General features: G+C 37.4%; 1 protein-coding gene and 1 pseudogene across 1 annotated transcript; both read left to right on the top strand.

The window, feature by feature from the left end:
* Nucleotides 1-21,684: 21,684 nt before the first annotated feature.
* LOC143612135 (formin-like protein 17) lies at nucleotides 21,685-37,771 on the top strand. The gene is made up of 14 exons (XM_077086194.1): nucleotides 21,685-22,087; nucleotides 33,108-33,600; nucleotides 33,687-33,804; nucleotides 33,984-34,055; nucleotides 35,709-35,807; nucleotides 35,938-35,979; nucleotides 36,058-36,138; nucleotides 36,219-36,269; nucleotides 36,369-36,450; nucleotides 36,560-36,654; nucleotides 36,762-36,833; nucleotides 36,920-37,036; nucleotides 37,575-37,643; nucleotides 37,745-37,771. The coding sequence occupies exons 1-14, from the start codon at nucleotides 21,685-21,687 to the stop codon at nucleotides 37,769-37,771; spliced, it is 1,821 nt and encodes a 606-aa protein (XP_076942309.1).
* A 499-nt stretch (nucleotides 37,772-38,270) lies between these two features.
* Nucleotides 38,271-45,942, top strand: LOC143612134 (formin-like protein 18; annotated as a pseudogene).
* Nucleotides 45,943-72,089: the final 26,147 nt, after the last annotated feature.

The raw sequence follows: 72,089 nt of genomic DNA, 5'->3' as shown, positions 1-72,089 counted from the left end.
GAGCCATTTGATAATTCTTTGGTTCAATCTGGCTGATGAAGCAGGTGTACAAGCATTCATTTATAATACCCGTGTCTTTAATGCTTGCGTAAACACATGTGTGTTCATCCAAACTTCTTCTTGTTCGAACACCGTCAGACGGATTACCTATCACGTTCTCCAAAGGATGATTCTTGTGAATTTTAGTAGTCTGAACCGGACCGACTTCCAGATCATTCTTAAGATTTGAAGAAAGTTCATCAGTGTGAGATTGAGGCTGAGAGTGAAATGGATTGTAGAATTCATCTTCATCCGATACAGCAGGAGTATCAACTGCACTTAACGAGGTTGGTTGAGTTTCATCATATTGCGGACGTTGCACAATGTTCTCCTCGTCGTCATACAGAATCTGTGAAACAATTTTCTCATCAATGTCTGTAAAATCCAAGTATGGCACATTAAAATATTTGAAAAGCTTATCATAGTCGAAAGCCTCCGCCGGTCCCATGCTGGGCCTTGGTGATTTGTAACTAGTAATGTCAGTGTTACAGACCACCTCAACCTTGTTGTTCGATAAATTAAAGACTCTTCTGTTGGGTGTACCAACAACATAGCCAACTAAGATACCTTCGTCGGCTTTCTCACCAAATTTAGAGTTAGACTTTAATATCGAACATGGGGACCCAAAAGGTTCGAGACCATTCAAGTTTGGCTTTCTACCATGCATAAGTTCATAACAAGTTTTATTTAATCTTTTAACAGTTAACACACGATTAAGGATATCACAGGCTGTGGCAACAGCCTCAGCCCAGAACACCACGGGAAGTTTAGCATCTGCCAGCATGGTTTTGGCTCCTTCGATAAGCGTTCTATTCTTCCTCTCAGCTACTCCATTTTGTTGAAGAGTATACGGGGCGCTGTACTGATGTTCTATCCCTTTCTGTAAGCAGAACATCTCCATCTGATAGTTCTTGAACTCTGTACCATTATCACTCCTGATGTACTTAACCTTTCTCCCAACAATATTTTCAACCTTGGTAATCAAGTTAATCACCAACTGAACTGTCTCATCTTTTGCCTTCAGAAAGTATACCCAAGAATATCGAGAGTAATCATCGGTTACAACCAAGCAGTATGACGTTCCACCTAGACTCTTTACATTCACAGGACCAAAGAGATCCATGTGTAGTAGGTCTAGGGTGCTGACAATTGAGTTAACCCTCTTGGAATGATGAGTCTTTTTGTGTTGCTTTCCTTTCTTGCACGACAAGCATTGATCTTCAAAGTTAAAATTTTTCAAGGGAACTCCGAGTACCAGCCCATTCTTGACAATGTAATTCATTTTGCGAAGATGTATATGTCCCATTCTTCGATGCCATAACTCAGACTCAGACTCAATTGCCTTTGACAGAAGACATGACTCTTCTGTTGTCATCTCAGTTAACCTCATATCCATTACATACATGTTCTTTTCTCTTGGAGCTTTCATCACTACCCAGTCCTCTGATATCTTGAAACCAGGATAAAGAACGATTGCCTCATTTTTAGTAAAATGCACCGTGTATTCTTTGTCACAAATCTGAGATACACTCAACAAGTTATGCTTCAACTCTTCCACAAAATTCACCTTCTCTAACTTCATTCTTCCATTCGTCACAGTTCCAATACCACTGATTCTTCCTCCATTCTCTCCAGCGAAACTAACCCTTCCTCCTTGAACAGATTTACAGTCACGTAATAATTTCTTGTTACTAGTCATGTGCCGGGAACAGCCACTGTCAACAACCCACATATTGTTTACAGCCCTGTTTGACTGTTCCTGCATAATAAAAGAAAAAGATTAAAATCTGGGGACCCAAGACCTACTGGTCTTGGGTCGATTAAATCTGTTGTCAAGCATCCAGTACTTTGGTTGCCCAATGTCAGTTTGAGGGTGGTTTCTGTAAGTTCTGAAAGGAAACCTTTTAGAGGACTGGCTATGAGGCCATCCAAACCTTCGAGAATTAACTGAATTATAATTGTAGGTTTGGTAATTTACTGGGAAAAAACGAGACTGGTTTTTTTGAAGTCTTGGATTAGTCCAATGACTGAAATTTGGTGTGTTCACATTCTTATCAGCATCATAATTAGTATTCGTTTTATTCTCAGTTTTCGGAGGCCTCATACCTCTTAATTTTCTCTGTTTTAGAGGACAATCAGCAACAACGTGTCCAACTTTATTGCATCTGAAACAACTTTTGTTTTGAACTTTCGTCTCAATAGTTGTTGCAGACGTCGAGGTTGCGTTACTACCCGTTTGTCTAACATATGGTGGGACGAACGGATTTAGGGAAGATTTCTTTCATCGGGCTTATATTCCTCCCTACGTTTAGTAACACAACCTCTTCTTTTATCTCACCCAATTCGGATGACTTGTCCGAATTTGATGAGACAGAGCTAGGGACAGAAATCGCAACATTAGAACTTGACTTACTCGTTTTGCTCTTATTAACTTCAGTTTCTTTAGTAGAAACTTTGATTGGAACTGTCTGACTAATCTCAACATTCGCAGATTGCTGATCACTAGGATCATAAGTATAGTTATTGTTGTATGGTGGTGGAACTTCAGAGAATCCAATTCCCCCTTTGTTAACCGGGGAACGTTGAACACTGATTATGTGATCTAACATATTAGAAGAATTTCTAAATTGTTCAATTTTTCTATTCAGTTCTACCACTTTTACCTGGTAATCAGCTATCTGTTTATCCCTTTCAGCAATTAGTTTGGTTTTTTCTTTTAAAACTTCATAACTGAGATCAATTACTTGTATTTTTTCAGCTAGAGTGGCTTTAAGACTTCTGATATCCTTTTCACTAGCTTTTATCTTTACCGAGTAACTTTTTTCTCTAGTTTTAGTATGGTGATGATCTTCTTTTAAGGTTTTAAATTGTGTGTCCAAACTAACAAACTGATCAGTTAATGCTTTCAATTGTTCAGATAGGTTTTCACATTGTTCACAATGAAGTTCAGAACTTACCTCAGAGAGCTGATTGTTCACTTCTGCCATATATGCTTGATTTTCTCCCGTCTCCCTCTCACTTCCTCCAGTTTCAATGTTTACCAGATTTGCCTGTTCGAACATCTCCTCAACTTTTATATTCCAGTTGTATCGACCGTTGTGTTGAGATACCATAGCCTTAGTTTCACTACCACCCCCATTCTGTTGTGCAGGCCTGGTATGACTTCGTTCGACTCTCTCATTTGTACATTCCTTAGTGAAGTGACCATTTTGTTGACAGTTGTAACATCGAACCTTTGATTTATCAAACCCTGGTCTTTCTCCAACGAACTTTCTACCCGTTTTCCTCATGAATCTCTTTACCCTTCTTACTATCATAGCCATCTGCCACTGCAGGTCCATCTCTTCCAAATCATCAGCATCAATCTGATCATAGTCTTCATCCAAAGTTGCAGGGTCGACTATTTTACCTTTGATGTAGTTCTCATACGATGCAATGAAGGATGCATAGAGAGCAAACTGTTGTTCAGCTGATTTAACACTCATGGGCATCTGTGAGTAGTTATAGCTTGGAACATTTGATGAGAAATTTCCAGTTGTGGCTTGAGGTTTTGAAGGATTACTACCTCCAGCTACGAAACATACGTCACTATCCATATTGAGAATCACATGATCATCTTGAGTTGAGTTTGATTCTCCCTATGAGTAGTAGACAGAGGACTCTGATTTTGAACTTGAGCTTGGAGTGACTTTCGCACCATACATTCCCGGATCCTGAACCTGATCAGTTGGTGTCTCCTTCCGAACCATGTTAAGTTCAAAATTTCGTAACTTATTGACCACTGTTTCCAAATCAATCTTGGCAAAGTCTTTATCTTCTCTCATCAGAACAGTGTACATTTCCCATTTCGGTGGGAGAGCATCAAGAAGTTTCTCTACTACCTCTTCTTCCTTGTATTCAATGGAGTAATTATTTAGTTCGGTCATCAAATGATAATATCGTGTGATAATATCATCAAGTGATTCGTTTTTCAGATACTTGAATACGGAGAATTGAGTCTTAAGCAGCTTTGTCTTGGAGGTACGTATCCCAACATTACCTTCATATCTATTTTCTAGCGCTTCCCATAGTTCTCTATCAGTTTTGTATTTTTTGAAAGTATGGAGAATCTCTTGTGGAAGTGGCATTGTTATAGCTGCATGCGATTTACTCTCTGCCTCATACATTTTCGTTTCATCCTCTTCCATTTTACTGTACTTTTTAATCTGTTCACGACCTTCAAACAAGGATGTTGGTGGAATGTACCCGTCTTGAATGCAAACCCACATCTTAGCATCTTGATACTTCACATACTGTTCAAACCGATCTTTCCATGAAACGAAATCGGTACCCTTAAGCAGTTTTGGAGCTTTAGTTGTTGAACCGGCTTCAACCTCCATCTTTACCAGTTCTGTGATGTTTATTGAAGTCATAGTTGAAAGAAACAAGACTCAAAATTAAAAAAATATATATACTTTCTGTGAACAGTAAGCAGATGGCGAAGTTGTTACAACTTCGCTTGAAGCTTAACTTCGCTGAATACTCAACCTCGCTGATAACTTCGCCTTTTATTAACTTCGCTTCAGTAACTTCGCTTAAACCCTATAAGTTCGCTTAAACCCTACGTAAGTTGACGGCAACTTCGCTTGATGAACACCAGGTTTTGCAGGTTTTAGCTGGGTGTATTGCGAGGTATGCGAAGGTGTTTTGGGGTATATTTGATGGTGGAATATGGGCAAGACACAAAAACTCGGTATTTCAACGTAAACTCGTTCCGCGAAAAGTCGAACGGAACGATCTTAACACCCGTGTGATAATCCCGAACCGCACAATCACGAGCAAATGCTCTAATACCAATTGTAGGTTCCCAGCCGGATCTACACAAGAATATCCCGTAACACTAGGGTGCGGAATCCCCACATAATACGATACGAGTGTAAGATAGATAACACGTTGAATCAATAGAACAAACACACAGGGTAATACTTTAAACTCGATATATTGCCAAGCTTCAACACCTGATATCAATAATCACTGACCCACGTTCTGGAAAAAACTTTTCCTTTTAAGCCGAAGTGGAGGTTTAAATAGACCTCGACAACTTTGCCTAACATACTAGGCGAAGTTGTGATAACTTCGCTTCACAAGTTCGCTTACATCCCAGGCGAACTTATACAAAACAATATTCAAAACCAAAAAAACAGTCTAAAACGATTACAGACACATACAAAACACAAGATACTGAACTACTGACATCATGCACCAACACTGGCGGTCCAAGCGCTTCAAGTAAATTAAAGACAAAGAGCTCAAGACGAGGGTTGTCTGTTAGTGCACGGTTTTGCGTCTTGAGTCTTTGTAATTATCGTTAATGTTTTGTTTATTATTTAATGTAATAATTTGTAACTTATTGTCTAGTTTATTAAGTTAAGTCTAGTTCGCTAGGGGATGTTAGCGAACTAAGACATTAAATGTATTCCCTCCTGATTCGTTAGGGTATGTTAACGAATCAGGGGGTGTTTCGTTCTATTTAAGTATGTAACGAAGTAGAGGCTGGTTCGCTAGGGGATGTTAGCGAACCAGATCTTCTTCTATATATATAGTGAACCATGTTCACTATTTATTTAAGTTTTGAGATAATTAACTAACCTCTGTCCAATTACTCTCTCTCAATCTTCAAGCTAATATTATACGAATTACACTAACACATATATTGATAACACATATACATATACAACACCTAATCTGTTGTAATGATGAGCTAGATCTATAAACGTGTTAATCGGTTATTCTCAGATCTGAGATCTGATATAGTTATAGTTATTGGATTGATACGAATCGGGTTCCAACAAAACCGTCTATTGAGAATCTTTCAAGACACGATGGGCTAACAGGGGGGATGTCCAAGAAGGACAATTCAATAAAGGGATGTCCCCTAACTTGTACAGATTCTTAATCCATCACATTATACAGGGATTTACTCACAGGAGGGGTACATGGACCCTGATGAGCAGGGAGATAGCAAATGCGACTGTTGCTATCATTTACAACCAGCCTTTCATTTATTCAAGACTTATATTTGAAGGCTTGGTGATGAATTTGAGGAAAGAAAGGGAACAGAGATTCTTGGTATTTCCAAGATTTCTACAAATTATCTTCAATCTTCAGTTCCCTGATTTACCAACTTTGGGCACAACACTTTCCTTTCAAAAATCCAGATGTATACAAACGTATAGCAAGGTTGGCGGAAAGAAGCAAACTTGATCCAACTGTAGAATTTGACATCTTACCATGGTTGATTGATAACGACATGGAAATTATGGCGTTTCTAGAATCACCTAGGGTGACTTTTGAGGAGGAAGAGAGTGAGGATGATGAGGAAACTAATTCTGGTAATGAAAGTGATGGAGGATATGATGGCAATGATGATGGAGGAAATGGTGATTCTTTTATGCATGATGTTGTGGAGGTTGTACCTGAGGCTCAGGGGGAGACATTTACCCAAACCATTCCAACACCACCTACTTCACCACAAAACCTACTTTTAATCCAAGACCAATCACCACCCCACTATCAAGAAAATGAACCTTATATTCCATCCCCACTAACCTCACCTATAAACCAAATCCAATCCCCAACCCAATCCCAAACCCAATCCCCAACCCATTCCCAAACCCAAACCATATCCCCAACCCATTCCCAAACCCAAACCCAAACCATAAACCAAAATCAATCTCCAACCCATTCCCAAACGCAAACCATAAACCAAACCCAATCACCAACCCATTTACAAACCCAATCCTTAACCTAAAACCCAGACCAGTCTATACCTGAACCTTACATTCCTCAATATATACCGGCCAATCTCATAAACCAGCTCGATACAATGCCCAAGCCATTCACAAACACCTGAAAGCCCAACCCATGAAACACAACAAACACAAATCCCTGTTCCTTTTCATTTCTGACCCTCAAACTCACCACAAAGCTCTGACCTTACCCAAATCTCATATGTCTCTACCCACCATTTATTGAGCCGAAATTTAGATCTATTAATTGAGAATGTTGATTTAAAAGCTCAAAACAGTGACTTAAGGAAGGAGAATGTGATGCTTAAAAAGAAAAATGCTTAGGTGGAACTACAGCTGAAGCAGGCTCTCCAAAGGATTCAAACCCCGTTCTCTGAGGTTGAGAAGACCTCAGTTGTACCAAAATAAGGGGAGAATCCACCTGCTACCATTGATACAGCTGTAGATGCTCTGAAAAGAATTGGTGATGAGTATGGGAGTAGTAGTGTTGACGATGAGGAGGAGAATGAGGAGGATGGTTATGAAGCAGATGAGTCTGATGGTGTTGAGCAAGACTGTAATGTTGATGATGAAATTGTTGCTGAGGAGACTGTGTACAAGAATGTAGTTGATAATGAAACAATTGATGAGGAGATGGCTGATAATGAAAATGTTGATAAAATTATTGATGAGGATATGGTTGATGATGTAAATGCTAATGAGATTGTTGATGAGGAGGATCTGAATATCCTGTATGGTGATTTCGATAATGTTAAATCCTTATAATTGGTGATGGAGAAGGGGAAGGAGGATGAGGTTAAAAAGTCTTTGGATGAGGAATTAAATGTTGCGTTTGATCAAATTGAAAATTTTTCCGATGAACCAACTGTGGTAAGGGAAATTGGTCCATCCAAGCCACTAACTGTTGATGAGGAGAAAAGGAGACTAAAAGGAAAATCTAAAGCTGAAAATGAAGAACAGCTACAACCATTGGAACCAAACAAGATTAATTCAAGTTATGAAGTGTTAATGGTTGATGAATGTGCTGAAAAGGCTATGAAAAGGCATGATGATTTTGTGAGTGATTTGTTATAGAGGGAGATGATTTCAAGGTTCCTATCTGACAAGGAACTTGAAGATCAGAGGATACTTTCGGAAGAAGCTGAGTTGAAAAAGAACCTGGATGAAGGCAAGGGGAGATAGAGCAAGAGGTGATTTAGGGGTTGCTTAAACTACAACAAACTAAAGTGGCTGATAAAACTTTAGCCATTGTCTTATATCAATTTCAGCAACCCCCAAAAACACATGAAACAAAATCCAAATCACCTGTGCCTGAGCCAGAACAAACCATTCCTACCACTATTGAGCCTGAAAATGAAGATAAAAATAAGCAGTTGGTTCCTAACATAGTTAGAGAAACTGTGACTCAAATATTAGCCAAGAAATGGGATCACCAAATCATTGATGATATGGTAAAGAATCAAGAAAGTTGGGATGTTGATTACTTGAATAAGTATGCCAAGAAGTATGTGAGGAAAAGAAAAAGACAGGAGAAAGATGAGAGTTCTGTGGAATCTCAGCCAAAGAAAAAGAAAAGCCCAATTGTAAGGCCCCGAACCCGGTAGCCTTACTTTAGCGTCGAATTTACTCATAAACACAGTTCTTACAAATCAGAGTTCATTAAAACTTTCGCGGAATATAAAAACTTTCATGAAACGTTACAGCAATCCAAAACTTGCCTTAATTAAGCATTCTTGTCTTTCAAAATAAACGTCAATTACATTAAAACATCTTGAGTCTTCAGATGCCAGTCTCCTATTCGCCCACCATGTGCCCGCTCAAGCAAGCTGTCTCATTCTACTCACCTGCGTGCATACTAAAAGTCAGCTACGCTGAGTGAGTTCTAGTTAATCGGACGACACACAATACATACACATACATACATATCCGAAGATACATATCCATACTTAACTAGTTACCCTTCTGTTCTTCATACATACTTGCTACCATACATACATACATATCGACAATCACTTACCTCAGTCTACCGAGAGTACGTTCATAGTCCGCCGTCTATTCCTCTACTCAAGGTCGTGAACACGTAAAAGGTCCGCAGTCCTTACCTATGTTCACCATTCATGGTACGTGCAAGGTCCGCGGTCCTTCCCTATACCATCCCACTTCCACAACACGTACTAGGTCCACAGTCCTTCCCAATGTTGCAACCTAACTCATAGCACGTACGAGGTCCGCAGTCCTCCCCTATGCTACCACAGCACGTATAAGGTCCACAGTACTTCCCTATGCTGATGCCTATCTATAATACGTATAAGGTCCGCAGTCCTTAACTACGTTGTCGTCTATTATCTGTAACACGTATAAGGCCCACCGTCCCTATCTACGTTTACATCTATCATCTACATTACGTATAAGGCCCGCAGTCCTTAACTACGCCATCACCAGCGAGTCTATGTCCGACAGAAGCTAGAGGGATTTGCCATCCTAACTTACTATGTCGAACGTAGAACTCACATACCATTCGTGTACCTGTATACACATACTTCACATATACAATAATTACATTATAGCATAAGAACACTCTAGGCGTTCTTTACATCCTTCATTTAACAACCATACCCCTTGTCGTTACGTGTAATATCCGAAGATCGTTCACGCCCTGACAAGTATTCATTTGTAATATTCATACATCTTCGATATATAATATTCGTACCTTTATTTTTAACCTGACAGTACGCGCAATATCCGAAGATCGTTCGCGTACCGACAAGCAATCATTCATACCCATCACATATCACATATGGCATACACTTATCACCTAGGATAAATGTATTAACAACACATCGAGTATGCACACAGCCCCGAAAACATAACAAGGAATGGGGCTAGAAACTCACCTGAACTCTGCTTCTTCCTCCGATAGTTGTAAATCCCTTCTTTAGCTGAGCTCGGCTGACTGTATAAGTTACACGTATCAATACTCGCCTGATCTAATCTGGTGGCCTTGTATTTGCTTACTTTTACTTATCGTTTTTAATCTATTTTCAAATCGAACTTGACTTTAGGCGAAGTTAAACCTTAGGCGAACTTAGCTTTAGGCGAAGTTGTCATCAGGCGAACTTAGCTTTATGCGAAGTTGTCATCAGGCGAACTTAGCTTAGGCGAAGTTGTCATCAGGCGAACTTAACTTTTAGGCGAAGTTGTCATCAGGCGAACTTAGCTTAGGCGAAGTTGTCATCAGGCCAACTTAGCTTAGGCGAAGTTGTCATCAGGCGAACTTAGCTTAGGCGAAGTTGTCATCAGGCGAACTTAGCTTTACAGGCGAAGTTCATCAGGCGAACTTAGCTTACAGGCGAAGTTGTCGTCTGCAGCTACTGTTCGTTCTTAAATCCCTTAAGCACCTTCGTTTCTTAACCAAATAACTCAATTTAGGTACCCACGGAATCGTCTGACCAGCGCCTACAAACCCTAACCATCAAATCGACCTAACATCGATGTTTAAAGTGTGCGATTTAGGCATATAGTTTACGGGTTCTTTTTATCAATCGATTAACCCATCAAATCATAACCATTTTCAGTAAGATTAGCTTTGTTGGATTCGTTATTACCATACAAACTCAGATCTATCATTTCTCAAATCAAACCGAACCTATACGAACGATTTCAAACTATAAACATACCTTGAACAAGTCGAACTACGAACACGGTTAAGCCTTGATGTTGTTTTGGTCCGTCACGACGTTCCAGCACCAACAAGCTCGGGTTTTCGCCTTCGGATCTTGGTTCGGGTTGTGTGTGTTTTGGTGGTGTATGGAATATGTGAGAATGAGGATTAAATGGTGATTAATGGTATTTATATTTAGGGATCATAGGCTTAAGCCCATGGACTCTCCTTCCTTCTTTCATAACCCAAGTCCATAACCCATATCCATTACCCAACACTAGCCCGACCCATACCAACTCCTACTCTATTTATTTATTTCCCGATAACCCGAGTAAACTCTCCCTCTATTATTAAGTAATACAATTAATATTATTTTGGAAATTTCGGGATGTTACAAGTCTTCCCTCCTTAAAGAGGTTTCGTCCCCGAAATGTAACTTATTTCCTATAAAAGGAAAACTCCTTATATTTACACACTTTATTGAATCGCCTTTACTTTCTGGGTTATCCCTCTTACTCCTGACTTGTAGTCATCGAGCGGTGATCATGTGTTTTAGCTATTAAGGTAGCTTGTCCATGAGGCCCTCAATGTGCCAAATCTCATCTCACCTTCCCGAGGAACCTTGTTTTATATAATAATGCTAACTCCTAAGGCGATGCTTTACCCTCACACAACTATTTATCATAACCAACACGCATTCAAGATAAATTCGTAGGTCGTTCATACAAAATCAAAAGAAATCACAAGTACTTCATAACATAAAAGGAAATCATTCAAGTTTGTCAAACAAACATAGGTTCAACTGTAACATAAAACACTCTTTAACTACTAAACATAAAACAACTGTGACATGCCACTTATTCTCCTGCAAACTCCTCAGCAGCTAATAGACCATCCTTTCATGCGTCTCCTCTTCCTTCCCCCACTGCCACGGCTTCCCCACACTCCCTAGCTATGTGACCTGACTTACCACACTTGTAACACTTCTGGTCCTCAGTGCATTCACGGGAGATGTGCCCCTTCCTCCCACATTGGTAGCACTGATTTGGACCAGCCTTGCATTCCCCCAAGTGCATCTTCCCGCACACCTTACATGCTTCCTTTCCTGCCATCTTCTGTGTCTTTCTCCCTGCACGCTCCACGACATCCCTAGATCTTTTAGTTCTTTTCCCTTCTTCCTCATCTTCCACTTCCACATCATCCGCCGCCAGATCAACATAGACCATCTCCGCCAACTCGACCGCAGACTCAAAGGTAACAGGTTTGTTGGCCCTGACTAACATGCGGACCTTCTGGGGAAGTCCTATAACGTAGCACTTGATCCGTTTCGCCTCGGTGTTCACCATGTCAGGAACCAGCCTAGACATGCGGTTGAATTCAGTGGTGTACTCACGATGTGTCATCATACCGGCCTTTAAATTCAGGAACTTCATCTCCGTCCTTTCAACCTCGGCATCTGCACACAACTTCTTCATCACCAACTCTTTCAGATCGTCCCATCTCAACGCCTTGATCTCATCCCTAGTCTTTCTCTGCTCCACACTTTCCCACCAATACATAGCTTCTTCCTCAAATGACTGAGTAACATAACCCACAGCTTGGTCGGGACGGCATTCGCTAATGCGGATAATGTTGTCCATAGTGGTTATCCACTGAAGAGTAGCGATTGCGTCTCCTAAACCAGTCAGCTTAGGCGGGTCACAACCTTTGAAGGACTTATAGTTACAACCGCCTCGGCCCCTCTTCCTATCATCAACATTCACAGACCTTACCTCACTTGAATCACCCTTTTCCCCCTCATCATCTTTCCCACCATTACCACCTGCCCCTTCAACAGTTCTTTCACGGCTTCCAGCAGACCTTCCCGGGGTAATATTATTCACAGCAGTGGCTACAGCTTGAACAATAGCTGCTTGAATTGCGGGATCCAGTTGAACTCCTTCATTGTTTTCCGGGTTTCTTCCAGCTGCGCTTCCATCAGCTTCGGTGTTGGAAGCTTTCTCAACCGAAGGTTGCTGGACACGACGAGGCCTGCCGCGTCGTCCAGTGCGACCTCCAGCTCCAACAATGTCTCCAGCTCCAGCCATCGTATTCTAAAAGGGAAAACACAAACATCATCACTCAAGGAACTATTTAGTACAAGGATAGCAAGGCTAACAGGTAATAACAGTGGCCAGCTGTGACTAGCTGATCACGTTGCTTTCCGTGTCCTATGCACTTCCCTTTATGAGTCTATTTGTGCTGGTTCTACTTAAGCAGTTAGTCAAATCAATCAATCAATTATTCCTATCCCTATCGTTCACGTATCTTTTCTTTCTCATTAACATATATCATTTAATCATACACTTTACCTTTACTGATATTGCTTGGGCGACAAATGGCATTCTTGAACTGGCATCTTCTTTCTTTCTCATTTTAAATCTCATTCTCTGTTCGAGTCTAAGCATGTAGGATGCTTAAATCTCTCGAACTTTGCTCTGATACCAACTTGTAAGGCCCCGAACCCGGTAGCCTTACTTTAGCGTCGGATTTACTCATAAACACAGTTCTTACAAATCAGAGTTTATTAAAACTTTCGCGGAATATAAAAACTTTCATGAAACGTTACAGCAATCCAAAACTTGCCTTAATTAAACATTCTTGTCTTTCAAAATAAACGTCAATTACATTAAAACATCTTGAGTCTTCAGATGCCAGTCTCCTATTCGCCCACCATGTGCCCGCTCAAGCAAGCTGTCTCATTCTACTCACCTGCGTGCATACTAAAAGTCAGCTACGCTGAGTGAGTTCTAGTTAATCGGACGCCACACAATACATACACATACATACATATCCGAAGATACATATCCATACTTAACTAGTTACCCTTCTGTTCTTCATACATACTTGCTACCATACATACATACATATCTACAATCACTTACCTCAGTCTACCGAGAGTACGTTCATAGTCCGCCGTCTATTCCTGTACTCAAGGTCGTGAACACGTAAAAGGTCCGCAGTCCTTACCTATGTTCACCATTCATGGTACGTGCAAGGTCCGCGGTCCTTCCCTATACCATCCCACTTCCACAACACGTACAAGGTCCACAGTCCTTCCCAATGTTGCAACCTAACTCATAGCACGTACGAGGTCCGCAGTCCTCCCCTATGCTACCACAGCACGTATAAGGTCCACAGTACTTCCCTATGCTGATGCCTATCTATAATACGTATAAGGTCCGCAGTCCTTAACTACGTTGTCGTCTATTATCTGTAACACGTATAAGGCCCACCGTCCCTATCTACGTTTACATCTATCATCTACATTACGTATAAGGCCCGCAGTCCTTAACTACGCCATCACCAACGAGTCTATGTCCGACAGAAGCTAGAGGGATTTGCCATCCTAACTTACTATGTCGAACGTAGAACTCACATACCATTCGTGTACCTGTATACACATACTTCACATATACAATAATTACATTATAGCATAAGAACACTCTAGGCGTTCTTTACATCCTTCATTTAACAACCATACCCCTTGTCGTTACGTGTAATATCCGAAGATCGTTCACGCCCTGACAAGTATTCATTTGTAATATTCATACATCTTCGATATATAATATTCGTACCTTTATTTTTATCCTGACAGTACGCGCAATATCCGAAGATCGTTCGCGTACCGACAAGCAATCATTCATACCCATCACATATATCACATATGGCATACACTTATCACTTAGGATAAATGTATTAACAACACATCGATTATGCACACAGCCCCGAAAACATAACAAGGAATGGGGCTAGAAACTCACCTGAACTCTGCTTCTTCCTCCGATAGTTGTAAATCCCTTCTTTAGCTGAGCTCGGCTGACTGTATAAGTTACACGTATCAATACTCGCCTGATCTAATCTGGTGGCCTAGTATTTGCTTACTTTTACTTAATGTTTTTAATCTATTTTCTAATCGAACTTGACTTTAGGCGAAGTTAAACCTTAGGCGAACTTAGCTTTGGGCGAAGTTGTCATCAGGCGAACTTAGCTTTACGCGAAGTTGTCATCAGGCGAACTTAGCTTTAGGCGAAGTTGTCATCAGGCGAACTTAGCTTAGGCGAAGTTGTCATCAGGCGAACTTAGCTTTTAGGCGAAGTTGTCATCAGGCGAACTTAGCTTAGGCGAATTTTGTCATCAGGCGAACTTAGCTTAGGCGAAGTTGTCATCAGGCGAACTTAGCTTAGGCGAAGTTATCATTAGGTGAACTTAGCTTTACAGGCGAAGTTCATCAGGCGAACTTAGCTTACAGGCGAAGTTGTCGTCTGCAGCTACTGTTCCTTCTTAAATCCCTTAATCACCTTCGTTTCTTAACCAAATAACTCGACTTAGGTACCCTCGGAATCGTCTGACCAGCGCCTACAAACTCCAACCATCAAATCGACCTAACATTGATGTTTAAAGGGTGCGATTTAGGCATATAGGTTACGGGTTCTTTTTATCAATCGATTAACCCATCAAATCATAACCATTTTCAGTAAGATTAGCTTTGTTGGATTCGTTTTTACCATACAAACTCAGATCTATCATTTCTCAAATCAAACCGAACCTATACGAATGATTTCTAACTATAAACGTACCTTGAACGAGTCGAACTACGAACACGGTTAAGCCTTGATGTTGTTTTGGTCCGTCATGACGTTCCAGCACCAACAAGCTCGGGTTTTCGCCTTCGGATCTTGGTTCGGGTTGTGTGTGTTTTGGTGGTGTATGGAATATGTGAGAATGAGGATTAAATGGTGATTAATGGTATTTATATTTAGGGATCATGGGCTTAAGCCCATGGACTCTCCTTCCTTCTTTCATAACCCAAGTCCATAACCCATATCCATTACCCAACACTAGCCCGACCCATACCAACTCCTACTCTATTTATTTATTTCCTGATAACCCGAGTAAACTCTCCCTCTATTATTAAGTAATACAATTAATATTATTTTGGAAATTTCGGGATGTTACACCAATCAATGTTGTACCTATTCAAGTGGTTAAGCCTATTGACATTGAAAATGAGCCCAAAATGGATGGACTTAAAATTGATGCTCTTGATGATCTATCTAAAGCTGATGATGACAATACAGCTGATTCCCCACATGTGGATATGACTGATATTCATAGGGAAAATATTCAAACCATGTTGGATGAAGCTTAGAAGGAAGACCCAAAATTTATAAGTCTGGTGAATCATGGTTACAAGTTTGAGACCCTGGCTCCTATGATTGATGAGGAGTTGCAGGTGTTACTGGATGAAGAGGTGGAGGAAATAAAGAAGAGGAGAGAAAAGAGAAATAGGGACACTCAAAGGTTCCTTACTTATCTAAGAACTCATGGTTTCTCAGAAAAACAACTAAGACACATGAAGTTTGAAGAACTGGAGAGTGTCAGCAAGTCTATCAGAGAAAGGGGTCAGAAAGAAGAGTGGGAAAGGATGAAGAAGAATGCAGCTAATCAATAAGACAAACTTGAAAAGCTCTATAACAAGAATGGTGGAAAGTGCAAATATTTGATTGATCTGGTGTGGCAATAGATGATGTTGAGAAGATGAGTAAGAAAGAGGTAGAAGAAGAATTTAATAAGTTCTCAAGGAAAATCCGTTCTGAAACCTGCACTAGCAAGAAAAGACCAAGACTGATGACATTAGCTGAGAAAGAGAAGAAATCCTAGGAAGAGAAGCAGGTTAAATTGTTTGATAGGCTGATGGAAGCAAGGGGTGAAGGAGAGAAGACCAAAAATTTAAGCTTAAAAGAAAATATGTCTCTATATGAGTCTGAGAAGGCAAAATTCAATGAAGAGAAAGCAAAATCAAAAACCTCTCAGACTCCTCACCCAGTGTTTGTGAAGGAATAGCCTCTTGAGCCTGTTGAGCCCTGGGAAGATGAAAACAAGATCAAAACCTTGAAAGGTTTGATGATAAGTAAGGGCATGGGTGAGGGAGTCTTTGATAATCTTGGAAAAGGCCAATTGAAAATTTTTATTTTATTCTGAGAATGAAGAGTGGGAAAGATTGGAGGCTGAGGAAAGGAGATTATTACAATTCCAGTGTGGACCAAAGGGTGAGCCTATTCAAAGTCAAAGATCTATCCTTGTTGGTCCAACGGATGAGGAAATGATGGAAATGATCACCACAATGGGAAAGGAAGGTGGAGATTACTTGAAGCTTGTAATGATGCCAAATGAGCAAGTCATAAATATGTTTGAACAATATGGGCATGTGAGAAGACATGTTCCCAAATAGAAATATACACCAAGGTCTTCCACTGTAAGGGTCCCAATTCCAACCACAAGAGCCACACTTCAAAGACAACAAAGGCCACCATCTGAGGTGGACCTACCCAAGAAAATGTACTTTGATGGGAGAACAAAGATTATAAAGGTGGTTATGACTAGTGGTGAATTGAAGGAAATAATCTTTAAAGATGATTTTCATTACTTCAAGAGAGAGCAGTTGGAGGAGATGGCCAGCATGAGCTTATATGACTGTCATGATACTCAAAGGTTTGAAGGCCAACAAAGGAATGAGCATCCAAATACTTAAAAGATCAAGGTCGGAAAGGAATTCCTTTGTTAAGAAAGAAGAGGAAGATATAGCTCTCGAATTTTTGAAAGGACAGGAGGCAGAGGAGGATAATTGATATAAGGTTGACTGAAGCTTTGTACAAAATGAAAACTAAATACTCCAACCCTCCGGCAAACTTAAAGGAGTGTTTGAGTATGAGGTGGCGGATGACCAGGCCAAACCACGAAGTCCAGAAGAATGACAGAATTTCTAAGATCGTATTTGAACCAAAGGATCAATCATTTATACTTAGAAATTCTGATGGATTGGCACTAGGCATCATTCAACACGACACTGACCTAGAATTTCTTCATGTGGAGGATTTGGAGGATATAATCAGATGGAACTTGCCCTCTCAACATCCACACCACAAACTGTTCCCCAGCACAAGCTCAAGACGAGCAAACTTGACAGAAGAAGGGAGGCATCAAGCTCAAGACATTGAAGATACTTGTTTTAGTTTATGTTTGATTTGTAATGTCCTTGTGATAGAATTATCAGTTGTAAATTTTTCATTATAATATGTAATTTTACTTTTTGAGAATTTGATGTGTATTTTGAAAAGTGTATGTAACCAATAGGTGTTTTGGTATAGCTGAGGATGTTTCAATCTAGGGGGAGATTGTTGGGATGAGAAAAGACTTAATGAAGATTGGAATCTTCTTAACCTCCTTGGAAAATGGCTAAGTATGGAAACCGAGCAAACTTAGGCCTCCCAGCAAGCTTATACTTGGTCAAGCAAGGTACTTTCCTCTTCGAGCAAAGTTATCCTTTAGAATTCTTCTTAAGTGTTAGTTCGAGCAAACTACACTTCATCAAGAAAGGTTGTTCTTCAAGTCAAGCAAGGTTTGTTTAAGAGCAAACTCTTGACTAAACCAAGCTAAAACCAAGTAGTTTGCTGGATCGAGCAAGATTTATTCTTAATAAACAGTGGTCCCAGAAAGCTTGAAGAAAGTTGATAAAGAGATTACTTAAAGACTTCAATCGATCAAGGTTCAATCCCGAGCAGGCTACAGTGTCACCAACACACTTGGGTTTATTCAAATAAGTTAAAGCAACAAAAGGTTGAAGGGATCACTGTAGAACAAGTTTACTCGTAGGATATATGCCGAGCAAAGTTTGGAATTATCAGGAAGTTTGAAGCCTACTTGATGAATATTTTTTTAGGAAAATATTATTCTAAGTAAAGCTTACTCGGAGAATTGTTCCCCAGCACACTTAATAGTTACCAGTTCTGCTTGCTAAAGATAAAAACTGCAAACTCGAAGACCTGTTTACACTTAGAATCATTTGTAATACGTTTGAATATGTTTAGTATCAATCATTAGGGTTTCTAGAAGGAATGTCAGGTGTCAGGGCAGGCCTATAAAAGGAAACTTTAAAAGTACGCCTATGACAACAACAGACACTGAGCGAATATTGTGATTGTGACGTCTGTCTTTATCTTGTACGGAAAATTTGCCAAGAATCCAAACATTCCACCTTGAAACCCTAATTGATTTTCATTTTATCATTCACAATATATATGGAAATATTTTGAGTTACTTTTTGTGTTTGTTACTTTTCTGTCCGTTGAGCAACATTAAGAGTATTATTGATTCCGCCTTTAATATTCTTTTGTTTTTCACAAAAACAGTATGTCGTAACCTTTTTGTCAACACGTGAGTGTGGGTTACGATTGTGAGTGATTGAGCTATTGAGTGAGCTATAAGGGACCGACGGAACCCATCTCAAAAGACAATATGAGTGAAGACTACCATGAAGACTTCTTTAACCAGGATCATCCTATAGTCCGACCCACACCGATATATTTTCCTGGAACACAACAACTACCGACCAACCTATCAAATGATCCACTGATGCAAGAGTGCGAGCCCCTAGAACCTCAAGTAACCATCCTTCAAGCATCCCGGAGTATCATCCGTCCAACATTCCCATGTATCATCCATCCAATGTCCCGAAGTATCATCCATCCAATGAATTGCTAGCCAACAAACAAATCAAGGTTGAACCAGAATCTAACTCATCCGACTGGATACAATGCCATTCCAACCAAAGACGATGGCACATTGGAACATCTGCTTACAACCCTACCGATTCTCACGCCAACTCTTACAATAGACCTTCTCAAAGACCAAAGATGAGAGTCATTCAACCATACGAAAGATATCACATGGACCGTATGGTGACTGAAACAGAAAATGAAATGGAGGAAGATGACCCAGAAGTGGATGAAGACCCGGAAGAGAAGGAAGAAATTTCTGAAGAAGTGAGTACAAGAAGAGAGGAACCATCAACAAACTCTGAGTGTGACTGTCCACCAGATAAAGGATGTATGCACCCATTCTTCCACATGAGTCCGTGTTATGACCTTGAAGATCCTTATGTTCAAAGTATTCAAGGGATTTAGATGAGGTTTCCACCAGATTTTCCACCTTTTCAAGGAAGAATTCCTTTTATCTTGGAACAACCAATCCGTCAACAAGAGGCAGCCGCAGAAGCATTCTTCAACTATCCATTCAAAGCCACTTCATCACCATACCCCAAGAATCACTACGACATCGTGATGATGGGATATCGTGATCTGCCGCCACAATACGGATATCCAAATGTCAATCTATCTCTAGAGGAACATCTGGATCGATTTTACACGAGAATGACGAGCTGCGGAAGAAAGTTGCTGAAGATGGCAGATAAGCTTCTTCACAAGTGTTACATGATGAAGAACATGGTTAAGAAGTTCATGAAGAATTAAGAACTCAGGTGGTGTAGTCAAGTGTTTGTTATCTGTAATCCTTATATTGTATAGAAATAAAAACGATAATCGTTCTAGTAATGATAGTGTGTATATATCGAGTAACGATATATATATGTGTGTGTGTGTAATGTAATGTTATATATATCTTTTAAGATATATATTTTATGTATATAAATAAATGAATAAAATGTGTTTTAAGAAAAGAATATAATTATTTCAGAATGTCGAACCAAGGACCAAATAATGCTGATGCCTCTCGAAAAGAGGAAGAAAACCGCGCCCAAAATTAACAAGCTCAACAAATACCCGAACACTTTATGAAACAAATATAAGAGTTGATAACTAAATCCGTGAGAGCTGAGTCACACGTTAGAACCGAATCTAGGGAAACACATACCGAACATTCTCAAAAATCTATAAAATCCAAATCTCGTCCTAACCCGTCTCACTCTGAAGAAAGTGTACACGAATCAAATGCTGGAGGAGAATTTAATCAAAAATTTAAGAAACTCAAAATTGAAAGCTGCTCATTTAAAGATTTCAAAATTTTCGGTCCAAAAGTATTCTATGGCGACAAGGGTGCCATTTGGACGTTAAGATGGCTGGAGGAGATGGAATCAATTGTGTTAATCAGAAAGTGTGTCGAGCAAGAAAAGATTCAATACACTGTGCAAATGTTCAAGGGTGAAGTTTAGAGTGGTGGAACACCATGATCATGAGTAAAGGAAGACAAACATTATACAATCTAATGTGGGAAGAATTCAAGGATATGGTGTTTGAAAAATTATGTCTGATGCATGAAATTGACAAAATCCCATCCAACTTCCTCAATCATAAAGTTATTGGAACCAATCTTCATGAATACAACACCAAATTTTATGAGTATTATCGACTTGTGCCCCAGCTGGTGACGCCTGAATCCAGCAAAGTAAACCAATACATATGGGGACTCTCGCGAGAAATTCGCGACATGGTAAGGTCTCACTTACAACAAACCGATGATTCGCTCATGGAATTGGCCGGTTATTTGATGAATGGTCTGATCCGCAATAAGGTAGAAGATAAGATGGTGGTGCCATCAAGCGACCACAAGAAAGTTGGTAGCGCCCGATTCAAGGGTAAAGGTGTAGATCAACGAAAAACTAGGTCCAACCCCAACTACACCCAATGCAAAATCTGCAAGAAATACCATAAGGGATGATGCCACTTTGCTCCGTCTACAAATGTTTGTGACTCATGTCACAAAGCCGGCCACGCAACAGCCGATTGTTGGAAAAAGACGATGACTTGCTACAACTGAAAGGAAATGGGTCACTTTAGCTTTAAGTGCCCCAAGAACAAACCTGTTGTTGGAGGTGCGGGTGGAAGTGGTAGAAAGAACAAGCCAAGGAAGGGAAATGCTCGAGTCTTCATTCTTGACACAAGGAAAGCGGCCGACATGCCGGAAACCATCACCGATACATTCTTAGTTAACGACATGTATGCTAGAGTTTTATTCGATTCAGGTGCCAACTTAACTTTTATTATTAAAAATTTTGTAGTCTATTAAACGAACCACTAAAGAGATTAAATAAAACTTTAAGCATCGATACTACTAGTGGTAAAATCGTTAAAATCTCCGAAGCTTTAGAAAACGGAAATATTTTATTAGCTGGTTACGTCTTAAATATTCAATTGTTGCAGATGACTCTTGCTGGTTTTGATATAGTATTTGGTATGGATTGGTTATCCAATAATCATGCCCGTATCATCTATTTGAATTAAAGGGGACAAAGACGCTGGCCAATTTAACATAATCTCCATGATTAGAGCTAATAAATATTTAAATCATGGATGCTTGATCATGGCCTACGTCACCGAAGAATATAAACCAAAGGAGATAAAAGAGGTACCTATTGTCTCTGAATTTTCTGGCGTCTTTCCCGACGAGCTGCCAGGAATTCCTCTCGATCGAGAAGTCGAGTTTAGAATAGACCTTATACCTGGAACCGTATCAATCTCCAAAGCCCTGTATCGCTTGGATCCAACCGAAATGAAGGAACTAAAGAAGCAATTAGACGAACTACACGAGAAAGGATTCATTCGTCCGAGTTCATCACCATGGGCAGCGCCAATTCCTTTTGTCAAGAAGAAGTATGGATCAATGCGAATGTGTATCGACTGCCGAGCTCAAAACAAAGTAACCATCAAGAATCGATACCCTCTACCCAATATTGATGATCTGTTTGACCAACTACAAGGAGCCAGTTACTTCTCTAAGATAGATCTTCGTTCTGGATTTCATCAACTCAAAGTTCAATCTGAAGACATTCCAAAAACTGCATTCCGAACAAGGTATGGACATTATGAGTTCACGGTCATGCCGTTTGGTCTAACTAATGCCCCAACCGTGTTTATAGATATGATGAATCGAATCTGTAAACCTTACTTGGATAAATTTGTTATCGTATTCATCGACAACATACTTATTAGTTCTAAGTCAAAGAAATATCATGAAATGCATCTCAAAATCCTACTTGAATTAGTTAGAAACGAGAAGTTGTACGCCAAGTTCTCGAAATGCGAATTTTGGCTTCACGAAGTACAATTTCTTGGTCACATCATAAACGTGTATGGAATTCAAGTAGATCCCACAAAGACTGAAGCCATATCAAAGTGGGAGATTCCAAAATGGCCAACCGAGATCCGAAGTTTCTTAGGTTTGGCCGGCTATTATCGTAGATTAATTGAAAATTTATCTAGAATAGCCATTCCTCTAGCCTCGTTAACTCGTAAGAATGTTAAGTATGAATGGGGAACCAAACAACAAGAGGCGTTCGATATACTCAAACCAAAACTCACCAATGCACTTATATTGGCCTTGCCAGATGGTATCGAGGATTTCTTTGTCTTTAGTGATGTCCTGTTTGGGATGTGTACTAATGCAACGAAAGAAAGTAATCGCTCACGCCTCTAGTCAACTCAAAGTACAAGAGAAGAATTACACAACTCACGATCTAGAGTTAGGTGCCATAATCTTTGCATTAAAGTTATGGAGACATTATCTCTATGGAGTCTAATTCATTGTGTACACTGATCATAAAATTTTAAAACATATATTCAAACAAAAATAACTTAACATGCGTCAATGAAGATGGATGGAAACATTAAATGACTACATCTGTGAAATCGTTTATCACGAAGGTAAAGTCAACGTTGCGGCTGACGACTTGAGTCGTAAGGAACATGAGAAACCAAAAAGAGTCTGAGCGTTACGACTAAAACTCCAAGTAGATCTAGTTGAACAAATTAGATTAGCCCAACTCCAAGCAATCAAAGAAAACAAGATCTCCGACGAAAAATGTAACGGCGCCATTGACTCGCAAGTAAAGGGTGACGATGGTATACCTAGACATGGAAACATGATTTGGGTACCCATCGTTGGAGATTTGCGTGAAAAGATCATGAGCGAGGCACATAAATCTAAGTACATGATGCACCCCGGTAGTGACAAAATGTACCAAAATCTCAAGCCAAACTACTAGTGGAATGGAATGAAGAAAGATATCGCTTTGCATGTTGCAAAATTCTTAAAGTGTTTGAAAGTCAAGGCCGAACATCAAAAGCCCTCGAGATTGCTTCAGCAACCCGAACTCCCCATTTGGAAGTGGGAAATGATAACTATGGACCTCATCACGAAACTCCCCAAAACCACACGACAACATAATGCAATTTGGGTCATCATCAATAGGTTAACCAAATCTGCTCATTTTATACCCATTAATGACACATATTCGATGGATAGATTAGCACGAATCTATGTAAACAACATCATTGCATTGCATGGAGTGCCTCTGTCTATCATATCTGATCCAGAAAGTCGCTTTACGTCTCACTTCTAGAAAAGTTTCCAACAAGTGTTAGGAACCAAGTTGAATCTTAGCACTTCCTATCATCCCCAATCAATGGGCAAAGCGAAAGAAAAATTCAAATGCTTGAAGATATGCTTCATGCTTGTGTGATTGACTTAGGCGGAAGTTGGGATGACCATCTTCCCATAATGGAATTTTTGTATAACAATAATTATAAAATAAGTACCAAGTCGAACTGTTCGAAGCGTTATACGACTGAAAATGTAGAATGCCGGTATGCTGGTCTAAAACTGGAGACAATCAATTATATGGACCCGAAATAGTCCAAGAAACCACCAACAAGGTGCTGCAAATCCGAGAACGACTTAAGACAGTGCGAGACCGACAAAAGAGTTATGCCGACATCTGTCGTAAGCCTTAGAATTCAATGTAAGCGATAGAGTCTTATTGAAAGTTTCGCCTTGGAAAGGTGTTGTTCGCTTCGGTAAGAAAGGAAAACTTAGTCCACGCTTTGTAGGACCATTCGAAATACTCGATCGAATCGGTACTGTTGCATATCTCCTTTATATTCCAAGTTGTTATAATATATTCCGGTTTGTAAGATACATTATCTACCAGTATATAAATAAAAATCTACGGTTCTAAATCTATTTTTTTTATAAATGACATATGTTGAATCAAAATAATCCTTCACAAAGCCAAGAAGCGTCTAATACAAGAAGCAATCGAACTAGAACCGAACCTACTCAAGAGATTACCAAGAATCTGATAATAAAAATGCAAGAAATGATAACCTGCTATGAACCCGTTGGTTCAAGCTATGAAAGACGATTCAGTTCGCAAAAGTGAAACCAGACTATCCTAACCCTACTCACCAAGATGAAGGTAGTGATCAAAACTCGAATACTAGTGACAACTTTAATCGAAATTTCAAAAAGAAACTTAGGATCGAAGTTTGTCTTTTTAACGATTTCAAGACTTATGGTACGAAAGAATTTTATGGCTACAAGGGCGCCATTCCTACTTTAAGATGGTTAGAAGAAATGGAATCGATTGTGATAATCAACAAGTAAACTGAGAAGGAGAAGATTTAGTATACGTCTCAAATGTTTAAAGGTGAGGCGTTAGAGTGGTCAAACACTCTAATTATGTTAAAGGGAAGAGATCCCATGTATCAATTAGCATGGGAAGAGTTTAAAGAGTTGGTTCTGCATAAGTTTTGTCTGATGCATGAGACGGATATGATCCAAACCAAGTTCCTTAACCATGGTGGTCGGAACTAACATGAAAGACTACAATACTAAGTTCCACGAATATTGTAGACTCGTACCACATTTGGTGACACCGGAATCAAACAAGGTAAACTGGTACATTTGGGGTTTGCGTAGGGAAATACAAGACATGGTGAGGTTTCACTTGCCACAAGCCGCCGATTCCGCCATGGAACTGCTTGGTTATCTGATGAATCGTCTTATCTGAAACAAGGAAGAGGATAAGAAAGTTGATACAACAAACGATAAGAAAGGGAAAGGACACACCTGATTCACGAGAAAAGGAATCAATCAAAGGAAGGGTGGATTCAGTTCTAATTATCCGCTATGTAGGATTTTCAAGAGACATCACAAGGGTAGATGTCACTTTGTCGCATCTACGTCGGCAATATGCTACTCATGCCAGGGCATATTGCAGCTAATTGTTAGAAGAAATCTATGACTTGTTTCAACTGCAAGAAAAACGGACATCTCAATTTTAAATGCCCAAAGAAAAAGGCAGTTGCTGGTGGAGGTTCTGGAGGAAGCGGCACCAAGAATGATCCAAAGAAGAGAAACGCTCAAGTCTTCGCACTTGCACCAAAAATGCGGACATACCAGATACCATCACTGGTTCGTTCTTAGTTAATAACATTTATGCTAGAGTTTTATTTGATTCAGGTGCAAACCAAAGTTATATAGATTAAAACTTTTATAGTCTATTAAACGAACCTTTAACAAAATTTAATAAAACTTTAAACGTTGAAACGGCCAATGGAGAGATAGTTAAGTTTCCAAAACCTTAGAAAATGGAAAGATCTTGTTAGCAGGTTATGTTGTACCCATTTAGTTACTACCCATGATATTAGCCGGTTTTAACATAGTTCTAGGTATGGGCTGGTTATATGATAACCATGCCCGTATCATCTACAATAAGAAAACCATATAACTACAAGCTCCTGATAAGCGAACAATACAAATTGTCGGTGACAAAGATGCTGGTCAAGTTAGTATAATTTCCATGATTAAAGCTAGCAAATGTTTAAACCAAGGTTGTTTAGCATTTATGGCCTACATTACCGAAGAGCCAAAACTAAAAGAGAAAGAATATGTACCTATAGTTGCCGAATTTTCAGACGTCTTTCCCAATGAGTTACCAGGTATTCCACCTAACTGAAAAGTCAAGTTTAGAATAGACTTAATGCCTGGAACTGCACCTATAGCTAAAGCCCCATAGCGCTTAGCTCCAACAGAAATGAAAGAATTGAAGAAATAACTGGATGAGCTGCTGGAAAAAGGATTCATTCATCCAAGTTCTTCGCCTTAGGGAGCTCCGATATTATTCGTCAAGAAGAAACACGGATCCATGAGAATGTGTATTGTTTATAGAGCCTCGAACAAAGTGACTATTAAGAATCGATATCCGCTACCTAGAATTGCCGACCTATTCGATCAATTGCAATGAGCGAGATACTTTTCTAAAATAGACTTACGTTCGGGGTATCATCAACTGAAAGTTCAAGAAAAAGACATTCTGAAGGCGTCGTTTCGCACAAGGTATGGACATTATGAGTTCATCGTGATGTTGTTTGGACTCACAAATGCCCCAGCCGCATTCATGGATATGATGAACACGATTTTCAAACCCTATTTAGATAAATTTGTAGTCGTATTCATCTACGTATATTCATTTATTCTAAATCGCAAGAAGATCACAAAGTGCATCTTAGGATTTTACTTGAGATACTTAGGAACAAGAAATTGTACGCTAAGTTTTCAAAGTGTGAATTCTGGCTTCATGAAGTATAATTTCTTAGTCATGTGGTTAATGCCGAAGGAATTCATGTAGACCCTACTAAGATTGAAGTGATAGCTAAGTGGGAAATCCCAATATTACCAACCGAAGTTTGAAGTTTTCTAGGTTTGGCTGGATACTATCGAAATTTCATAGAAAATTTTTCCTACATGGTAATTCCTTAACTTCGTTAACTTGAAAGAATGTCAAATATGAATGAGGAACCAAACAACAAGAAGCATTTGACTTACTCAAACAAAATCTTACTAACGCACCTATATTGGCCTTGCCAGAAGGTACGGAAGATTTTGTTGTATTTAGTGACGCATCCCATTCAGGATTAGGTTGTGTACTAATGCAAAGAAAGAAAGTAATAGCTTATGCTTCTCGTCAATTGAAAGTACAAGAAAAGAATTATACGACTCACGATCTAGAGTTAGGTGCCATAATTTCTCTTTGAAATTATGGAGACACTATCTTATGGAGTCAATGTTATCGTGTACACTAATCATAAAAGTTTAAAACACATTTGATCAGAAAGAGCTTAACATGCGTCAAAGGAGATGGATAAAAACCTTAAATGAATATGATGGCGAAATCATCTATCATGAAGGTAAATCCAATGTGGTGGATGACGTATTAAGTCGAAAGAACATGAGAAACCAAAGAGAGTTAGATATTTAAGATTAGAACTTCAGATAGATCTAATCAAACAAATCAAGAAAGCTCAAAAGCAAGCTGTTGAGGAAAACAAGATCTTCAAAGAAAAGCGTAATGGCACAATCGACTCTTTAGACAAAGGATATGATGGTATACTCAGAATAGGAAATAGGATATGGGTGCCAGTAATCGGAGAGAAATGTGAAAAGATAATGAATGAAGCACATAAGTCAAAATACATGATGCACCCCAGTAATGATAAGATTTACCAAAATCTTAAACCTAACTACTGGTGGAATGGAATGAAGAAAGACAGTGCTCTGCATGTAACCAAATGTCTAACTGGTTTACAAGTAAAAGTCAAGCATTAAAAGCCTTCAGTTTGCTTCAACAAGCTGAACTTCCCATTTGGAAATGGGAAATGATAACCATAGATTTTATAACAAAACTTCCAAAGACTACTCGTCAACATAATGCAATATGGGTTATCATCGATAGGTTAACAAAATCCGCTCATTTCTTACCTATCAACGAGTCTTACTCTATGGATAGATTGGTGTAAGTCCCCGGTGCGATGGCGATCAATACGAGATCCGCACAATGTCTAGGAGTGCGGAATCCTTCTAGACTCGTTTATGGTGTTGGAGACGAAGAACACGATTACACACAAACAAACACACGAACAAAAAAACTGATCTGCAGACCGCTTTATATATTAATCAAAACACATTACATACCGAAAGAGAAAACTTGTTACGGCCGACCCAAGGTGAGCTCTACCTCGGGTCTGCCCACGAGACTCTCCCTATCTGTTTACTCTAGACAACTTTTCTACTCTCACTCTCTTTTCTGATGAACACATAACCCAAATCATAACACACATATATATAGATAAACATCTACGCGGGCTTGGGCTTGGGCCTATGGTGAAGTTGCCCTAACTTCACCAACAGGTGAAGTTGTCCTAACTTCACCAACAGGTGAAATTGTTCTAACTTCACCAATGGCGAAGTTGGCTCCCTCCACAACTTCTCCCCAGCTGGTTGGAATTGCATAGCGACGGTCACAAAATGCACCAACAGACTCCCCCTTGACCGTTGCTCTCAAATCTAACAAACATAAAAGATCATCTGTTACAAAACATGCACCAACAGACTCCCCCTTTTCCGTTGCTCTTCTGTGTTCTTCTTCTGGCAGGACTCTATCTTCAGACATTGCGCTGTGATCTTCAAGGTTGAACTTCACATATATACGCAACATCAATCCTATCTTCAACCAGCAGTGTCTGAATCTGTCTTGTAGCTTCACAAATCTACCAATCACTCGACGTCTTCCATATCAGATCTCCCCTTCAGTGTAAGCCCCTCCAAATTATATCGATCGATATCTTTGATCTGCATCTCGGTGCCTAATCAATCAACTCAACCATAATCGGTTCGTAAGATAAGGTTCAATCTTCAACTACTAAACAGCAAGTGATCAGTTTCATCACAAAACCACATTGACAGAATCAAACACACATGCCTTGTAATAATCATCAAAAGCTTAACCAAGCCTCCATGATCTTTATTACCCGAGCACCTTTAATTTTGCTAAGAAAACGCATTTTCAACTGATAACTTTAACCCCCTCTTTTCTTTGCAAAATAAGCCCAAATAACCAAATATGTGTCAATTTCCAGTTTCAATTACTATCACATTCGCAACTTCAACTCCATATCCACACGAGTCCATAAATTCATTTAAATAGCTGACCTGTAGTTGTTTACATGTAAGGCCTAGAGATACCAATTGTCACTCTTTGTCGGAACAACATTTTCGGCCTCATAATAATCGTGTAAACCGAGCCATTCAAACGAAAACTCCAAAAATATTATCACCAAATTTTTCCTCAATGATCCTCTTTTCATATGAATGACATATGAAAATTTTCGTTCAAACAAATTTCCCGAACTTTTTTTTATAGTTTTTTTTTTTGGAATACCATATCTTGAATGTCGGAGGAAAAAGGAAAACATATCGTTAACTTCACCTGATAACTTCACCCGTTAAAACTTATCGTTAACTTCACCTTATAACTTCACCCGTTAACTTCACCTGACAACTTCACCTGATAACTTCACCCCTCTTTAACTTCACCCTTCGTTAACTTCGCCATCAAGTAACTTCACCATCAAGTAACTTCGTCCAAACTTTAACTTCACCACCTAATAACTTCGCCATTCTTTAACTTCACCACCTAATAACTTCGCCTAGTTATAACTTCACTAACCAGCAACTTCGCCTAGTTATAACTTCACCACCTAATAACTTCGCCAAAACCCTAAAATTCCAGCGACAACTTCGCCAAAACCCTGTAACTTTGCCGTTTCCTTCTTCCCCAACTAAAATCAGATCTTAAACGGGCCAAAAACACCAAAACACAGATCTCGAACCATAGCATAAGATCCTAAGGCTCTAATACCACTTATAAGTCCCCGGTGCGATGGTGATCGATACGAGATCCGCACGATGTCTAGGAGTGTGGAATCCTCCTAGACTCGTTTATGGTGTTGGAGACGAAGAACACGATTACACACAAACAAACACACGAACAAAATAAACAGATCTGCATACCGCTTTATATATTAATCAAAACACATTACATACTGAAAGAGAAAGCATGTTATGGCCGACCCAAGGTGAGCTCTACCTCGGGTCTGCCCACGAGACTCTCCCTATATGTTTACTCTAGACAACTTTTCTGCTCTCACTCTCTTTTCTGATCAACACATAACCTTAAACATAACACACATACGTATATATAAACATCTACGCGGGCTTGGGCTTGGGCCTATGGTGAAGTTGCCCTAACTTCACCAACAGGTGAAGTTGTTCTAACTTCACCTATGGCGAAGTTGGCTCCCTCCACAACTTCTCCCCAGCTAGTCGGAATTGCATAGCGACGGTCACAAAATGCACCAACAATTGGCACGGATATACCTAAACAACATTGTATCGTTACATGGTGTGCCATTATCTATCGTATACGATCGAGATAGTAGATTTACATCTCATTTTTTGTATAGTTTTTAAAAAGCGTTAGGAACTCAATTGAACCATAGCACTGCTTATCATCCAGAAACTTACGGGCAGAGCGACAGAACAATTCAAATGCTTGAAGATATGCTCTAAGCTTGTGTGATCGACTTAGGAGGAAGTTGGGATGACCATCTTCCCCTAATGGAATTATCGTATAACAACAGTTATCACACAAGTATTCAAGTCGCGCCGTTCAAAGCTTTGTATGGACGAAAATGTAGAACGCTGGTATGTTGGTCTGAACTGGAAATAACCAAATGTCTGGACCCGAAATAGTCCAAGAAACCATGGACAAAATATCACCTTGAAATAACCAAATTTCAAGTAGGCGATAAGGTGTTATTAAAAGTATCACCTTGGAAATGTGTTACCCAGTTCGGAAAAAAAGAAAAACTAAGTCCACGTTCTGTTGGACCATTCGAAGTGCTTGAGTGAATTGGCAATGTAGCTTATCGCTTACGTTTGCCCAAAGAAATGAAAAGAATACACGACGTGCTCCATGTTTCGAACCTACGTAAGTGTCTGGCTGACGAGACTTTAGTTCCTTTAAGAGATGTCGAAAACAACGAGAATCTGAAATTTATAACACAACCTCTACAAGTTTAAGATTATAAAGTTAAGAACCTTAAAAGGCGAAAAATAAAGTTAGTGAAAAGAAGATGGAATTCCTGAAGAGGAGCAGAATTTACTTGGGAATTTAAATCCAAGATGAGAAAAAAATATACGCACCCATTTTAACGAATCTCGAGGAAGAGATTCATTCCAATGTGGGGAGGATGTGACATCTCGGAAAATACCATATTCATTTTGGATTAAATATGTAAATTGTGAAAGTCGAAGGACCCAAGAATATTTTAATAATATAGTAAAAGAACTAATGGGATATGTGTGTGTGTGTGTGTATTAAAGTTGGAAGAATTCCATATTAAAGAAATGGAGGAAAGGAATCCATTCCACATGGAAAGTATATTAAAATTTGGAAACTTTTTATAAGAAGATAAATTTACATAGTAATATTATTTTATGCATAGCATGGACCTAGTGGTCCTAGGATAGGATGCGAACGGGCACGTTCTCGGGCACAGGCTCGAGCGATGGGCGATGGGCGCAATGTGGTGCTTTGATGGCGCACTATGCACTTCGCATCGCCGCGACCCGCTTGAGAGCCGCCTTAGTATTTTTGGAAAATGGAAACGAGACCAAGATGTGACAAGATATCAAAGTCAAGGGACTAAAATAGAAATTCTGGAATTCAAGACCCATCGCGATACGCGATGGGTATATCACATTGCCCCAGGATGGGCATTGTCGCGATCACCTAATCTTTTGGGTCATCGCGATAGGCGAAGTAATTGTGGACACGTGTCCAACCACGTGTCACCACATGGCAGGTCTACTAGGAGATCAATCAGACCTAGTGGGCGGCCTCGCGATACACAATTCCCAAACCAAAGCTCAATCGTGATACGCGATGGAATATAATATTCAAAAGCAGTTAAGCAATCCATCGCGATTCACGATGGATCCCCTTTTTATCCCATCGCGTACCGCGATGAGTCATAATCTCAGCCCTATAAATAGGGGTGTCGGGCTTTGCCTTATGCATCCTAAATCAAACTTCACACTCTATTGTCTCGATATGCGTGCCTGATTCTGATGTCTTGTTTCTCGAAGTGTGTGCAAGTGTTGAAGCTTTATTTGTTTGTTTCCTCATTCGCCCACCGACAGGTAGAAGTGTTGCACGTGTCAATATTTGGTGTTTCTTTGAACATAGCCATCCAAGGTAGGAGTTCTACTCGATTATTTTATTGAATGTGGCTTAGACCCTATTCGGGGGTATAATCTATACCTTAATCAACTAATAAGTAAAATATAGTTTTTATAAGACGAGCGTATAGACAAAATATCATTTGTTTATAATTATAAAGATTTTTATAATGTTTCTTAAGAAAGAAGAAACTTAGTATATACGTTTCTTCATGAAGAAGAAACATAGTGTTTAAAAAATGAAATCTCTTAGACTAAAGGTTCAAGTATTTTATAAAAGAGAAATAATTATCAAGGTAATGATTATGAAAATAGACTAAACTTCTAAAGCTAGATCTTTGATCTAGTATTTATAAAAGGTTATTCTCATACTATAAGTCCAAGGTAACAAGAAGAACATATCAGTGAACTGCACTGATCATAACATAGGTGAATGCGTCCAAACTCTTTACAACTTTATAAACAAGTGTCTTTAATTGTTTACATGGGATTACGTATCCTAAAACGTTATAAACAAAGGTAATCGCTGGCCCTCAAGCTATCGTATACATTTGTCTAGATCCTTACATATGTGGTTAGAAGGTGGCCACACCTCACCACGCTTGATAATGCATCTACCACGTAGGGTCGAAACTATGTAATGTTCGTGTGGGGATTATCTTGTGTATATTGGTAGTAGCTAAGTAATCTCGAACTTTAGGTTATTAAATTAAAAGAAAACAAGTATGGATGTTTTTGAATATTTGTTTTGGATTTATTTGGTTAGTTGTAAATTATTTTGAATATTGAGTACTTGATTTGAATTTAATAAAATAATTTGATATGATACTAATAGTTTTATGTTAGTGCCTTGTGAGTTGCAGCGGCTGCATCGGCTCCTGCTATTCTGCCAGCAGATGGTAAGGATGGGCCAGCGCCTCCACCGCCACCACCACCTCCAAATAAGGCAGGTGAAGCACCTCCACCTCCTCCTCCTCCTGGTGGTGGTGGACCTCCACCCCCTCCTCCTCCAGCGCCTGGACCTCCACCGCCACCCGCCCCACCAGCACCAAAAGCACCAGCACCGCCGGTGCCTCCCCCACCAAAAGCCAAGGCAGCACCACCTCCTCCTCCTCCAGCAGCTCCTTCTTCTAATGGAAACGCAAAAGGAGCACCACCTCCACCGCCGGCTCTTGCAAAAGACTCGGGTGGTGCGGCTGCTCCGCCACCTCCAATGGCTAAGGGGCGCTTATCAAGGACAAGTGCGGTGAAATCTCAACCGACAAAGAAACTGAAGGCTTTACATTGGTCAAAGATCAATAAACCAGCACAAGGAAGTTTGTGGGCTGAATCACAAAAACATGGTGAAGCTTTAAGGTGCTTCCTTTTCTTTTATTATTCTTGACATTTTTAACCAAGTCTTGATGTTCTCATATTGCTTATGGTTAATGTGGATTAATTAGGGCGCCAGAGTTTGATATGTCTGAACTTGAGAATCTCTTCTCAGCATCCAATCCAAATGCAGATAAGGCTGCAAAAGTAAAATCTGGAGCAGCTAATAAACCAGAAAAAATATCCCTGGTAATTATAAAAGTTTGTTTGTTGATGCTGTTAAATATCCAATCAGATATATTTCATATACTTGTAATTGCATCAAATTTCTATGGTGTTGTTATTCTATCTACAATATTATGAAATTGAACTAACCAGTTCAAACACCTTTGATTCTGTTAGTTATTGATATTTCACACTTGGAACAGATCGAACACAGGCGTGCATACAACTGTGAGATCATGCTTTCAAAGGTGAAGACGCCATTGAATGAATTGATGGTAAGTTCAATCCCCAATAACTAAAAAAAAATGAATGATCAACATGTAATCAGATTTATATTCTGCTGTATGTCCACATTACCCGATCCGGCTTCTTTAAACTTATCAAATGCAAACTTTTCTAGCCCTTCTTTTTCATGTTTTTGGTATTTAGAATTCATTAAAGATATTAAACAACTACAAACATAAGAACAGTCATAAAGCAACTAGGATGAACATGAAGACATGAAATTCTCATAGGTTTATGTGGTTCTTTTTATAGTTGTATGCTCACAATTTCTCTCTAAGTTGATGAAGTAGGCTGTCTAACTAACTGAATACCAAAGAGCCAAAGTATGTTGAATGTTTTCTGTTAGTGTTATACTCAGTTATCTTTATACAATATAGCCAAAGTGATGTTTATTTACTGAAATCATTATTATCTACATGGTGTTACTACCAATAACTAGCATAACTATACAGTTGATGCCTAGAATCTCCAATGAAACTTCCCATAGAGATTAAAAATTTTATATTAATAATGTGTTATATAAAATTCCTAATGGGTTGAGTTCAATATACAATGAAATTTAAGAAGATTGCAAAGTGATGTTGATTCGGTAACATTGGCAACACCTAATTAAATTCCACACTAAAATGAGACACGACACGATAAAGATTAACATAAGCATTTGATTTCTTAATTCCCACTTTCCAGTTTGTTCATTGGATGTATACAATTTATATGTACCTAACCGGTTTGTTCTAAACGATAGTACGATACTTTGTTTAGGAAATACCGACACACACTAATCAAATTATGACCCAACTATTATAACATCACACTATGACCCTTATACATAATAATGGCACAAGGCCATCTTCTTCAACTTATGCATTGATGGGAATTGGTTCAGACAAGACAATTGTTCTCAGAGCTTGCATCTGATCTCTAACAATTGATGTCAGAACAGTTTACATAGCAATCGATCAAGAAAGGGCTTCTTTATCATCATCGATCAATTAACACAATAGCAGCAATTGAAATCCAAATATATCTTGTTGACCAGTGGATACAATATCAGGATGTGTAAACCTTGATTATTGCAGTACACAAATAAGGATATAAAGGATCATATGCATGAGTGGTACTAGGTTACACAAAGACCCTAGTGGGTGGAACCTACTTTGCAGTTGGGTTACACCGATATATTAACCGGCAGTAAACAAAATATATAGATAAATTTCACAAAGCTATAACTTTAGATTTTCGTATAGCATTCAAGATATCCAACCCCATATGTTTCGACTACTAGTCCTTTTCAAATGTGGTCCAAACTTCAACTTCATAAAATAATGCAACGTCTCAGGAAGCTAATCCTTTCTCTGAGAAGACATTTAATCACACAGAAGATATCACAAACCCTTATTGACTATACAGTTTTAGATAAATAAGTGAACGTTATAAACCGCCATCATTACACTAGCTGGATGCATGACTTGGTGTAAATCATTTTTATGTATAAATATACTTGTATGCATGCTAGATAAACATAATTTCAACATGTTATTGTGAATATATACTCAGTGAGTCTCATGGCTATGTGTGTGTTTATACTTTACATTATGTTTACTAATAAAATGTTTTCAATGCTTAATCATGAAATTTAACAGGATGCCGTCCTTGCTATGGATGAGGCAGAGATGGACCTTGAAAGAGTGGATAACCTTATTAAGTTCTGCCCTACCAAGGAGGAGATGGAACAAATTAAGGTGTAATGTTAGTTAAACTAGCTAGTTAATTAGCTTAGTATCGATATAATGTTATTGAACTAACTAAACTAATTAAGATACGTATCCATGGCTTTTTTATGTGATGTAACTATTCTTTTTTTATGCTCAGGCATATAAAAGAGATAAGGAGAACTTGGGAAAACGTGAACTGGTATGCAATCACCATTTTGTGCTTATAACATTCACAACCAAACTCAATCTTATGGATTTATTTGATTTCTGGTAATAGTTCTTTATGGAGCTGATGAAAGTTCCGCGATCAGAAGCTAAACTCAGGGTTTTCTCTTATAAGATACAGTTTAATACACAGGTCAGAAGATATTATTACATGCATGTTTATGCTTATATTAAGTACTAGATTTTAATCTAGTGCTCTTTTTTGGAATTTAGGTTTCAGATCTTAGTAAGAGCCTAAACTATGTGCTTTTGTCGGTAGAGCAGGCAAGTTAATTATATTTTCTCTAATCTTGAAGTTAATCAGTGACAGTTTAACTAATTGTGAAACTTTACTTTTCATGTACTTGATGGTGCTTATACCAGGTCAGGAGTTCTGTCAAGTTGAGAAGAGTTATGCAAACAATTCTCTCTCTTGGAAATGCTTTAAATCAGGGAACCTCAAGAGGTTAGTTGTTATTTGACCTTTTATTTGTATGTTGACATCTTCATCATTGATATTATTTGCATATTTGTAAAAAAAAATACGTATTTCTATAACTTGGTTTTGGTTTTAGGTTCTGCTGTTGGGTTCAGATTGGATAGCATTCTCAAACTTAACGAAACACGTGCCAGAAACAACAAAATGACATTGTTGCATTATTTGTGTAAGGTACAATTTCTTGTCATTCATTCAATTTATTTATTTTATAGAAGCGGATTGGATAAATCGTCTCTTTTACATTTTTATATTCACGGTATCTTTGGTGGATATCTTAGGTGCTTGCAGACAAACTACCTGAACTCCTGGATTTTTCCAAGGAACTTGGCAGTTTGGAACCTGCATCAAAGGTAATGTTGGTGGAGTAGTGTGTGGACTTTGGAACAAAAGCTATTTTAGTTTAGTTTTCTTGACTGCATTTGTTGTTTTGTTCCAGCTACAACTTAAATTGTTGGCGGAAGAAATGCAAAGCATTACCAAAGGACTGGAGAAAGTAATCCACGAAAAGAAACTGTGTAAAAAAGACGGACATGTGTCTAAACGTTTTCGGAAGGTACACACTTAATCTAATTACTATTGCAACTTATCATATATAAATAAACACATTAAAACTTATTCAGGAGGAACTTGTTGTCTAAGAAGTTTGCTTGCATATGCATTATATTGTTTCTTTTTCACTAAAATGTAGTTCATTTATTTTGTTTCTTTGTGTTCCAGTCTCTGAAGATGTATATATGTGTGAACCCTCGGGTGGGCAAAAGTGAAATTGCACTAATTTTGACGTTATTTTACTAATCTCGTGAAAATAACGTTAAAAGTGACGGACGGTTAATCAGGCATCATGTAGTGGCGTTGATAGCCGAAAGACAAGGGTACATGCACCGATCAGCCGGTGTCCCGATGATTGAGTGCTATGTGCCTTATGTCCAAGGCTTGATGCAAAACTACTATCGAGCCGGGGGTCTCACCGGAAGCAGCCTCTCTATCCTTATGGGGTAGAGGTAAGGCTGTCTACATCTTACCCTCCTCAGACCCTACTATAGCTTTGCTATTGGTGGGATATACTGAGTACGATGATGATGATGTTCCAGTCTCTGAAGAAATTTCTTTCTTCTGCGGAAGGTGAAGTCAAGTCCCTCGCTACACAGTATTCCGGGGTGGTATGTTTCACAACTTCTTGCGTATATAATATTATATAGAGGTAGCATGATGAGTGGGCTGGGTTGATCTGAAAAAATGGTTGTTTTTTGTAAACTAAAAGGTAGTCAAATTAATAGGTTACCAGTAGTTACAAAAGCAATTTATAGAAAAAATAATTATCTAAATCTTATAAGAAAGTGATTTAGAAGATGCTATGCATTAAACATAAACTTTAGACTGCTTTTGATCATTTTGACTTGTTTTTAAGTAAAAAAACAAACTTCGAACTACTTTCACTTGAGATAAATTACAACGTAAATCGACCTTTAAGATAAACGGATTGCTTTGTTGTAAGTTGCACTAATTTTTATAGGAAAATTAAGAAAACAACATATTTCGTGAATTTGGTGTAACTCCCCATGCTGATCTCGTAAAAACCTAGTTTGTGACACAAACACAACCTCACGCGAATCGATCGCCATTGTAGATTCTTGACAACCAAAACCTCATTGATCGTTAATTCACGTCGACGCAAACTACGCATACATACATGCAAACCCACATCGTAAATCATCATCATGTATCTAGGTCGACGGAGGATTTATCAAAATTGTTCCTAGGGTTTCATAATCTATCAGTGAATCCCAATGGCATTGTTACGTAAACTTTTGGCCAAGAAGCTGCCTGATAACCTTGTATTTGTCTTCGAGAGAATTTATGGTAATTGTTGATGAATATCATATTCTCTCTTGATGAAGAATATGTTTTATCAAGAAGCTTCTGTGAAAACCTTCATTTCTTCTTTTATCTTCACTTCACTTGTATCTGGGTTTTAGATGCTACTGCTCATTCTGATATATCCTTTTGCTTTAGTTTCCGGTTTCAAGCCGGCCAGTATGTCATTATGATGAATATTACACATGTTGAATTGTGATCAAAGAAAGCACTGTTTTATGTTCTTTATAAACCAAATATGATTAGAAACTCAGCTCTACTAAAAACAATATATGCTGTTACAATTTCAAATAATCTTAAGCCATGGTTGTTTGGTTTTCAGCTTTGTGATGATGTTAAGAACATGACATTGCCTAATTACCTGTCAATAATTTTTATGCTTCTTTTCATCTTGTACCGTCGTAGGTGTGTTTACGGTCCATTGTAAATACGACATATTTAGATATTGTTCCATTCCACTCTACAATGAACAAACTCATTTTTATAATGTATTTATACGTATATGTATAAACATGCATGTATATATTCAAGATTAGAACTTATTTCAGTCTGATATTTGGTGTGTTTATAGTTTTTGACTGCTGTTTCACAACTGGAACTTGGGAACAAGATTATAAAGCTTATGTGGCCAGAATAATAACTGAACAAAAGGAACTCTATCCTGATGCTTCAATCATGATTCTTGATTTCCGGGATGGAGATAATGAAAACTGGATTGCATCTGCGTTGGCGGACTATGATCACATTACTATAATGGACTATCCTCGCCATTATGAAGGCTGTCCATTGCTGTCATTGGAGGTGATCCACCATTTTCTAAAATCAACAGAAAGTTGGCTCTCTGTTTCACAGCAAAATATTCTTGTAATGCATTCTGAGATTGGCGGTTGGCCAGTTTTGGCTTTCATGGCGGCCACGCTCGCACTTTACAGAAAATATTATACTGTTGAAACCAAGGCCTTGGATTTAGCATACAAGCAGGCTTCTATTGTGTTATCCCAAATGGCACCAATGAATCCTTTACCTTCACAATTGAGGTACTTACAATATGTGTCAAGGAAGAATACTGCCGACTCAGAATGGCCTCCTGCAGACAAAGCACTCACTTTGGATTGTGTTATAATGAGAATGATTCCTGATTTTGATGGAAAAGGTGGTTGCTGTCCTGTGTTTCGGATTTATGGACGCGATCCTTTGTTGCATGTTGATAAAACTCCCAAACTATTATTCTCAACGCCAAGGAGAAAAAAGAATATCCGATACTACAATCAGGTAAGATTATGTGTATTTCATGTTCCTAATGTTTTTGATTCGTTCTTCTGAAGTTTGGTATTCATTGCAGGCAGAAAGTGAGCTTGTCAAAATTGATATCAATTGTCATATTCAAGGTGATGTTGTGCTTGAGTGTATCAGCTTACATGATGACATGGTGAAAGAAAAGATCATGTACCGTGCCATGTTCAACACAGCATTCATCAAATCAAATATGCTAATACTTAACCCCGATGAAATCGACATAAACTGGGATGCAAATGATCAGTTCCATAAAGATTTCAGAGCTGAGGTATACATGTTTCTTGAAGCTAACATGATCAGCATTCATATTTGTTTTCATGCACACTTACAGGTTAACTAAATGTATTTTCTTTTATTGAATGAAGCTTCTTTTCTCAGAAATGGACCCTTCAGCTTCTTTGGTTCCAGTAGATCTGTCTTGTTTTGAGGAAGAAGGGCTCCCAGTGGAAGCATTTGCTAAAGTTCAAGATATGTTTGGCAGTGTGGACTGGCTTGTTCCTAAAAGTGATGATGCATTAAACAGGCTGCACCAGATGCCTTTATCTGATATTGTTAATGAGATGTTGGAGACTAGTTTTCATCAAAGAACTGAATCAAGAAACTTGCTTCAAACACTTACTACAAGAAGTAACCAGGACAGTGAAACCAAGTTAGATTCAGTTGGGACTAGAAGTATTTCCCTTCCGAGAAAACTGCCATCAACAACACAAACATCCATTGAAGCTTCCAAAAAGTCTTTATCTCTTTCGTCAACAATGCCACCTCATATAATATTGACATGTGCACATCCTTCGGTCTCTGAGAAACTGCGCGAAACTGCAGCGGCTGCATCGGCTCCTGCTATTCTGCCAGCAGATGGTAAGGATGGGCCAGCGCCTCCACCGCCACCACCACCTCCAAATAAGGCAGGTGAAGCACCTCCACCTCCTCCTCCTCCTGGTGGTGGTGGACCTCCACCCCCTCCTCCTCCAGCGCCTGGACCTCCACCGCCACCCGCCCCACCAGCACCAAAAGCACCAGCACCGCCGGTGCCTCCCCACCAAAAGCCAAGGCAGCACCACCTCCTCCTCCTCCAGCAGCTCCTTCTTCTAATGGAAACGCAAAAGGAGCACCACCTCCACCGCCGGCTCTTGCAAAAGACTCGGGTGGTGCGGCTGCTCCGCCACCTCCAATGGCTAAGGGGCGCTTATCAAGGACAAGTGCGGTGAAATCTCAACCGACAAAGAAACTGAAGGCTTTACATTGGTCAAAGATCAATAAACCAGCACAAGGAAGTTTGTGGGCTGAATCACAAAAACATGGTGAAGCTTCAAGGTGCTTCCTTTTCTTTTATTATTCTTGACATTTTTAACCAAGTCTTGATGTTCTCATATTGCTTATGGTTAATGTGGATTAATTAGGGCGCCAGAGTTTGATATGTCTGAACTTGAGAATCTCTTCTCAGCATCCAATTCAAATGCAGATAAGGCTGCAAAAGTAAAATCTGGAGCAGCTAATAAACCAGAAAAAATATCCCTGGTAATTATAAAAGTTTGTTTGTTGATGCTGTTAAATATCCAATCAGATATATTTCATATACTTGTAATTGCATCAAATTTCTATGGTGTTGTTATTCTATCTACAATATTATGAAATTGAACTAACCAGTTCAAACACCTTTGATTCTGTTAGTTATTGATATTTCACACTTGGAACAGATCGAACACAGGCGTGCATACAACTGTGAGATCATGCTTTCAAAGGTGAAGACGCCATTGAATGAATTGATGGTAAGTTCAATCCCCAATAACTAAAAAAAATGAATGATCAACATGTAATCAGATTTATATTCTGCTGTATGTCCACATTACCCGATCCGGCTTCTTTAAACTTATCAAATGCAAACTTTTCTAGCCCTTCTTTTTCATGTTTTTGGTATTTAGAATTCATTAAAGATATTAAACAACTACAAACATAAGAACAGTCATAAAGCAACTAGGATGAACATGAAGACATGAAATTCTCATAGGTTTATGTGGTTCTTTTTATAGTTGTATGCTCACAATTTCTCTCTAAGTTGATGAAGTAGGCTGTCTAACTAACTGAATACCAAAGAGCCAAAGTATGTTGAATGTTTTCTGTTAGTGTTATACTCAGTTATCTTTATACAATATAGCCAAAGTGAAGTTTATTTACTGAAATCATTGTTATCTACATGGTGTTACTACCAATAACTAGCATAACTATACAGTTGATGCCTAGAATCTCCAATGAAACTTCCCATAGAGATTAAAAATTTTATATTAATAATGTGTTATATAAAATTCCTAATGGTTTGAGTTCAATATACAATGTAATTTAAGAAGATTGCAAAGTGATGTTGATTCAGTAACATTGGCAACACCTAATTAAATTCCACACTAAAATGAGACACGACACGATAAAGATTAACATAAGCATTTGATTTCTTAATTCCCACTTTCCAGTTTGTTCATTGGATGTATACAATTTATATGTACCTAACCGGTTTGTTCTAAACGATAGTACGATACTTTGTTTAGGAAATACCGACACACACTAATCAAATTATGACCCAACTATTATAACATAACACTATGACCCTTATACATAATAATGGCACAAGGCCATCTTCTTTAACTTATGCATTGATGGGAATTGGTTCAGACAAGACAATTGTTCTCAGAGCTTGCATCTGATCTCTAACAATTGATGTCAGAACAGTTTACATAGCAATCGATCAAGAAAGGGCTTCTTTATCATCATCGATCAATTAACACAATAGCAGCAATTGAAATCCAAATATATCTTGTTGACCAGTGGATACAATATCAGGATGTGTAAACCTTGATTATTGCAGTACACAAATAAGGATATAAAGGATCATATGCATGAGTGGTACTAGGTTACACAAAGACCCTAGTGGGTGGAACCTACTTTGCAGTTGGGTTACACCGATATATTAACCGGCAGTAAACAAAATATATAGATAAATTTCACAAAGCTATAACTTTAGATTTTCGTATAGCATTCAAGATATCCAACCCCATATTTCGACTACTAGTCCTTTTCAAATGTGGTCCAAACTTCAACTTCATAAAATAATGCAACGTCTCAGGAAGCTAATCCTTTCTCTGAGAAGACATTTAATCACACAGAAGATATCACAAACCCTTATTGACTATACAGTTTTAGATAAATAAGTGAACGTTATAAACCGCCATCATTACACTAGCTGGATGCATGACTTGGTGTAAATCATTTTTATGTATAAATATACTTGTATGCATGCTAGATAAACATAATTTCAACATGTTATTGTGAATATATACTCAGTGAGTCTCATGGCTATGTGTGTGTTTATACTTTACATTATGTTTACTAATAAAATGTTTTCAATGCTTAATCATGAAATTTAACAGGATGCCGTCCTTGCTATGGATGAGGCAGAGATGGACCTTGAAAGAGTGGATAACCTTATTAAGTTCTGCCCTACCAAGGAGGAGATGGAACAAATTAAGGTGTAATGTTAGTTAAACTAGCTAGTTAATTAGCTTAGTATCGATATAATGTTATTGAACTAACTAAACTAATTAAGATACGTATCCATGGCTTTTTTATGTGATGTAACTATTCTTTTTTTATGCTCAGGCATATAAAAGAGATAAGGAGAACTTGGGAAAACGTGAACTGGTATGCAATCACCATTTTGTGCTTATAACATTCACAACCAAACTCAATCTTATGGATTTATTTGATTTCTGGTAATAGTTCTTTATGGAGCTGATGAAAGTTCCGCGATCAGAAGCTAAACTCAGGGTTTTCTCTTATAAGATACAGTTTAATACACAGGTCAGAAGATATTATTACATGCATGTTTATGCTTATATTAAGTACTAGATTTTAATCTAGTGCTCTTTTTTGGAATTTAGGTTTCAGATCTTAGTAAGAGCCTAAACTATGTGCTTTTGTCGGTAGAGCAGGCAAGTTAATTATATTTTCTCTAATCTTGAAGTTAATCAGTGACAGTTTAACTAATTGTGAAACTTTACTTTTCATGTACTTGATGGTGCTTATACCAGGTCAGGAGTTCTGTCAAGTTGAGAAGAGTTATGCAAACAATTCTCTCTCTTGGAAATGCTTTAAATCAGGGAACCTCAAGAGGTTAGTTGTTATTTGACCTTTTATTTGTATGTTGACATCTTCATCATTGATATTATTTGCATATTTGTAAAAAAAAATACGTATTTCTATAACTTGGTTTTGGTTTTAGGTTCTGCTGTTGGGTTCAGATTGGATAGCATTCTCAAACTTAACGAAACACGTGCCAGAAACAACAAAATGACATTGTTGCATTATTTGTGTAAGGTACAATTTCTTGTCATTCATTCAATTTATTTATTTTATAGAAGCGGATTGGATAAATCGTCTCTTTTACATTTTTATATTCACGGTATCTTTGGTGGATATCTTAGGTGCTTGCAGACAAACTACCTGAACTCCTGGATTTTTCCAAGGAACTTGGCAGTTTGGAACCTGCATCAAAGGTAATGTTGGTGGAGTAGTGTGTGGACTTTGGAACAAAAGCTATTTTAGTTTAGTTTTCTTGACTGCATTTGTTGTTTTGTTCCAGCTACAACTTAAATTGTTGGCGGAAGAAATGCAAAGCATTACCAAAGGACTGGAGAAAGTAATCCACGAAAAGAAACTGTGTAAAAAAGACGGACATGTGTCTAAACGTTTTCGGAAGGTACACACTTAATCTAATTACTATTGCAACTTATCATATATAAATAAACACATTAAAACTTATTCAGGAGGAACTTGTTGTCTAAGAAGTTTGCTTGCATATGCATTATATTGTTTCTTTTTCACTAAAATGTAGTTCATTTATTTTGTTTCTTTGTGTTCCAGTCTCTGAAGATGTATATATGTGTGAACCCTCGGGTGGGCAAAAGTGAAATTGCACTAATTTTGACGTTATTTTACTAATCTCGTGAAAATAACGTTAAAAGTGACGGACGGTTAATCAGGCATCATGTAGTGGCGTTGATAGCCGAAAGACAAGGGTACATGCACCGATCAGCCGGTGTCCCGATGATTGAGTGCTATGTGCCTTATGTCCAAGGCTTGATGCAAAACTACTATCGAGCCGGGGGTCTCACCGGAAGCAGCCTCTCTATCCTTATGGGGTAGAGGTAAGGCTGTCTACATCTTACCCTCCTCAGACCCTACTATAGCTTTGCTATTGGTGGGATATACTGAGTACGATGATGATGATGTTCCAGTCTCTGAAGAAATTTCTTTCTTCTGCGGAAGGTGAAGTCAAGTCCCTCGCTACACAGTATTCCGGGGTGGTATGTTTCACAACTTCTTGCGTATATAATATTATATAGAGGTAGCATGATGAGTGGGCTGGGTTGATCTGAAAAAATGGTTGTTTTTTGTAAACTAAAAAGTAGTCAAATTAATAGGTTACCAGTAGTTACAAAAGCAATTTATAGAAAAAATAATTATCTAAATCTTATAAGAAAGTGAGTTAGAAGATGCTATGCATTAAACATAAACTTTAGACTGCTTTTGATCATTTTGACTTGTTTTTAAGTAAAAAAACAAACTTCGAACTACTTTCACTTGAGATAAATTACAACGTAAATCGACCTTTAAGATAAACGGATTGCTTTGTTGTAAGTTGCACTAATTTTTATAGGGTAAAAGTGTGGATGCTTTAATTCTTTACTTTGGAGAAGATCCCGCCCGTTGCCCGTATGAACAAGGTAATCATTAAAAGACAGAAATCTTAAATGAATTTGATTCTAATGGTGTTCCAGATTCTCTGTTAAGCAGAAGTTTGATGCTGTTATGATATGATTTTCAGTAATTACGACGTTGCTTACATTTGTGAGAATGTTTAATCACGCCCATGAAGAAAACTTGGTGCAAATAGAAGTAGAAAAGAAGAAAGCGCAGAAGGAAGCTGAACAAGAAAAGTTAAAACTACAAAATCAGGCTAGAAAGGAGGCAGAAGTAATAGGAAAGACCAATGAGGAGTCTGAACTAATAAGAAAAACTCCTATAGAAATCGCAGATTAATTGTTATTTCTTTTCTCCCTCTTCAAATCATATGGCGGCGATGTAAACGCGTGCTGCAAGTTAGACGGTGCATGTGATCCAGCCAACGAGCATGAATGTCTGAAATGTATACTTGTATAATACCACAGTTTTTGCTGCGACTGACAGTGCTGGCTGGAGGATCATTGGACTGAAGGTTAGTCTTGGCTATCCTCTCTCTCTTTTAACAAACAGGGGATTTTATATCATTTGTTTGAATTTTATTTTGTATTTTGCAGTGAAGACAAATGGGCACAGGTTGGCAGCTTGTAAATATATAGGAATGTTAGTGTTGTTGTAGCCAAAATGGTGAGATGGTTTGCCCTTTTTATAGAGAGAAATTGCTGGCAAATTATCTTGATAAAGTGTCACAAATCCTTTAGTTTACACTCGCGTTGCAAGTTCTTGGAAGCGTTGTAACGATTTTTGGTTGATTGGTGTAACAAGTAAGCGGTTTTCGTATATCTTATGCAATCAGGTTGATTCTTTGGGTCCATTCTTGCTAGATTTCAGTGGGATATAGCATCTTAGGTCAACAATATATGTACTAGATTACTGAGAAGTATGTTTGATTTGTATGGTGTTGGTGATATAACCATAGCGATATGATGTTTGGTGCTGTTGGATTTAACGATAACATGTTGAAAAGAATAAAACTTGGGGTTTGATTCTTTTAACATAGTATAATGGAAGCAACTTCCACCTACATAGGAGAATTGCCTATGCAACTTAGCATGTTCTCTATGGAGAGCCTTTCGCCATGTAGGAAACGGGGCTTCGAGACCCTTCTTGATAACGCCCCACTATAGTTTAAAACTCTTTTAACATCTTATTACATATATACATATACATATATGTATGTGTGTATGAGAGGGAGAGAAAAAAACCCATGACCCCACCACCGCTTTCCTTAGGCGCCCATCTTCGTGAGGCTGCCTCCCCCCTTTAGCGCCCCTCTGCGGGCCCCCCCCCAATGCCCCTTGAGCGCCAAGCCACCCCATAGCGTTTGGTCATAGTATGATACAATTTGGTAACTTATCCGATCATTTTTTCATTTGACTCAAAACAATTAGGGTATCAGGGGCACGTGCCGAATTACCCAAACTACCAAAATACAACAATCGGTGACAAACATCTCTCCTTTTTCATTCTTCTTTTCTTTTTACCAAAGTACCCCAAAATCATTATGGTTGGTGCTTGACAACATACCCCAAACCTTTTTTCATTGTTTTATTTAACAAAGTATTGTATTTGGGTAGTAGTACAACCCGAAATTTGTATCTGATTGAGTTTGGCTGACCATTTGGGGTGTTATACTTAAACTATCCAAATGGGTTTGGCGACTACGTCCCGAATACCCTAATTACATATATTTCATCGTGTATGGATCTATGGGATAAAAATGATTATCTTAAAAGAAGATCATGTAAAAACATATTAAAACCACACTAAGTTTAATCAATCATAAGCATCTTGATCTACTCATATAATGATCCAAAAAGTGGTTTAAGATTTTTCTATAAACTCATACGATAAATTTTGTTTATTATTATAGTAGTATGTATGACCTAAGTATTATGTTTCTATTTTATTGTTTCAGCTTTCAAGAAACTATTTTCCTTTATCCTTTATCTCATTTACATATCCCTACTCAAATGATAATCTCTCTAACAACTTTTATTTTAGAGTTCGAATTACATAAGACTTGAGTCAAATAAAATATGAAAGTATGGAGTCATGGAGGATACATAACGTACTAATTTAGCCTTTTAGTTTGTACGATCATATATTTAAATTCAGCTACTTGCTAATTGGAACTAGTGTACTATTCTAGATGTGTTAAAGAATGTTCGTTTCGTTGGTGTATAAAGAAAATAAAAATGTTGAAAGTATGGAAAATGAGGGATAGATTTATAGCTTTGCTAAATTTTAGGCTTGTGGTAAGGGGGACGGGGTGGTCCGTTATAGGCCACCCATCATGAGTGATGGGCTTTGGAACACCGCCGCCACCCCTTCATCACGAGTAATGGGGGCTTTAGCGTGATCACCATCACGCGTTACATTAGGTACAAGAATACTTATATTCATGAAATCGATCCACAAAATCGCATCACAAGATCTCGAAATCGTCAATACATATCCAATTAATCATTGGTTCACAAAAGAAACAATTTTGAATCGTTAATCGATCAATTTTATATGTTTGTGTGTGTATGTATGTATGTATACTAAAACCCATCACATTACCACAACCCCCACTAAATTCATGGTGGGGTGAGGTGGCACATCACCATTAGGTGTGGTGAGTGATGGAAATTGGACCACCCCAACCCCTAAGGGCCGTTTGGTTAGCTGAAAGTATGGGAAATTGAATTGGAAATTGAATGTTTTTCTATACAAATTATGTTTGCTTGACATTTGTCGAAAATGAATTTGGAATGTCTTTCTCTTAGTTCATTCATTCATTCATGATATTTCAACTTTCTTTGACTCCTTTGATGGGATTTCAAACATTCCATAAGAATATTACATAGTTTCAAATAACTGATTAATTCTATAAATAAAAGATGATAATTCATGAGATTATCTTGGGCAGGAGTTTATTAATGGCAATTATGAGTTTTGATTTTTCAACAATCTAATTGCTTTAATAAATTTGCAAACCAAACATGATTTAAAAATCTAAGAGAGTTTATTCTCGTTCCTCCAAATTCAAATTCTTTTCTTGAATTCCAGTTCCAACAAATTTTATGCGGCGCATAAATTTCACACATTATATAGGAACCTTGCGGCAATAAGCATCACACACATATATAGAGAGAGAGAAAAGATAGGATACAATACTTGTTTAACGTACATTAGGTACAAGAATACTTATACTTATGAAATCGATCCATAAAATCGCATCACAAGATCTCGAAATCGTCAATACATATCCAATTAATCATTGGTTCACCAAATAAAGAATTTTGAATCGTTAATCGATCAATTTTTTTACTTTAATTCATGAAAACCGTTTTTGAGAATTTTAGGTTTACGACTGAGCGTTTAGTATTTTTTCCTTTGAGTTATTTTTTTTCCCTTTGAGCGTTTTTTTTTTGTCTTTTAGCGTCTCGCGTACCTATCGTACGTTAAGCAATTATTGTACAGTAACCTCACCCTATATATATATATATATATATATATATATATATATATATATATATATATATATATAATTAGTATCATTACAGAACCCTTTAATTATTTAAAAGAGTGTGTGAGAAGGCATACTTAATTGATATGTGTCAAGTGATGATCAAAGAAAAAAGAGTATCAAAGTAATAGTACACCATTTTCTCTCTCCATATCTAAGTCACATGTTAATTCACCTAGCACTTGTCCAATGAAAACAAACACTTAGAAAGTTGGGACCGGTAACAACTATTTTCTAAGTTGTGCTTATTATCGGCCAACTGCATTAAGTTGAGATTACTAAAATCCAATTTGCCAAATATTGCACCTTAATAACAAGCATTTTTTATCTTTAATATGAGTATTAATCATGTTATATAAAAATTAAAACAAATATTATATCATTGTGTATTTTTGTTTACCATTGTGTCATTTTTCGTCACCGTGTCTTTCTGTTTGTCATTGCGTTTTTTTCCGTCTTTGTTTCTTTCAACTCATCATTGTGTGTTTGTTTTTTTTAATACTTATAACACTGTTGTATAATAATAATATGTAAATATAATGAAAAAAACCAAAAAATTATCTAATACATAAAACACAATAATAAATATTTATTACACAATAACCTGAAACGTAAAATACAATAATGAATACATATAACAAAATGACCTGAAACATAAGACACACTGGTGAATACATATAATACAATGACCCGAAACATAAAACGCAATGGAAACTACATATTAATATTACACAATGAGGTAGTGTTTTGTATGAAGTAATGATAAGTGAAATGGAATGAATCATTCCAAAGGATTGAAATAAACATGTTTGGTTGCCACTCATCAATGAAATGAATCATTCCAAAGGAATGAAATTCCTTCCATATATAACAATTTTCATTCCATAGTAGAAGGTTGTTTTTCTTTCATTCCTTCAAGAAATGGAATGAAATATGACCAATAATTATTGTTAGTGTTATTATTATTACTAAGTTATAATTATTATTATAATTATATTTTTATTATTATATTATATTATGTTATTACCGTTCCAATAACTGATAATAATATATGTGTATGGTTTGCTAGTATTTAATAAAAAATAATGAAAAAGTGATTATTGATTTCATTCTTACGTGGTAACCAAACAAGATAATCGAATGGTAATGATTCATTTCATTTCTTTGTTCTTTTCATTCCCTTGTCTATTCCATTCCCTCGTGCATTCCATTACCTCATACCAAACAGACCCTGACTTGAACGAATCCGGTAATGAATTTGATTTCGGTGGTGGTGGTTGATGGTGTTGGAAACATGAGAAGATTGACGGAGAAGGTGGGAATGTGGGATAGACCGTGAATGAGGTTTGGGGGTGTTTTTGTTGTTGGCTGCGACGCTATAGTGACGACGACAAAACCTTGAATGCTTGGCAGGTTGTGGCCGGAGGTGATGAATATGGTGCAGGCACACTGATGATGAAGATGAATGAGGGAATTATTTGAGTTAAAAAATAATAATAAAATAAATAACTTGGTAAAAGGACAATAATGCCCTTCAGTTAACAATTAAAATTAACTAAGTTAGAAAATTAGACATAATTGATAAGAAATGGGAAATGTCAGTGTCAAATGCAAAAAAAATTAGCTTTTGAACTGTATTCGCACAATAAACAAACCTTAAAGACAATATTGGCATTTTACTATTTTCTTTTCCTTTCATTAAACTACCACAAAAAAAATAAGAGGAATATGATATACTTTCTTTGTTAATTAATAAATTATAAATCTCTTGTACTTGATGCAATAGTTGGCGTGCCGTTAACGATGTTTTTTCACTATGGGATCTGGTCGCATACTTCATGTCCCACATTCTCTCTCTTTTCTTTTCTTTTATGTTTAATTCTATTTACTTAAAAACAAGGAACCTTAAGGGAATCAATCCACATCATCATTAATATATTTTCCTATGAAAAAAACAGAAACAATGCCCACATTAACATGGTCGTGAAATCATTTAGGTACAAGGAAGGAATGAGATCGGCACCGTACTTGTAGTCGTATATGTATTTGTATCTACAATTACCCGCATTAAAAATCAGTAAATTTGGGTGCTCGTACTCGTACCGAATTTTATGGTACGAGTACAAGTACGGTTACTTTAGGTACGGTACTCGTTTTGGTACCACTTTATTCTTTTGTTAAATAAATCTCCACTAAACTTGGTATCGAGACCCATACGTACCGACAATCAATTATCTATAATACCAAAATCATAACTGTAATATCACAACCAAAACATAATACTAAAACTTAGAATGAAACAAATCAACCATAATATATAATCCACTCATGGTGGTTGTTACTAGTTAGTGATTGGAAGAAGAGGAAGATGAAGAGGAAGATAAAGAGAAGAGAACTAGAGTTTGATTGGCTTGATTAGAACTATTAATATTTTTGATTATCAATGGATTTGAAAAGCGCGCTTGAAGCCTTGGTCCTTGAGGATATCCCAATAAAAACACGGTAAGAGTTATGAGTTTTTGAATTCCCAATAAAAACCCATACATATTCCAAACGGGTACCAAATACCCGTAATACCCGTACATGTACCCGTGCATATACCTGAAAGTAACTGTATCTAAATCAGTAAACCTGGGTACCCGTATCAAATAGACGAGTATAGATAGACTTAGATAGACTTAATAGGACCGCCTAAAATGCCTAGTTTCAGGTCCAACTGGACAATTGTGAAAACATTCTTTCCGGTTTATATATAAAAGTTCATTTCTGTTCAAGCTCAACCAACTCAACTACATAGGGGTCCGTCCTCTTTACGTGTAGATCTCCACATAACGGCTTTGTTGTATGGTTGGATGCTTAGACGTAAATAATCTTTTACAGCCAAACATTGATGACGACGTTTCTCCTACATTGATGGGGACAACTACTTTTTAATTATAAAATTTATTTTTCTTGAACACCGTTTTGAAACCACCCCTAATACTCGGGTGAGTATTTCTAACACGAGATGTCAACCGTCCATACTATTGTTAATGTTTTTGGTCTGACTCAACTAAGAACATCATCAAGAAGAAAACCTAACACTGTAGGAAAATCCCTTGAATCGGGTTTCAAACTTAAGATCTTGAGTTCTCAAACCTTAACAATCACTCTCATGTCATTAGATACGAAAGCCAAGTGAGTATATGTCTTACTTTTAATTTGATGATCACGAGGTTATATTACTTTATATGATCTTATGATGAGACAAAATGATTATATAATTACCAAATTAATTGTTTGTATCAGTGTAATTCAACTTGACTGTGAGCTACACACGAACCAGTTTGAAGATATGTCCAACATAGAGCATGGTCAATATTTAAATCTTTGTCTAAACTACTTGCCAACATTAAGGTTCTAAGTTCCTAAAGAAACCTTGTGGCCTTTGATCACTGGCCTTACAAACAAATTTTGTTTTAATTACGAAGGGTTTTATTCGACACTATAAGCCCCATTTCCTGAGGTTTTGGTTGGAGCTTCTTTACACTTGTTGTAAACTTCCATATCTAGGTGTGATACATCATCATCTTTGCGAAATTCATGGGTTTCAACATTCAGTTTAGTATGAAATGATAATACCTCTAGTCAAGTAAGAAGCAGGAATAAGGGATAAATCTCTTCATATTAACAAGATGTCGACAATGTTGAGAAAAACGACCACCTAGCCGCGAACGGTAAACAAAAAATGCGGAATTAATCTTCGTTTGGCTAAACATTTTCCCTACCTGAATGATCCAATGAGGATGCAAACAAATAAGGTAATATAAAAGTAAATATGACACAATAATTTTAGCGTGGAAAACCTCTCAAGGCGAGAGTAAAAACCACGAGACTACTAGAGCCGCTTCAAATCCACTATCACCAATAACGAGCAATACAAAAGTTCTTCTCTAGGTAAAACTAGAGGCATACACAAATCATCATATACTTGGTACAAACTAACATCAAGTATATGGAATAACACAAAGAATAAGAGGTAACACCAACGAGAAAATACCGGTCTCTTGAACGTCTCTTATCTCTTCACAAAACACCAAAAGAATGGAGCACCCAAAAACTTCTCTTCGTAATATGTTTTGTCGACAACAGAAGAGGAACTCAAAAATCTCACAATTTTTCGTGTGCTTTGTCGGCTGATTAGAATACCACAAAATCACCACCACCAAAAACCCTTTATATGTTTTCTGTTGTTTGACGTCCACGCAAGCCCATGCCACAAAAATAATACAAGGCCCACCAAACAACCTAATTGTGGTTGTGGGTATACTGACCAAGAAAAAAACGTGAACATATTTTTGTTATATTCTCTTTTCCTTTTTTTCATTTAATACTATATAATAATAATAGTAATAAATCCCATGAAGGTTAAGATTGTTGTCGGGTTTTCTCATGGGCAAAAAATAACCAAACAAATCTCCCCCTTTTTGTCTATGAGAAAGAACTCACCATCCCAGCGAGCGAGCAACATATCTTCAGCTTCTCTCTTGCCAAAGCTTTGGTCAACATATCGGAACAATTATCATTGGTATGAACTTTATCAAGTTCGAACAACTTGTCTTCAATAGCATCTCTAATCCAATGATACCTCACATCAATATGTTTTGTTCTCTTATGATACATAGAGTTCTTTGCAAGGTGAATAGCACTTTGATTATTACAAAGAACCACGTAGCGTTGTTGCATAAAGCCAAGCTCTCGCATAAATCTTTTAAACCACAATAATTCTTTGCATGCTTCTGTCGCTATCATATACTCTGCCTCAGTAGTAGACAAAGCAACACGCTTTTGCAGTCTTGACTGCCATGACACGGCTCCCCCTGCAGATAACATCATATATCCAGAAGTGGATTTCATGTTGTCCTTATTTCCTGCCATATCCGAATCCGTGTAACCAACAAGCATCGGCTCCCCATTTCCAAATATTATACCCAATTTGGAAGTATCCCGTAGATATCTAAGAATCCACTTAACAGCTTCCCAATGCTTCTTACCCGGATTTGACAAGAACAGACTAACAACACCAACTGCATGGGCAATATCAGGCCGTGTAAATTCCATTGCATACATCAAACTTCCAACCGCTGATGCATATGGAACACCATCCATCTCTTTAATCTCTTTCTCAGAAGGACAATATTTTTCAGTTAACTTAAAGTTGTGAGTAAGAGGTGTACTAACCACATTAACTTTAGACATCTTGAATCTGCTAAGTACCTTCTCAATGTATTGCTCTTGTGACATGTGCAACTTCTTTGAAGCTCTATCTCTAGTAATCCGAATACCAAGAATATTCTTAGCTGGCCCCAAGTCTTTCATAGAAAACGACTTGCTTAACTCTTTATTCAGTTGGACAATTCTTTCTGCATTCTTGCCAACAATCAACATATCATCAACATAAAGCAATAAAATTATGAAATCATCATCACCAAACCTCTTAAAGAAAACACGGTGATCAGACGCAGTCTTTCGGTAGCCTTGCTTCCCCATAATTGACTCAAATTTCTTGTGCCACTGTCTCGGTGCTTGCTTCAACTCATAAAGACTTTTATGAAGTTTACAAACATAATCTTCTTTACCTTTAACCTGAAAACCTTCAGGTTGCTCCATATATATTTCTTTATCCATATCACCATGAAGGAATGCTGTCTTCACATCCATTTGCTCTACCTCAAGGTCAATACTAGCTGCTAAACCAAGGATCACCCTGATGGAACGCATCTTCACAACACGAGATAAAATCTCATCAAAATCTATACCCTCTCTTTGACTGAACCCTTTGACCACCAATCTTGTCTTGTACCTAGGCCGTGAGGTATGTTCTTCAGTCTTTAATTTGTAGACCCACTTGTTCTTCAAAGTTATTTTGCCCTTAGGCAATTTCACCAACTCAAAGGTATTGTTCTCATACAAGGAATTCATCTCATCTTGCATGGCTTCAAACCACTCTCTTTTATGCTTGTGTTCCATGGCCTCTTTATAATACTCGGGCTCTCCCCTATCAGTGACTGAGACTTACTCACCAGTCGAATAACTAGTAGAAGGTTGACGATCTCTCGTAGACCGCCTGAGTGGGACAAAGGCAGACATATCTACTGGTAACTCGGGATGAATATCCTCATCCAACTCTACCTGCTCTTGATTATCAACATTATCGGTACCATGTTGTTCGCCATTTTGAATACCATCTTCGTGATTGGCTCAGATTGCTGAGTAGGAATAGGATCCAAATCAATGAGATCATCAGTGTACTAAGGAACTACCCGTGTCTTCTCAATATCTTTCAAACTCTCGTCTTCCACAAACACAACATCACGACTTCTTACAAGCTTCTTTAAAACCGGATCATATAGCCTGTATCCAAACTCATCTTGCCCATAACCGAGGAATATAAACTGTCTGATTTCACATCAAGCTTTGATCTTTCATATTTGGGAATATGCACAAATGCTTTGAATCCAAAGACCCGCAAATGACGATACGAAACATCTTTGCCACTCCAAACCATGTCTGGAACATCATTATACAAAGGAATACAAGGAGTAAGATTAATAACATGTACCGCTATATTTAAAGCTTCTCCCCAAAAGGAATTAGACAACCCTGCATGTGAGAGCAAACACTTAAACCTTTCAACCAAAGTTCTGTTCATCCGTTCTGCTAAACCATTCAACTGTGGTGTCTTAGGAGGTGGCCTTTGGTGTCGAATACCCTTCTCTCTACAATAAGCATTAAAAGGTACAATGTATTCACCTCCATTATCTATACGAACACACTTGGCGTCTTCTCGGTTATTCTCTCAACTAGGACATGAAACTGCTTAAACACATCAAAAACTTGATATTTAGACTATAAACCCATACCTTCCTCGAATGATCGTCTATAAATGTGACAAAATATAAGCAGCCGCCAAGTGTTCTAGTCTTCATAGGATCACATACATATGAATGCACCAAGTCAAGTATACTTTCTTTTCTATGAGGCGGATGACTATGAAAAGAAACTCTCTTTTGCTTACCATTCATACAATGAGAACACTTCTTCAAATGAACATCCTTCACACTGGACAAGGCATCTTTTTTCAATAAAATAGACATCCCCTTTTCACTCATGTGAGCAAGTCTCTTATGCCACATATCAGTCACATCAGAACTCATCAATGAATTAACCGAGTCTCTGGAAATCTTTGGATGTGCCATGTACAACTTTGAAGTTCTTTAACCTCTTTCCACGATCAACGAACCACGAGTGAGTTTCCAAATTCCACCACCAAAGGTACTATAGAAACCATCATCATCTAATGTCCTTGCGGAGATCAAATTAAGTCTAATATCTAGAACATGTTTTACATTGTGTAAAACCAAATCCATCCCAGTATCAAACTTCAAGCAAACATCCCCAACACCAACGATCTTTGATAGCCCATTATTACCCATCTTGACATTCCCAAAATCACCAGGAGTATAAGATGAATAAAATTCCCTTTGTGATGTCACATGACAAGTAGCACCACTGTCAACAACCCAACTCGAATCATCACGTGCAATGTTCACCCTATCAAAATCACAACAAATATGAAACTCTTCGGTGGCATTGTTAGTTTCAGAAGTACCTTCATCACCGTCGTCTTTCTTATGGTTGTTCTTTTTATTGTTGTAATTAGCCTTCTTGTTCTCCTTTTTCAGTTTCCTGCAATATTTTATTGTGTGCCCTTTTCTTCCATAATGATTACACTCATAATCTTCAAACTTCCCTCTAGACTTACTGCGATGCTTTACTTTATTACTCAGACCTCTGTTATGGCTTCTCCCCCTACTTTTGGTAACTAAGGCATCTGAATTCGAAGAGGAACCTTGTGACTTTCTTCTCATCTATTCATTTATAATACTACCTTTAGCCAATTCCATAGTGATAACACCGTGTGCTGCGGAGTTGGACAACGATGTCCTAAAAGTCTCACAAGAATCCGGTAAAGTACCAAGAAGCCATAAACCTTGTATCTCGTCTTCAAACTTAATACACATACCTGCAAGCTGATTAATAACACCCTGAAAAACATTCAAATGATTAGTAACAGGAGTTCCATCATGGTATTTCAAGTTTATCAACTGTTTAATCAGGAACAACTTATTGTTCCCGGTCTTCCGAGCATACAACTCTTCAACCTTGGTCCATAGAGTACGAGCATGACTCTCCCCGCTAATATGGTTCAAAACATTATCATCAACCCATTGCCGAATATACTCACAAACCTTCCGATGCAAAATATTCCATTCTTCAACAGTTTTATCTTCAGGTTTATCGGTACTAAAAACAGGCAAATAATAATCATTCACATAAAGAAGGTCTTCCATCTTGCCTTTCCAAACATGATAATTAGAACCATTCAAACTCACCATCCTACCTATATTAGCTTCCATCGTTCAAAAAAGTTTTAACCCAAGAATAAGAGCCGAAGCTCTGATACCACTCTGTTGAGAAAAACGACCACCTAACCACGAACGGAAAACAAAAAATACGGAATTAATCTTCTTTTGGCTAAAATTTTTCCCGACCCGAATGAACCAATGAGGATGCAAACAAATAGAGTAATATAAAAGTAAACATGACACAATAATTTTAGCGTGGAAAACCTATTAAGGAGAGAGTAAAAACCACGGGACTACTAGAGCCGCTTCAAATCCACGGGACTACTAGAGCCGCTTCAAATCCACTATCACCAATAATGAGCAATACAAAAGTTCTTCTCTAGGTAAAACTAGAGGCATACACAAATCATCATATACTTGGTACAAACTAACATCAAGTATATGGAATAAAACAAAGAATAAGAGGTAACACCAACGAGAAAATACCGGTCTCTGGAACGTCTCTTATCTCTTCACAAAACACCAAAAGAATGGAGCACCCAAAAACTTTTCTTCGTAATATGTTTTGTCAACAACAGAAGAGGAACTCAAAAATCTCATAATTTTTCATGTGCTTTGTCGGCTGATTAGAATACCTCAAAATCACCACCACCAAAAACCCTTTATATGTTTTCTGTTGTTTGACGTCCATGCAAGCCCATACCACAAAAAGAATACAAGGCCCACCAAACAACCTAATTGTGGTTGTGGGTATACTGACCCAGAAAAAGACGTGAACATATTTTTGTTATATTCTCTTTTCCTTTTTTTTTTCATTTAATACTATATAATAATAATAGTAATAAATCCCATGAGGTTATGATTGTTGTCGGGTTTTCTCATGGGCAAAAAATAACCCAACAAATCTCCCCCTTTTTGTCTATGAGAAAGAACTCACCACCCTAGCGAGTGAGCAACATATCTTCAGCTTCTCTCTTGCCAAAGCTTTGGTCAACATATCGGAACAATTATCATTGGTATGAACTTTATAAAGTTCGAACAACCACTAATGTAACAAACACTTCCATTCTCATAGAGTGATGCCAAATAAAACCATATTAATCATCTCGTAATCTTTTGTGGATGTTTCCACCATCTATGGTTATGACACAAAGTTATTCAAGAATCATGTTTGTTTTATCCAGGATTGTGTTGAGTTTGTCAACCATAGCAAGGGGACCTATAAATGCACAACAAAGTCCATCAACCCCATGATATCCAACATATGAACCAGGACAGTGGCAGAGCCACATTGTGGCCACCGAGTTCGGTCGAACCCGCTCTTTTTTCGTTTTATATATAACCTATAGTATCAAATTAACGAGTGAACTCATTCTTTTTTGACGAGCGAAGCCAATGTTATTTTAAAAAGGAAATTCGAACCCATTAATTTTGAAACTTATTTTTAGTTAAAAAAATTTTTAGTAATGAATAGTTTTTTTTTATAAAATGTCAAACTTTTAAAATTTCTAACTACATTATAAATGTGCTAATAATAATCCATATATAGATTATTAAAAGGTCCAAAATATTCATAGAACTGCACATCCAACCCAGCCGAATTAACGTTCTTAATAATATAATTACCTTACTAAAAAAAAAAAAAAAAAAAAACAAAAACAACAGTCACTGCCTCAGCAACCAATATATATTATGTTTCTATCAACCAAATGGTCATCGCCTCAAAGCTTTAACCATCAACTTACCTGCCGAACTTCAACTAGACCTTCAACTAGATGATAAGAACGAGAGGCCAATTTTTTCTTTGATTGCTTCAAGCCTTCAAGGCCTCAATTGATACAGACCTCATAACAAAATCTTTCTTTAATTTTGTGTGATCAGATTGGTGGTGAGTATATGTGATGCTTGCACTTGTTATACTGACAATGAGTTCTTTTTTAAAGTAGCAATTGTAAGGCCCCGAGCCCGGGTGCCCTACATTGCCATTGGTTTACTAATAAACATAGTTCTAAATATCATAGTGAATTAAAACTTTTCGTGGAATCTAATAACATCAATTATTCATTACAAAACATTCAAATCTTGTTTTTATACATAACATAAAACATCATAAATGCAACATCATATCAATCCCTCTTCCGAGGCCAGCCTCTTTAGTTTATGTCGTGTGTCTCCTCAAGCTAGCTGCTTTAACCTATTTGTCTTCGTGCATACTTAAATTCAGATACGCTGAGTGAGTTCTAGTTAAACAGACAACATGCATTACATTCACATATTACACATTCATATCCGAAGATACCTAATACATACTTAACTTGTTTTCTTTCTTTCTTTCATACATACATACATACATACATACATACATACATACATACATACATACATACATACATACATACATATATACATACATACATACATACATTCTTTCGTACTTTCTTGTTTTAACTTGTTTAATACATACATAACTATCTCTACATTTTAATGGACATTTCGCCATACTTCCTCGGATAGTATTAGGGTCTAGTCCCTACAAACCTCGGATATTATAAGGGTCCGGTCTCTTCTTCTCATTCCATACAACCATACATATCTTGTCATGCTACCATACATACTTTAAGTTATATATATATGTGTGTGTGTGTGTGCGCGCGCGCGTTAGGTACGCGAAATACATTCAGTGTTAAAAAACCAAAAAAGTTCAAGCCAAACTCCCAAACCTAAAACCTTCAAGGTTAACCTTAAACGTTCAGGCAAAAAACATAATACGTTCAGGCTTAAATCCTGTAAATTCAAGGTTAAACCCCATCACTCAAAACTCAAAATTGATCGCTTGAAGCTTCAAATTGATGATTAATTGGATAAATTTCAAGGTTAATTGATCAATTAGGTTCAGAAATTTCAATTTCAAATGGTCAATTTGATCAACTGAACCTGTGAACAATGAATAATGATCGTGACAGAAGAAGATGATGTTCACGAAGGTAGGCGATGGTCGCAACGGTGAACGGTGGACGGAATCGTTGGATGGTGACGGATTGTTGAACGGTGATGGTGAAGGTGGACAGAATTGATGGGAGCAGAGGTGGACAAAGACCGGCTCGCGTAGTTGTGATTTTAGGGTTTAGCGTGATTATAGAAAATCGACGTTCCAGAGTGTCGCGTACCTATTGTACGATAAATGATTAATGTATCGGATCCTTTATCTATACATCCACAAACATACTCTTAGCCCTTTCTATATCATTCAAATATCATTCATAAGCATTCATATAGCATACACTTACCACTTACGGTAAGTGTATTAACTAAAAACATAGGAGTATTCACATAGCCCCGAAAACATAAACAGTGAAAGGGGCTAGAAAATCACCTGGGTCGTGTTCTTTTCTGAGTTAATTGTAAAACCTTTCCTCAGTTGGGCACGACTTACTATGTAACAATCATAGGTGTTAATTAACTGTCTTTTTAACTGATTAAATTTGTCTAAGTTAGTAACTAATCTGACTTAGTCACACAGATTACGATCCTTTTGAATCGCATCGCATATTGGAAACCAATCGCATCACATGGTGTTAGTGCACGGTTTTGCGTCTAGAGTCTTTGTATTTATCGTTAATGTTTATTTGATGATTAATGTAATATTTAATGTTTATTTTGAACTAGTTCGTTAAATTTAAGTCTAGTTCGCTAGGGATGTTAGCGAACTAAGATTAGTTCGTTAAGTTTAAGTCTAGTTCACTAGGGATGTTAGCTAACTAAGACTAGTTCGTTAAGGTTAAGTCTAGTTTGCTAGGGATGTTAGCGAACTAAGACATTATTACGTATTCCCTCCTGATTCGTTAGGGGATGTTAATGAATCAGGGGGTGGTTCGTTAAGTTAAATTATGTAACGAAGGGGAAGCTGGTTTGCTAGGGTATGTTAGCGAACCAGGTCGCCTTCTATATATAGTGAACAACTGTTCACTTGTAAAAAGGGGAGTTTTTGAGAGATATAACATTATTCAGAAAAGTTTTAAAGTATTTACTCTCTCTCTCAAGCTTCACATTAACGTTATCACACATACATAACATTAAATCAAGGTTAATTATGAGCTAGATCTATAAACGTATTGATAGTATAGATTCGGATCTATGATCTGTTGATTGTTATTTATACGGGTCACAACAAGTGGTATCAGAGCTGTTGGTGCCCAGTACACTTGATTTGGTGTGTTAATTATTTCGTCTTTGTTAGTTTTTGGTTTTATTTGATCTTGAATCAATTTGTGTTTATTTTGGTTGAAATATGGACGAATTGGATTGAATTTGTGTTGATTAAGGTATTGTAGAGGTTTGGTTAAGAGGAATTGATGTTTGATTTGGATTTGTGTGGTTTGGTTTTGATTTCGGTTTAAGTCCGAAACAGGGGTGTGGTTTTTGGTTAATTTGGATTGGTTATCGAGGATAATTGATTACGAGGTTTTGTGTATTGGATTCGGAATTGGTTTACGAGAATTTTGATTGGTTATTTGTGAGATTTTCTTGAGTAACAAGGTTGTATTACGAATTTGGTATTTCTGGGTTTCTGGGTTAATCTTCATAATTTCTGGAAATGAGTTTGAAGATTTGAAGATTTGAAGATGAAGGTGATTCGTTATCTTCTTCATGGTGAATCGCTATATGTTTCACTGTGATTCGTTATCAACAGTGCTAATTCGTTATCTTATTCGTTAGCCAATTCGTGTGAGTTATTGATTCGTGTTATCTAGTTCGTTAACTAGATTAACTGATTCGTATGACACGTGTTCTTCTTAGGATTTGTGTCATAACAACCTTTGCCACGTGGCATAAGGTGTCAGAGTTTGTTACAAATGGTTGTAACAACCTGATTCGTTATAGTATAATCCGCTATAGTGTTGATTCGCTATCAGCTGTAGCTGATTCATTATCTTAATTCGCTAAGCACTTCTTAGTGATTCTCTAAGTTTATTTTGGCGATTCGTTACTGACTATCATCTGATTCGCTAAACTAATTCTTTGTAATTCGTTTGGTCAATTCGTTAAGTTGACTTGGTCAATTCGTTTGGTCAATTCGTTAAGTTGACTTGGTCAATTCGTTTGGTCAATTCGTTAAGTTGACTTGGTCAATTCGTTTGGTCAATTCGCTAAGTTGACTTGTGATTCGTTAAACCTTCATCTCATTCGTTATCTGTTTCGCCATTTGAGTGATTCGTTAACCTTATTTGTAATTCGTTAAGTTGACTCGTTCGGTTGACTTTTGATTCGTTAAGATACTTTGTTACTGATTAGTTTTAACTTTGTTAAGAATTGATTCGCTACACTATTCACAGTTCGTTATATTTGTTTATTGATTCACTACACTTGATTCGCTATAACTTTTCACATTCTTTAAATTTTTGAATCGTTTCAAAAATGGCTGGTATGTATGCATTGGCGTCTCAAAACATGTTGATGCAACAAATGTTACAATTTGATACCGGGATAGGCTCACATTCCAAATGTCCGAGATTGATGAAGTTCAGTGACTTTGCCAAGTGGGAACCTCGGTTTCGTGCACATTTGGGATCTGTTCATCCTGACTGCTCATATTGTCTTGATGAAATTTATGTTGCACCAATGATTGGTGATGATACTATTGGGTATACTCCTAAAGCCGTTTCTCAATACTCACAAGAAGAGAAGAAAGCTTTAGAAATCGAGATGAAAGCATATTCACTTTGACTATGGCATTACCAGAAAATATCTTTCATCAAGTTGGTAGTATCAAGAGATGTGCGTCTTTATTTCAACATCTGCGTATGAGAAGCATGGGAAACACAGCAGAGAGTAAGAAAGTGATGCTCAAGTTTCAATTTCAAAACTGTAATTTATTAAAAGGAGAAACAGTTGAAGAGATGAATACAAGATTTAGTCATTTAATTGCTGAAATGGACAAGATGAAAATGGAAATTTCTGAAAGAGATAAAATTGACACTATTAAAAGTGTGCTTCCAAGTTCCTACTCAACATTTCTAATGGTTTTGAAAGAGAATGATTATTTTCTGAATGAAGACTTGACGGCACTTGAATTCCTACAAAAGATCGAAGCTAGAGAATATGATCTTAAGTGTCAAAAATCCTCCAAAGAAAATCAAGATCCTGCTTTCTATGGTGGAAGTATGCCTCTTAGTTCAACAATATCTCCATTCACTGCTTTTCTTACTCATGCGGCAAGTGAAAAAGAATCAACAATGTTTAATGATCTAAAAGTTTGTTTTTACTCTACTGGTAATTCGGGTGGTTCTGGAAGTTCGACAAGTACCAATCCATTTGCTACACCACCTAGTGTTAATATTAAGGAAGCTGAGCAAAACTTTGCTTTTCTGACGGCTTTTATGTCTTCATATGAAAACTTAGTGAGTAGTAAAATTGCCACAAGTGATTTAACTGATGAGGATTATGATCAGATAGATCCAGATGATCTAGAAATCATGGATTTGAAATGGAACATGGCGATGATCGTTCGTAAAGTTAAAAGATTCATGCAGAGAACTGGAAAAGATCTTCCAGCTTTAAACAAGAAGCTGGGTTTTGATAAATTAAAAGTAAAGTGTTATAATTGTCAAGAATTTGGGCATTTCGCGAAGGAATGTGATAAACCTAAGAAAGAATATACTGGTTCTCGTGGTCAACATCAAAATTCTTCTACACCACAAGGAAGTGATGATGAAAAGAAACCATTTTCTTCTACAACACAAGCAATTTTAGCAGATGGTAATGATTGGTCACAACGGTTACTATGCAATGATGTTCAAGCAAATTTGGCTATGTTTGGGTTACATAAAGACTGTCTAGATGCTGCTGGTAGTGAGATGTCTTCCGATAATGATACTGGATCTGATTCTGACGACTCTTGCGACAAGCCTTCTGAATCAATGTTTGCTTGCATGGCCAAGATCAATGAGGTTATTAATTCTATTTCTACTACTTCATGTGTTAAAGTATCATGTGTTGACTGTGAATCTAACAAATCTAAGTTAGAAGCATTGAAAAATCAAAATGATAATCTTATAAGAGAAATTGCTTCTCTTAAGGATACTTATCGACAATCTCTTGAATCTCAAAGGAGATCTCGAGAAAAGATTGAAGCATTGTCGACAAGTAACCACAATCTCAAAGCCGAGTTATCTGTGAAAATGACCATTAATGAACAAAAGTTTTAGGAAATTTTGAAACATCGTTCTAAGATAACTGAGCTTGAGAATGAGGTTCTTGAGTTGAAAAACAAATTGGGGAAATTTAGAAATTCATCGTTTCTGTTGAATGAAATTATTGAAGTATCTGGGAAACAAAAAGATTCCAAGAAAGGTATTGGTTTTGTTGAAATTCCACCACCTTTTCATAATGATTATAAAATTAATCCTTTTGCAAGAAAAGAAGAAGATTTGATTCAAAAGGAATCTGTGATTTCTGAAAAACCTAAAATGGTTAAACCTGAAATTGTCAAACCCCAAGTTGCTCCTCCGAAACCTCATGTGGAAAGTAAAAAGGTCTTTGTTGAAAACGTTAATAAAGTGATTATTGAAGATGTGTTTGAACCTGAGATAATACACAAGAATAAGAACATTCCTAGTTCTAATCATATTCTTTGGGAACCTCAAGAGTTTGAGGAAGCTGTGTATGGTTCATTCAAGTCTCAAATGAACAAGGAAGAAACTGTGAAAACTAAACCAGTGAGGACAAAGAAGTCAGTTAAACCAAAGATTTCTGACGAGGACTTAATGCGTTTCATTAATCCTCCAAGTTCTAAGTCTTCTTCTGCTAGAGTTTTTAAGTTAAAGGGAATGGATACGATGTTCACTGAAAATGATATTCCAATAAGTATTATCAAACCTGAACTTATTGAGAGTGTTTTTGTCAATGAAACTTCAAAAATTCAAGAACGTGAACGTGTGTATGCTCAAACAAAAACATCAGTTCAATCCGATCCATTGATTAAGGCAAAACAATTTTTAAAACAAGCTAAGAAGATTAACTTTGTGAAGTCAACTGGGACATATACACTAAAAAGCTTTTCGAACTGTTCTAATTTAGATTTTTATTTAAAGAAGAAATCTGAATTATCTGATGAGTTTGCTAAGAGCATGACTAAAAATGTGAGTCATCATCAACCATCTGCATCATTTATTCCAATTTCTTCTAAACATCATCATGTAGACATGCGAATTTATTTTTTATGCGGTCAACAAGGTCATGTTGTGAGGAATTGTAGTCAGCAGAACTATCAGAATCTTCATCCTTTTATCAAGGACAAATCTAAGCCAATTCCATTGGTCAAGGAGATTATGAAACGACCTGTGTCGTATGCTGATGATACTCATATTTTGTTCTCTGATGTGAATCCTCGGAAGGTTCTTAATATCAATGAGATACACGGTCAAGTGAAACCAAAATTCATTCCAACTGAACCTATATGTCAAAACAAGAATTCAAACATTGTTCAGGCAGCTTACTTAAGAAGAAAGTCTAGGAAGCCGGTAACTTATTCACAAGTGGCTGAACAACAATTGAAATCTGTTAAAGTTAATGATCAAAGAGAAAATCAAAAGGTGCCCAAGACTGAGGCCTGGGCTGCCTTTTTGAACTAATCACTTTTGTTTGTGTGTAGGGTTCATCCAAGACCATTTCTGGTGAAAACTGGATCGTGGATAGCGGATGTTCTCGTCATGTCACAGGGAATCTCGACCTATTAACCAACATAAGAAATATTCAAGGGGGTTATGTAGCGTTTGCTGGGAATTCTGGGGGCATGATCACACAAGAAGGTGAAGTTTCAAATGGTCACATTAAGTTTGAGAAAGTGAATTATTGTGACAAGGTTGATCATAATTTATTGAGTGTATCGCAGATTTGTGATAAAAAGTACACTACAATATTTACTGACAAAGAGTGTCTTATCTTGAAACCGGGTTACGTTATTCCCGAGGACATGGTTGTCATGCGATCACCACGATCAAATGATATTTATGTCTTAAATATGAGTTCTAAGATATCAACATCGATCGAAACATGTTTTTTCTCGAAAGAAACCGAGAAAGACTCGATTCTATGGCATCGTAGAATGGGTCACATACATGTTAGAAAGATGAATTATTTAATGGCAAATGACTTAGTTGATGGTGTCTCGTTAAAGAATTTTAAGTTATCTGATCACTGCGTTGCATGCAAAAAGGGCAAGCAGAAGAAGAAGACACATCCCTCTAAGTTATTGAATTCCATTGATACTCCTCTTGAACGACTTCATATGGATTTGTTTGGTCCAGTGAATCGTGCGAGTATTTCTGGAGACTGGTATTGTCTTGTAGTGGCAGATGATTATTCAAGATATTCATGGGTGTTATTTATGAGTTCAAAAGATCAAACACCGGTTTTGGTACAAAACCTTATTACTAAGATCGAATCACTGTACAAACAAAAGGTGAGGAGAATCCGAAGTGATAATGGTACTGAATTCAAAAACACTATATTGGATTTCTTTTGTATTCAAAAGGGAATTCACCGAGAATATAGTGCACCTTATGTACCTCAACAAAATGGTGTGCTGAAAGGTAAAATAGAACTCTGATTGAAGCTGCACGCACAATGCTCGCTGATTCAAAGCTTCCTGTCCAATTTTGGAATGAGGCAGTGAATACAGCTTGTTATACGCTTAATCGAGTTCTAACAGTGAAACGTCTCAAGAAGACAAGCTATGAGATCTTAAATTATAGAAAACCTAATTTAAAGTACCTGGAACCATTTGGGTGTCCGTGTACAATGTTGAAGAAGGATTCGGGTAAATTTGAAGAAAGAGCTATCAAAGGGTATTTCTTGGGATATGCATCTCCAAAGAAAAGGGTTTTTAATTTCACATCTGGTTGTGTTGAAGAATGGTACCATGCGGACTGTCAAAAGTACACAACTCCTCCTCAAGGGAAAGGTCCAGACTGGATGTTTGAATACGATAGTTTATTTAATTTTTTTACTCGACTGAACACATCGATGAAGATCTGGTTCGAGCATATTTTGAAGATCTTTTGAACTTTCCAAGATCTTCAAGTTCTAATGCAGTTGAAGTTCAACCAGATGATTCAGCTGAAGAACCCCAAGTTGTCTCTCCAGTTGCTATTGATAATGTTTCTACTTCTTCTGATGATGATCAAGCTGAAGTTCAAGTTATTGATCTTGACAGTGATAATGCTTCATCTCCCGAGTTGGGTGAACATTACACTAACTTATTTGATAATGTTGTTGTTCCTGAAAATCCCACTCTTCGGATTCATGGATATCATCCACAGGAAAATATCATTGGAGAACTTGATGTGGGCGTTCGTACACGTCATCAAGTTGCTTCGTCAAGTGACAATAACATATTATGTGCTTACACTAATTTACATTCTTCGGGAATCATGAATGTTGCTAAATTCAATTGCTTTCTATCTCAAGTTGAGCCAACTACAGCTCGTAAGGCACTTGAAGATCCTTCTTGGGTAGAAGCTATGCAAGAGGAATTACAGCAATTCGCACGTTTGGGTGTTTGGGATTTAATAGACAAACCTGCTAGAGTCAAGAAAGCTATTCCGACTAAGTGGGTATTTAAGTGTAAGAAGGATGATCGAGGGGTGATTGTCAGAAACAAAGCACGTCTAGTGGTGCAAGGTTTTCATCAGCAAGAGGGTATTGATTACACAGAGGTATATGCTCCAGTTGCAAGATTAGAGTCGATTCGAATCTTCCTGGCTTATGCAGCTTATAAGAATATCAAGGTCTATCAAATGGATGTTAAAAGTGCTTTTCTCAATGGTGAATTACACGAGGAAGTGTTTGTCCAACAACCACCTGGTTTTGAAGATCCTGATTATCCAGACCGTGTTTACCGATTAAACAAGGCCCTGTATGGTCTACATCAAGCCCCGAGAGCTTGGTATGGCACGCTCTCCGACCATCTGACTGATAATGGCTTTAAACAAGGAACTGTTGACTGCACTTTATTTCATAAAACTGTTGGTGATGATCTTCTTCTAGTCCAGATTTATGTTGACGATATTATTTTTGGGTCTACAAACGACACGTTGTGTAAGGAGTTCGAGAAGTCCATGCAAACAAAGTTCGAGATGAGCTCGATGGGAGAGATGAATTTCTTTTTAGGGTTGCAGGTTCACCAGTCTGCTCATGGAATTTTTATTCACCAGACCAAATATGTGAACGACGTCTTGAGCCGATTCAAGATTTCTGCCGGAAAAATCCCTTCAACTCCTCTTCCAGTGGGTCACAATTTATCACCGGATGAATTGGAGGATACCGTTGATCCGACCCTTTATCGTGCCATGATTGGTTCTTTAATGTACTTAACGGCTTCTCGCCCTGATATTATGTTTGCTGTTTGTCTTTGTGCTAGGTATCAAGCAAGTCCACGAGTGACTCACCTAGCTGCAGTCAAGAGAATTCTTCAGTATTTGAGAGGAAATCCAGACATCGGGTTGTGGTACCCCAAGGATGATACTTTCGTTCTTACTGCCTACTCAGACTCAGATTATGGAGGATGCAAGATCAACTTCAAATCAACGACTGCAGGATGTCAATTTTTAGGAAACCGGCTTGTTTCCTGGCAGTGTAAGAAGCAGACAACTTTCTCCACTTCAACCGCCGAAGCTGAATATGTTGCAGCCTCGAGTTGCTGTTCCCAGGTTTTGTGGATACAACAACATCTTCGCGACTACGGTTTGAAGTTTCTTACTACTCCTATTTTGATTGATAATTCTGCTGCTATTAGTATAACCAAGAATCCCGTACAACATTCTAAAACGAAACATATCGAAATTCGATATCATTTTATACGGGATTGCTATGAAAAGAAATTAATCGATCTTGAGAAAGTACATACTGATTTTCAGAAAGCCGATCTGTTTACTAAAGCTTTTGACAAAACGCGTTTTAAATTTTTGCTTGATTTAAACGGTTTGAAGACCCTTGCTGATATCCTTAAACAAGGATGACTATCTTTATTTTCTGTCATATCTTTCTTTTAAAATATTTTGATTTTAGGGGGTGAAAATCTAGAAAATACATAAAGAGTGTGTTTTCGTTTGTTTTAGATAAAATCCAAAAACATTAAAAAAATATTTTTTTAAATTCAAAAATATTGTGATTTCTGTTCTTTATTGTTTTCTTTTAAATATTTAGAAAAACCAAAAACATTTTAAAATTCTGAAAAAAAAAACCAAAAAGATTTTTGCAGACGTTTTTAGATTATTTTCTCGCTGAAAATTACGTCGGTTATTTAAGTTTGTGAAGCATGCTTGCATGTCTTGGTCCTATGATTCATTTGTGAATTGATGGTTAGCCATTTATTTATAAACTTAAGTTAACTGGGGCGATTAAATTTATCTTTTCTTTATTTTATGCTCCTCAAAATTTTTGAGTTTTTGAAGCAAAAAGAGAACATGATAGTACATTGACTATCTTGACCCCAAATTCAGCAAAAAGTAAGCGTTAAAGACTGTGTGCTTAATTGCATTGGTGCATTGGTAGGTCTTAAAACAACCCAGTAGAGTAAAGTATGTGATATAAACATAAAGAAACGCCAAATTGAAAGGGGTGTTAGTCTCTAGCAAAAGTCTTGGTGAGGATGGCAGAAATGTAATAACCAGTCATACTCAAGCCTTATATTTGTTGATCACCCAAAAACAAAATAAAGCAAATAACAAACGTTAAGATTCTGGACACTGTGAGTCTTTATGCGGCTTAACCATCTGGGTATTCATAAGCATGAATATTTCACTCGCCTTCTAGAGCAAACCCAAAGTCATTAAACTTGATCACCGCTGTACTTCGTACAATTTAAATTACTGACTTGATCAAAATTCGTTATTAGTCATACAATTGTTCCTACCTTGCGTGCGTCTTAATACCATTAAGAAACGGGCCCCAGGGGATACAATGTATGTAAGCCGACAGATGGACTCGTGCATACTCACTCACAGTAAAGGAAACCTGATGCATTGCTCAAAATTTCTACAATTGGTATCAAAATTTTGAACAACAATATAATGGTTTAAGTCAAGTTGGGGTGATTTGGCAAAAATCAAATTAAGCTTGAACCGAGATTAGAGGCTGATAGTTTCTGATGTTCTGTGCTTTAATTGAACAATTTTAATCATATCACAAAAATACTTGAATATGTGTTATTAGATTTATGTGGACAACAATACCAATGACCGACTTATCGCCAGTCATAATATCGCTGAAATATAAAACTGTGATGGAAGGGCAATTTGGTCAATATGATTCTCTGCTCAAACTCAACAAAAATACAAAAATATGTACTGCTTTTGATAAAATCATTGAAAAACACAAAAAAATGGTCTATTTTAAAGGATTGGATATTCTTCTGTAAATACATTCTTTAATTCTTTAAATTTTTACAAAATACCAAAAATATTTTCGTCTTCTTTATACAAAATACTTAAATAAATTTTTAAGTTATGTTTCGGAAATCTGAAACATTTTTTAACGTATCTGGTTGTCGGGATAAAAGGAATTCTCGATAATTTAATTAATTTATTTATTTAATTCTTTAATTTATTCAATTTATTATTTAATTTAAAATTAAATAAAAGAGTTTAATTCGCTAAAATACAATTCGTTATGTATGGATAACGAACTAGGCGATTCTCTAGCGAACTAGCTTCTGGTTCGCTAACCTAATTCGCTTCCGCACTCTGTAACGAATCATCCCTTCGTTATGCATATTTAACGTATCATGACACGAATCATGTCTTGATTCGCTACCTTTAATTTAACGAATCAAGTAGCGATTCACCTACATAAGGTAACGAATTGAGTTAGCGAATGGGCTAATTCGCTAACCTTAAGTTAAACGAATCACCTGATTCGTACAAGTTGTACCTAGGGTTACGTGCATTGATATATAAGACAAGAAAATGAATAGTATTCCAGTGTTCGCCTTCTTTCTTCATCTTTAAGAAACCTATTCAAATTCTCTCTGAAATTTCGACCTTTTCGTTTGGATACTTCAAAGATCTATTTGAGTTTCTAAGGTATAACTGATCTTGGCGATATCATTTTCGTCAAAAATGGCCATGTGTTGACTGCTGAATTATGAAATTTTAGGGGTTTAAGGGTTTTGAACTTTTGAAACTCATTTGTGTATAATTTATGTTCATAATTGTATGATTTTGATGTCATTATGATCGGAATCACTTTCCGATACCCTTGGTGGACTTAAATCTTAATTTGGTTGTTGTTTGCCGGGTTAATTATTGTTTCGTGTTATTGGTGTTTACTGTTGGTTCGTTTAATCCTTAGTACATCTAGGTATTGAGTCTCAATCTCACCCACCTAAGCTTACTAGTGTGATTCCGAGCTCAACGAGCTGATTATCCTGATGTTTCAACGATAGTTTTGGTCCAATTGTATCTGGGTTTACCATGTTGACTATTGTTGTTCATTCTAATTTTGACTTTGACTTTGTGAAGTCAAAGAATAAGTCTTATTTATGACCATTCGTTAGTCTTAGCGAATTGGAACTGTTTCGTGTCCAATTCATTAAGATTTACACGAACTAGCTAAGCGAATAAGATGTTACACGAATCAGAGTTTGATTCGCTTAAAATATAACGAACTAGAGTTTAGTTCGTTAAAATTAATTAGTGATTCGCTAGATTTAGTTCGTTAAGATA

The sequence above is a fragment of the Bidens hawaiensis genome, unplaced genomic scaffold (assembly GCF_021521415.1).
Source record: "Bidens hawaiensis isolate Kalapana, Puna unplaced genomic scaffold, B.hawaiensis_p1.1 tig00033505_1, whole genome shotgun sequence".
Lineage (NCBI taxonomy): Eukaryota > Viridiplantae > Streptophyta > Magnoliopsida > Asterales > Asteraceae > Bidens > Bidens hawaiensis.
This window is presented reverse-complemented; position numbering and strand designations above follow the sequence as displayed.

Bases quoted from the DNA above. Each gene is read 5' to 3' on its own strand.
- LOC143612135 (XM_077086194.1), top strand. From the start codon at position 21,685: ATGGCCTACGTCACCGAAGAATATAAACCAAAGGAGATAAAAGAGGTA. The intron at 35,980-36,057 runs GTATGCAATCAC...TTCTGGTAATAG, and splicing joins ACTTGGGAAAACGTGAACTG to TTCTTTATGGAGCTGATGAA. The intron at 36,451-36,559 runs GTTAGTTGTTAT...TTTTGGTTTTAG, and splicing joins AAATCAGGGAACCTCAAGAG to GTTCTGCTGTTGGGTTCAGA.